Raw genomic sequence first — 60,948 nt, forward strand, 5'->3', positions numbered from 1 at the left:
TTTATCTGTACGATCCCATTTAATGAGGCTTAGATTGGAAGTAGGTTGTCCACAATCACACTCCAAATGAGCAGTGGATCCAGCATTTGAGCCCAGGCATTGAGCTCATGTGTCCTGAGGCAGTTCCGAACCACCCTTGCCTCTCTGGGTCCCTCTGTGGCTACATTTTGCTCGGCCCTCCTCTGTGTCTCTGCTCCTGCCTCCCTCTTTCTCTGCCTGCGCAGAACTGCTGGCCAGGCCCACCATTGCCATCAGCCAGGACACTGCCACGGAACAGAGGGAAAACGTGACCTTCTGCCGTAGCACCCCGGATGCCAACGTTACCATCCACTGGGTCTTCAACGATCTCCCCCTGGTGTTCCATGAGCGCATGCAGCTGGCCACAGATGGCAAGACCCTCACCATCCTCACTGTACAGCGGGAAGACTCTGGGACTTACACATGTGAAGCCCAGGCTTTCCGCCAGGTCCGGAGCAGTGCTCCCACCTTCCTGGCTGTGAACTGTAAGTCCCGTTCCATTCTCCCCAGCCCCTCATCGACGCCCCCTTCCTTGCTGATCTCATTCAGTCTCACTGCTTCAGATACCATCCAAATGTGGACTCGTCTACCCTTGGACTCCAGACGTATAACCATTTGATGTCTCTACTTGGTTCTACTGGAAACTTCCAAGTTAACATATCTAAAACTAAGTTCTGTAACTTTCAGATGTGCGCCACAAAAGCTTGTCTGGGTAGGGGCAAGGAAAGAGCATTTAGACACGTCTTACAATCCTGCTTTACCCAGGGATAAGGCTGACATTTAATTTCCACTGGGTTCCCGTATCTCCTTTGTAATTGATCCAGAGCTTGGGTGGGGGAGAAGAGAAATGTTAATATTTATTGACCTGTGAGCTCTGTCTCTCTCAGAAAGCCATTGCTGAGCTGTTGTTGCTGCTATGATTGTTCTTGTCCTTCCAGATGGTCCTGACCCCTTTGAAATCAAGTTGGAGTCTGGCGTATCCAGAGGGGAGGTGGTTGAAGTGATAGAGGGCTCCACTGTGAGCTTCTCCGTGGAAACACAGTCTCATCCTCCCCCTGCCTATACCTGGTTTCTCCCCTATGACTCCATCCCACCTCCCACCATGAGTTCGTTCGCCACCCAAGCTGTGTCCCGGGAACATGAAGGCACGTACAGGTGCTTGGTATCCAGCGGTGCTACCCACCTGCTTCGCCTGGGTGCTCTTACAGTTCGAGTCCTTGGTGAGCTTCTTCTTCCTGTTCCTCTCCTTTGTTCCTCTGAGAATCAGAGCTATACCAGTATCCCGGAGGCTGAGAAGGACCCAGAGGAGTGGGGATTTCTCGCGTGGCTGGTGGCAGAATAGGGCTCTGACCACAGGGAAGGTCCTGGCTCCTGGCTTGACGCGTCCTCCCCAAGACCTCGTTGGCTGTCTATGGGTTGTCCATTATTTGATTCTCTCTGAAGGTTGGGGGGGGAGGGGCGGGCGTTGATTCTCTGTCCATACAAACACACAATATTCACACATCTCACACACACAGTCTCACATGCGTAAATAACAACCACATATGCACAGCTGTGCACGATACACACAATTTACATACGATACCCGTAACACAGTGCAACCAACGTATAACCTACACACGAAACGTATGACGTGCACACAGCTGACACACGATATACATACTCCGTAGCTACAGGCACACACGACAGCCGTACACAAAGCGTGTCCACACCACACAATGACGCACGCCATGTACATTCACATGCAGAAGGCCCACGTACACGATACAAACTCACAATGCCTCCCAGTCACACAACAAATACGACACACGCATGCAGCGGACACAGACGTGCACACGAGACGCGTCCGTAGACCACACCCTCACCAAACATACAAAACCCGTCACGCCCTCGCGATTGTTACACGACACCCGCAGCACCCGTATCACGCAATCACACACACACACACACACACACACACACACACACAAGACATACACATGTATCCCTGGAAAGCCCCCAAGGGCCCCCCGCCTGGGCTGGAGACTAGGGAAGGGGTCCCTGACCCCTACCCGTGTCTCTTTGTGTTTCCAGAAACGCTGACCAAGCCTCACATTGTGCCCCCAAGCCTGAATCTCGTGGAAAATGCCAGCTCCGTGGCCCTGACCTGCCAGACCCCCCATGAGGGGGCTGGAGTCCTGTGGCTCCTGAGGGGCCAGGCTCTCCTGCCCAGCGATCACCTGGTGCTGTCGGTTGACAACAGGAGCCTGGTCATCCACGGCCTCCGGCGGGACGACACAGGACCCTGTGAGTGTGAGGTCTGGAACTGGGGCAGCCGGGCACGAAGCGAGCCCTTCAGGCTTGCCATGAGCTGTGAGTCCCCCGGGCTGGGCCTTGTCCTCTTCCCTCCCTCCTTCCCTCCTTCCTTCCCTCCCTCCCTTTCCGTTCTTCCTTCTAGCCATTTATTCCACAATCACCGAATACCTGCTGTGTGCCAGGCCTGTCTCGGCACCCGACAGGACGCAGCACCAGCCCTGGTGGGGCTTATATTCTACTGGGGAGACAAACCTTAAACAGCTAAGCAGGGGACAGATGTGTTGTGTCACCGCCGTGGGGCTGAGGAGAACCAGGAGGCAGCGAGAGGGGCAGGGAAGGCCCGGAGGGGAAGGTCTTGCAGTCTTAGCTGGGGTAGTCAGGGCAGGCTTCCCTGAGGAGGTGGCATTCCTGCAGAAGCTTGTCGGCAGCTAAGGGAAGAGAGCGCCGGGCGGAGGGAGCAGCGTGCGAGGTGGGTGGTGACAAGTGGGCAGAGGAACCCGAGCAGGCCAAGGCGACCAGACAGGTGAACTGGGACGGATGGAATGGAAGAGGTCAGGAGGTTGTAGGGCTGGGGGCAGATCATGCAGGGCCCCGTGAGCCGTGGTGAGGACACTGGGAGCCACAGAAGGCTCTGAGTGGAGGGAGGAGAGGATTAGACTTAGGTTTTCCCAGAGTGTCCTGGACCCTTGTCTGGGGGGGGGGGGCGGTGAAGCGGGGGAGGAGGAGGTTTAGAAAGTTCGGGTCCTTGGAGAGGCAGACCCCAAGGTAGGACTAAAGGGGTGACACAGGCGAGGATTTTAGTAGGATGAGTGCTCCTGTGCACAAAAGAAGGGAGGGAGCTGTGAGGGCTGGGGGAGCCAGTGAGTGAGGTGTTTGACCCTGAGCAAGCAGGGGAGGGGAGGGCAGGGGTGGGGTAGAGAGGGTTGGGTAAAAGTACAGAGACCACCATGCAGCCTAAGGAACATGGTCAAGGCAGTAGGGAGAGTCCCATGTCTCCCAGGAAGGGGTCTGCCTCAGTTTCCCCAACACACTCAGGTATAAGTCGGGGGCAGCCCGTGGGGAGGGCCGGCGGTGGATTCCAGGGCACAGAGGTTGGGCCCTCCGTTACTGAAACCCCTGCCGTCGGAAGTCTGCGAGGCGCCTCCTCCCGGTGGCCACGGCTGTCCGTCAGGAGGTGACGGACCTGGGCCAGGGGGCAGCTGTGGGGGTGAGAAGCGGTGCGAACGTGGATGCATTTTGAATATCGAACTCACGGGGATTTGCCGCTGTCGGCACTGAGTTTTGAAAAGACAAAGGGCCTGACCCCGCGGTTTTTTTTTTTTGCCTGAGCTACTCGCATGGTGTAGCAGCCCTGAGCTGAGGTGGAGAAGAGGTTCCTGCAGGGAGAGAAAGTAGGGTCCACGTTTATTCGTGCTAAGTAACGGGGGACACGGGCGGGGGAGGGGGGACAGAGGTCACACACACTGCTGTCGTCTTCTTCCCTTCCCGCCGCCGTCACGAAACCCAAAATTGCTCTTTTGTTCTCCCTCTCTGCCGAGCAACATGTCGGGTGCTTGATAAGTGACGACAACGACCTCTTGAGCTCACAGCCTGCTTGGGATGGGGAGGTCGATCATCAGGCAAAGAAAATACAGCGTGCAAAGTGCTGCCGTGGGGCGACGGTGTTTGGGGAACCCGAGGGAAGCCCCCAAAGTCTGGCGGTGGGGGGGCGGGGTCGTGTGGGAAGGCTCGTGGTGAGATGTGTCTACCATGGGATCCAAAGGACGGGCAAGTTATCTAGGAAGAGCAGGCTCCGGGAAGAGCATTCCAGAGAAGGAAGAGAATGTGCAAAGGCTCTGAGGCAAGACGGAACAGGAGAGAGATGGAAGAACCAAGCAGGATGTTATTTCTGGATTGGGAGTGGAAGGTGTGGGGAGGTGGGCGGTGGGGCTGGAGGGGTCTGCAAGGGCGAGATTGTGAACGAGCCCCTCAGCCATGGCCTTTGCCCTAAGGACACTGGGGAGCCATGGAGGTTCTGAGTGGAGGAGGGATAGTGTCAAATTTGCACTTAGGAAGTCCCCTCTGGTTGCCTTGGGGAGGATCTGATGCCAGGATTGGAAGACCGTGAGGGATCCCGGTAGCCAGGCGGTTCAGATGGGGGGGGATATCAAAGGATTCCTGGGCGGGGGTGAGGGCAGGATTGTCCTCTTTTCTAGGAGCGTAACAACTCAAAACTCTTTGCATCCTTCCTCCCAGTGGTTCATCATTAATTTATTTAAAAAAAATTTTTTACGTTATTTTATTTTTGAAAGAGAGAAAGAGATGGGGGGGGAGGGGCAGAGAGAGAGAGCAAGCGAGAGAGGGAGGGAGGCACGGAATCTGAAGCAGGATCTAGGCTGAGCCGTCGGCACAACAGAGCCCCACGCCGGCCTCGAACCCACAGACCGTGAGACCATGACCTGAGTAGAAGTCAGACTCTCAACCGCTTAACCAACTGGGCCACACCCAGGCACCTGTCACATTAATGTAAATAAGGTAAAGACTCAGGGCACCCGGGTGGCCCGGTCGGTGGTCGGTCGGTAGGCTGTCGTTTAAAGAAGACAAAGACTCAACTCTCAGTTTGCGTGAGAAATTCAACAGCCATTGTGTTTGTTTCCTTCCCTTTCCCTTCATTTCCTCTCCTTCCCTTCCCGTGCCAGGCACCTGTCCCAGGCTCTCCTTCTGGCTTCACGGGGCAAAGCCACAAGCATCTCTCTCTACCTTTGGGGATACACGGGTGTAAATTCAAATATCGCAACAGGGCTATTTGCTGTTCGGTTAGAAAGTCCCTCAGAACGGTGACGGTTCTGGAAGTTCAGGGCTCATGTTTGTGGGACGCGGCAGCAATCTGTGAAGCCTGGTTGTGTTCACGAGGCCCCTTGGGGAGAGTTCGCTTTTGCAAGGGCAGGGGGTTTTGTTCGTTTCGTTTTGCTGCCGTTTGGCTTTGGGTTCCTCCCCTCCACGGTGTGGATTACAATCCACCCACTTGGGAACCAAGGAGGAAGAGGGAACATCTTGCTGGGGCTCCTTTCAAGGGCGGCTGGGAAAGCCTGGGTTCTCTGGGCTACCACCTGCAATGCTCTTAGAGTCGAGAAGGGGGTGGGGAAAGGGGTGACACTTCCAACGCGGAAGCAGAACGGGGCAGGACAGGAAAACTCACCGGTGAGGGTGGAGGCGTGATGTTTGGCTTTGCACACAGACGGCCCTGACCGAGTGGACATCACCAGCGGGTCTGCGCCCGGGGTGGTCGGCACCGTGGAGGCCGAGCTCAACTCCAGCCTGACTCTGCGGTGCCGGGCGGAGTCCCAGCCGGGCGTTGAGTTTCACTGGACCCTTGAACAGTCCACCGCTGTGCATGCAGGGCAGGTGCTGATCATCCGGGCCCTGACCTGGGAGCACCAGGGGATCTACGGCTGCACGGCCTCCAACCCGCTGACCCAGCTGGCCCGCTCTGCCTCGGTCCGGGTCAGAGTGGTAGGTGAGTCCTCCAGCGCCCCTTCCCCTGGGGTCCAAGTGGCTTTTCCTGATGCCGGCCGAAGCTATCTGGGCTTCTCGCGTGGCAGGGAGTGTGCTGCGTGGGCAGGTTCCCAGTGTGGGGCTGTTCGATCCCAGCCTAGAACCTCTGCTCCCTAGCCGTGCGCCCCCCGGGAAACCCTCCAGGCTGCTCTGAGCCTCAGTTTCCTTACCTGTAAACGGGAGTTGTGATGCCTTCCCTTCCAGAGTTGTTTAGCAGTGCAGTGAGTCGGGAGATAGCCCCTGGGTGGAGGAGTGAGGTAGGAATTCTATTAATGATAGGAATTACATGAATCACAACTGGGTGTGACTGGCAGCGGGTCCCCGTATTTCTGTCTTGAGTTCTCGAGGGGACAACACGGTGTGGCTCTTAGCCAGGGTTCCTATCCCAGCTCTGGTGCTTGATAGCTGTGTGACCCTGGGCGTGCTGCTTAACATCTCTGGTCCTCTGATTACTTGTAGGTAACACAGACATAATAACCGCGCTTATATCCTAGGGTTGTTGAAAATGAACCGACATTCGTAAAGTGTTTATGGCAGTGCCTGGCATATTGTGTTTATTAAACAAATAGAATTATTCTTTGCTGAGCCTGTACCACATGCTTGAAACAAGCCTTTCCATATACCGTATCAGCAAACACTTCTTGGGTAGCTCCCCAGCCAGCCGGCTCTGAGGTGGGCCTGCTGGCATCTCTGTTGGGTAGGAGAGACTGAGCCCTGTCCTAGGGTCTGAAGCCAGGAGCGACGTTTTTAGTCGTCACTGAGCAGAGGACCCAGTGTACCTTCCCAAACTACCATATGTAATCTTCAGAACAACCCTCTGGTCTTGTTAAGACCTTTTTTTTTTCTATTTTTTTAATGCTTATTTAATTTTTGAGAGAGAGAGCATGAGTAGGGGAGAGGCAGAGAGAGAGGGAGACGCAGAATCCGAAGCAGGTCCCAGGCTCCGAGCTGTCAGCACGGAGCCCGACGTGGGGCTCGAACCCACGAGCTGTGAGATCATGACCTGAGCCGAAGTCGGACGCTTAACCGACTGAGCCACCCAGGTGTCCCCAAGACCTCTTGATGAATGGAGAAACAGAGGCTGAGAGGAGGAAGCAGTGAGTCCGGTTGATGGTCATGGGGATGTTGTAGGGTTTGAACGAGACCACGTATGAAGGGCTCTCGGAGCTTAGAGCCTGGGGGAAGGCAGCGTCTGGCATCATCATCACCGGATCATATCATCGCCTTTCGCCAAGTGCTTACTCTGTGTCAGGCATGGCCCTGGTTCTTCCAAGTGGGATCTCACTTAATCCCGGCAGAAGCCTACAGGGTTATGAATGGCCATGCTCATTTGGCACAGGAAGAAACGAAAGCTCAGAGAATGAAACCAAGAACCCCCATCACATCCTGGAAGCCCCCCTCCTGTGCCTCCAGAGCAGAGCCCCTTCCTTCTTTTTTTTTTTTTTTTAACGTTTTATTCGTTTTTGAGACAGAGCATGAACGGGGGAGGGGCAGAGAGAGAGGGAGACACAGAATCGGAAGCAGGCTCCAGGCTCTGAGCCATCAGCCCAGAGCCCGACGCGGGGCTCGAACTCCCGGACCGCGAGATCGTGACCTGAGCCGAAGTCGGCCGCCCAACCGACTGAGCCACCCAGGCGCCCCATCCGCTTCCTTCTTTTTTTTTTTTTTTAAATTTTTTTTTCAACGTTTATTTATTTTTGGGACAGAGAGAGACAGAGCATGAACGGGGGAGGGGCAGAGAGAGAGGGAGACACAGAATCGGAAGCAGGCTCCGGGCTCCGAGCCGTCAGCCCAGAGCCCGACGCGGGGCTCGAACTCACGGACCGTGAGATCGTGACCTGAGCCGAAGTGGGACGCTTAACCGACTGCGCCACCCAGGCGCCCCGCCGCTTCCTTCTTAAGAGCAGTGTCCTGATTCTTTCTCCTTGCCCAGGTCCCCAGTCAGCCCTGTCTGCAGGAGCCATGGGTGGCATTGCTGTCGGGATCCTGGCTCTCATTGCCCTGTCCGCAGGGCTGGGCTGTTTCCTCTGCATCAGAAATGCCAGACGGTAAAGCTGGGAATGGGGTAGGAGGTGTGGCTGACCGTGGTGCTGAGCTGTGTCTGTAGCAACTGGGGAACTCGGGGGGTTTGGGACATTGCCCAAGAGTGGACGTGGGATATGGGTAGGGCCTGTGAAGATGGCGAGGACTGGAGGCACACGAGAATGAGGGATTTGGGGTTTCAGGTTCTCAAGGGAAAAAGCAGAGGGCCCCATCCAGGAGGCAGCAACACCCACCTCCGAGGAGGAGCCCCATGCAGAGTCCTGTTCCAGTAAGTGACTTCATAGCTGATGCCCGGGGCAGCAGCGGGGGCTGGGAAAGAAGCTAATATTGGGAGCCTGGGCCTCTGCTCCCAGCTTTGCCACTAGTGTGACGATCACGAATGCGATTGGAGCCAAGAACTCTGAGCAGTTATGTCTGTTCCAACAACCACAGCAAAAATGGGGCGTTAGTTGCCATCGTCTCCTTCCTCACTCTTGGAAAACTTTGCTGATGGATTGCTGATCCCTGCTGAACCCAGAGCCAGCCTCGCAATCCACCTCAGCACCGTGCTTCCCACACCCTCTACTGATGGGTGGGAGCTGACCAGAGGCAAAACGAAACATCTTTGACATCAGGATTCTGGAAGGATGGGCCCCATGGGACGGAAGTCCTAGACGCTGTCTAGTTCAGCTCGGTTTTACAGAAATTGAGATTCATGTCCAGGAAGGATAAAGGATAAACCCGTGCTACAGAGGACCCCCTGGCACAGTTAGGGCTAGGTCTTAGATTTCTGTCCTTATCCATCTCATCAAACGGTCTACTCTAACCCAGAGCTAGATTTCCAGGACTTTTCCAGGTCAAGCTCACCAAAGATGTGATGGGTAGGTAGTCCTGGGAAGAAAGGAAGGAAGGTTTCTTGTACCACCTTTCTGGGGATGGGAGTGACCTAGGAAAACAGCCCCTACCCCCACATCTCTTCCTAATTCCAGCCCTGGGCTGGTATTCCCTTTCTCTAGATTGGCTGAGCCCCATGTATGCCAATTTACCCAAACCTCAAGGACAGGTTGGAGTCAAAAAGGTGAGCAGTGCTCCAGAGGTCCCCCTCCCTGCTCCCCTGACTACCTGGCTCATCCCCAGCCCAGTAGGGCTGTGTCAGTCCCACCTCTTGGGTTGGGGAGTGAGGCACGTTCTCTTGAGGATACCCAGTGCTAGCTTGGGTCTCTGCATCTCCTCCCCTGCCTTCTCTGGGGATCCCAAGATCCTCCCTGACTCTCTTCTCCTTTGTCTTGTAGCTCTTCAACATGACAATGTGCAGCTTTGAGCTCCTCTGGGAGTCAGGAGGGATGTAAACGCCTCTGAGGCCAAAGCTGTTTCTGGGAATTTCTGGGGGCGGTCCCCATCCCAAGCCCCATGACCTCTTCACCACTTTCTTTTCCCCCAGATGCTGCCACCAGCTCCCCTAGAGCAGTTTTATGAGGTATGTTGGCCCTGCTGGGCTTGATATGAAAAATCTGCAGAGGGAATACAACCTGAGAACTTTGTCTTTGACAAGTCTGAGAAACCATCCTGTGTAAATAGTAATTGTGCATTGCAGGGCCGGGATGGGGAGAAAGTAGCCCAAGGCGTTAGAGGCAGCTGGGTCAGATTCCAGGTCTCTGGCCCCTCCTGTGTTCCTTTCACCTCCGGGGCTCTGAATTGTATTGCAAATGAGGTGGCACCAGCCTGGCACATGCTGGGGTGCAAAGGAAATCTTGGAGTAGAGGTTGCAGAGGTCGCCAGGTGGAAAGACAGAGTCTAGATCAGGGGCAGGGCCTTGGGTCCTAAACTTACATTCACTTCTGATTCTTTGTAAGATCCCGGTGAAACCTGTTCCTCTCTTGGGTCACTGAAGCCTGCAGGTTGACGCTTTGTAGACACTGTGGTGTTAAGGCCGTCTGTGCCCGTGGTCCCTAACTGATCTCTCCATTCACTCACAGAAGGAGCCCCCATCAGTAACCCCCGGGAACGATTCTCATGGCCCCAGAAAACCATCGCCCGAAGTTACATTGGATCCATTGGTTCCCACTCTACCGACAGGAAACACAGAATCACACTATGAGGCACTTTTATGCCACCCTGAATCTTTGGATAGGTCAAGAGCTGTCACCAATCTGCCGCTTCCTCCTTGATGGGATGTCTGTGGGATAAACTATCAAGAGCATTTTCCCTTAATCGTTTTTCAGTTCCATCCCACCCATTTCCATCCTATCATGTTCTAGTTCACTTCATTCTCTTCTTTTCCGGTCGACTTGATCTTACTCCATTCCATGTTTCTGCCACATTTGTTTTCACGCCACCTGTTAGAAGGCGGAGAGGGGGCAGGAATGTATCCCCAAACTGAGGAGGCGCTCTGAGACCAGAAAGCAAAGCAGGTGACTCCATACAGTTTACACAGATTTTCATTCAGAGTAACCTACTGAGAAGGGGAGATCGGGTGGATGATAATCCAGGCACCTGCACAGCGGTTCTCCAAAAAGTCCCCATCTTCATCCACGGATTGTATAGAGTGAAGTCAAAGGGTCTAAGGCTTAACAGACCTCTTGTGCACCTGTGTGCCAGGAGGCGTGGGGGTGGGGAAGAAACTATGTCATCTCTACGAGTTACCTAAACAGCCACACGGAATGGCCAGAACAAGCCTTCCCACGTTCGCTTGGGGGACACGCTAACTTCCAAGGTGCACGGAACACGTAAGCCGCCCCCCCCCCCCGCCCGGGGAGGTCATCTTGCAGATGTGAACAAGATGGGGTCAGTACTGGGGACACTCCGACACCGCGTGTTTCTTTTCTATCCATTTCTTTGTTTACCGAGAGAGCGGCAGGCCACGCGGAGCCCGATGCGGGGCTCAGTCTCACGGACCGCGAGATCGTGACCTGAGCTGAAATCAAGAGTTGATGGAGCCCCCCCCCCCAGGCGCCCCTTGATTCTTTCCGTAAAATTCCTTCTGTTTCTCTTAATCGATTCTATTCCTTTTCCTCTCTTCCCACTCACTGAACCCCATCGCGCTCTGTGGATTCCATCCCAGTCCCCTGTGTGAGCCCGTCGCGCCCCTTTCCACCTCGCCCTCAGCTTCCTTCCCTGCCATTCTCTCCCACTGCTCTCTGTTACGTTTTGTTCACTTTTCCCTTCTAATTCCACTCGATTCCTTTCTTCCACGTTCTGCTGCCTTCTGCTCTATTCCTGTCCACCCCGCTTCCGTCCCATCCCTTGGGCTCACTTCCGTTCCTTTCCTTCTCATCCCATGTCGTTCCTGCTCTTCCCCATTCATACGTGTAATCCGTTCTATGCATTCTGGCTTCCATCACCCCGTTCCTTCCTGTTCAGTCTCCCTGTGTACACCCAGCTCTGTTGTTGTTGTTGTTGTTTTTTATGAATTTAAACATTTTGGTCTTTACAGTTTAATTAATTAATTAATTAAGTAATTGTCAAGTTAGCTAGCATACAGTGTGCCCTTGGCTTCGGGAGTAGATTCCCGGGATTCATCACTTACATCCAACACCCAGTGCTCATCCCAACAAGTGCCCTCCTCAGTGCCCATCACCCATTTTCCCCCACCCCCTTGTGCCCTCTGTAGTTAAAAGTCTCTTATGGTTTGCCTCTTTCTCTGTTCATAACTATTTTTTTCTTTCCCTTCCCCCATGGTCTTCTGTTCAGTTTCTCAACTTCCCCATGCGAGTAAAAACATACGATATCTGTCTGTCTCTGACTGACTTTCTGACTGACTTATTTCACTTAGCTCAATGCCCTTCAATTCCATCCACGTTGTTGCAAATGACAAGATTTCATTCTTTTTCATCGCTGAGTAGTATTCCATTGTACAAATATACCACGTTTTCTTGATCCATTCATCAGTTGATGGACATTTGGGCTCTTTCCATAATTTGGCTACTGTTGATAGTGCTGCTGTAAACATTGGGATACATGAGCCCCTATGAATCAGCACTCCTGTATCCTTTGGATAAATTCCTAGTAGTGTGATTGCTGAGTTTTAGGGTAGCTCTATTTTTAATTTTTTGAGGAACCTTCACACTGCTTTCCAGAGCGTCTGCACCAGTTTGCATTCCCACCAACCATGTAAAAGGGATCCCCTTTCTCCTCATCCTTGACAACGTCTGTTGTTTTCTGAGTTGTTAATTTTAGCCACTCTGACCAGTGTGAGTTGGCATCTCATTGTGGTTTTGATTTGTATTTTCCTGATGATGAGTGAGGTTGAGCATTGTTTCATGTGTCTGTTGGCCATTTGGATGTCTTCTTTGGAAAAATGTCTATTCATGTCTTCTGCCCATTTCTTCACTGGATTATTTGTGTTTCAGGTGTTGAGTCTGGTAAGTTCTTTATAGACTTAAAAAAAAATTTTTTAATGTTTTTATTTATTTTTGAGAGAGTGAGAGAGCGCACAAGTCAGGGAGGGGCAGAAAGAGAGGGAGACACAGAGTCCGAAGTAGGCTCCGGGCTCCGAGCTGTCAGCACAGAGCCTGATGTGGGGCTCGAACCCATGAACCGTGAGATCGTGACCTGAGCCGAAGTCGGACGCTTAACTGACTTGGACACTAACCCTTGCCTGGCTTTCAGTTCATTCCACTGCATCCCCTTTCTTCTTACCCTACAGCACTACTTTCCCACTCACTTCCTTTTCTTTTCACTTATTGCCTTCTTCTCCCTGTACTTCCTTTCCCCCCATGCCTCCCTCTTCCATTAAATCCATGTTGCTGTTTCCAATTTTTTCACTCTGTCCTCTTTTATCCCTTTTCCATTCCTCCACGTTGGATCCCATTCTGTCCTTTTTATTCCCACCCGCTCCTGTCATTCTTTTCCATGGCACTCCCTTCCAGCCGCCCGTGTTACTTTCCCAACCATTTAACGTCGTGCTTTCAAGTCCTCTCCCAACATTCCTTCCCATTTCCTTACCCTCCACACCATCGTATGAACTCCATTTAACTCCATTTCCTCATTCTAGATTCTGCAGCCTTCCAGTTTTGTGCCTGCATTGCCATTCTTGAACTCCCAATTACCCTTGGTCATATTGCTTTTTTGTCACTTGTTCTCCATTCCTTTCCTTTCCTCAAATGCCTTCCCTTCCCACTCTTGTCCATTCCGTTCTAATCCTGCACTCCGTGTCGTCAGTCTCCTTTCCATGCCAGTTTATTTTATTCTCTTCTTTTCCTCTTCATTCCTTTCTATTATGATTTTTCTATTTATTCCATTTCTTCATTTACATTTTGTGGATGCTGTGCCATTTATTCCACTCCATTCCCTGATTCCAGTTTCCATCCAACCTCACCCCACCCCACCCCACCCCACTCCACTCCATTCCATTCACTTTTACTCCACCCCACCCATCTCATCCCATCCAATGCCACCTCACCCCACCACACTCTACTCCAACTCTACTCACCCCACCCCACTCTACTCCCAACTCCACCCCACCCCACTCTACTCCACTCCATTCAATTCCACCCCACCCATCCCATCCCATCCCACCCACCCCACCCCACCCCACTCCATTCCATTCCATTCACTTCTACTCCACCCCACCCATCCCACCCCACCCCACCTACTCTACTCCATTACATTCACTTCTACTCCACCCCACCCATCCCATCCCACCCCACCCCAGCCCACCCCACCCCACTCTACTCCACTCCATTCAATTCCACCCCACCCATTCCATTCTGTCCCATCCCGTCCCATCCCATCCCACCCCACCCCACCCCACCCCACTCTACTCCACTCCATTCAATTCCACCCCACCCATTCCATTCTGTCCCATCCCACCCCACCCCACCCCACCCCACCCCACTCTACTCCACTCCATTCAATTCCACCCCATCCATTCCATTCTGTCCCATCCCGTCCCATCCCATCCCACCCCACCCCACCCCACCCCACCCCACCCCACTCTACTCCACTCCATTCAATTCCACCCCATCCATTCCATTCTGTCCCATCCCGTCCCATCCCATCCCACCCCACCCCACCCCACCCCACCCCACCCCACTCTACTCCACTCCATTCAATTCCACCCCACCCATTCCATTCCGTTCCGTCCCATCCCATCCCATCCCATCCCTTTCCATTCCATTGCATTTCTCTCCATTCCATTCATTCCTTTCCCATCCCTTTCAGTACAATGATAACCATCTATCTCCTTTAACTTGTTTTCTTTTCTTTCCAATCTTTTCTTTTTGTTCATGATACTCACCTCTCTACATTTCTCCCATGAGAGATTTGAGGCAATTCACAGCAAGCTTATATATCACACCATAAAATGGTGCTAAATTAGAAATAGGAATCACAATTAGGAAAATGCTTCTAAAAATAGGCAGGAAATCAAGGTACGGATAAGAAGGTAAATGTGCTGGACCTATGTAGTACCTATTCCTGTATTTATCATTTGTCTTTGAGTTTCCTGGTGGCCAAAAAAAAAAAAAAAGTAATAATAATCAGTTTTATCACCCAAAAGGAAGAAAACTATTAGCTCATGCAGGCAGATGGGAAGCAGCCCTTCCCATTGGAAGTTCTGATAATTCAGGTGATTGCTTCCTGGTTCTAAGGACTAGTGAGATTATTTCAGAGGATTCAAGCAATAGCATCCATGTTCAGGGATGGATTTTAGACAGTATCCTCTGAAGGAGTCAGTGACCAATCAGATTTCAGGAAGCAAAAGCGGGAGGCTAGAACAGATTTGGAAAAGAGAAACTTTAGGGCCACAGAATTCCAATATTTTAGTGTCCGAAGTGCTGTCTTGCACTAAAGGGACAAATGTATTCCTTGTTACTCTAGAGGGCAGGCCAGTTACTATGGAGGATAGATTGGAGGGCAGCTGGCTTTAGTGTAATTTACAGATGAACTATTCTCAAAGGATGCGAATGTCTTATATATCATAGGGACTTTAAACATTTTTTTAAAGTAGGCTCCACACCCAATGTGGGGCTTGAACTCACGACCCTGAGATCAAGGGTCACATGCTCTATTAACTAAGCCAGCCAGGTGGCCCCATAGTCAGGGCTTTTAATAAGAAAGACAAACCCCCTGAAAGTAATTGAGAGAACACTGGGGGAATCTCAGATAACCCAATTTCAGAAATTACTGGTGGGCCTATGAGGACTGGAATGTTGTCAGGAAGCTTTTCTCTTATGTGGTTGCTCATATTTGTTGAGCAATGAATCTGTTCCATTGTTCTCAGTCCAGATTGAATTCCTATGCAAGCCTCCCACTCACCACGCCTCTATAACTTCAGATTACATGTAACAACATCCTCTATTACTATTTAAGAGTTTCTAGGTTCACATTCTACAGAGGAGAATCAGACTGGCTCAGGCCATTGTATGGATTGTATTTAGGTTTGTGAGCTCTCCAGTCAGGTATGAACTGGCACACGTGGACTTTTAGGTCCCCCTCGTCCAGAGAAGGAAAGCCACATTTGCTTCTTTCTATCAGTAGAGCAAAAGCTCTTCCTAGAAGTGCCAGCCAGTGAAATTACTCATATCTCCTGGACCAGAATTGTGTCACATGGTATTCCTTGTTGCCAGCAAGGCTGAGAGAATGAGGTGTTATGCTTCCCGGTTCTTGTCAATAGAAGCAGGCAAGGGATGAGATATGAGGAAGAGTGTCAGGTCAGTCAACTCAATGTCTGCTATATTCTGGAGGGATGAGAAGGAGCAATCCATTCAAAGGATCTGGAGTGGAGTGTATTAGTAATCTGTTGCTGCATGACAAATGACAACAAACTTAACAGCATATGCCATTATCGCAAAGTTTGTGTCTAAGCACTGCTTAGATGGGTCTTCTGCAATGCTGTCATCGAGGTGTTGGCCAAGGCTCAGGTCCCATTTGAGGCTTGACTGGAGCAGGATCCACTTCCAAGCTCAGCCTTTAGTTCCTTGCAGGCTGTCAAACGAGGACCTCAGTTTCTTACTGGCTGTCAGCTGGAGGCTAAGTCCTTTGCTATGTGGCCCTCTCCATAGGCAGCTCACAACATTGCATCTTACTTTTTTAAAGCCAAGACAGAAGTCTGATATGACAGAATCTCATACAACAGATCTTATAAAACAGGAACCACGTACATGCAATCGTGCACATCCTGTCATTTTGCCATATTCTTTTGGTTAGGTGCAAGTCACAGGTCTTGCCCTCAAAGGAAGGGGGTAACATAAGGGCATGAATGCTCGGACGTGGGGATTATTTTAGAGTCTCTCCTCCAAGGTAGGGAACTATAGGGGCCATTGTAGAAACACAGAGGTGCTGCTGTGATTGAAGTGCAGTCGGATAGGAGGAAGTTCATTGGAATTTCCCAGGACGGAGAACAATGGCCGAGCATCTGGGCCTTGTACTAAATACAGCAAATAGACCAGGAAGGCCTCCATAGAAAATGGAACTCATCTTTTCTCTTTGTGTAACAGGTGCTTGTGAATCCAGAACGCAACATCTACGGCCAAATCGACCCCTCAGTCTAATGGAGGCAGATTTCCCTTCTCCAGAAATCCTAGAGAAATCACGCTCAATCACATATTAATGAAATTTATTGGGTGCTTGTTTTATTCCAGCCATTGTCTTCGTAGGCCTTGGGACATTTAAAAAAAAATTTTTTTTAATGTTTATTTTTGAGACAAAGAGAGACAGAGCATGAGCAGGGGAGGGGCAGAGAGAGAGAGAGAGAGAGAGAGAATCCAAAGCAGGCTCCAGGCTCCGAGCTGTCAGCACAGAGCCAGAAGTGGGGCTCAAACTCACTAACTGTGAGATCATGACCTGAGCCGAAGTCGGACGCTTAACTGACTGACATTCTGTTTTAATGACATTTAGTGACATTCTCTTTTAATGTGTTGTTCAAGCACTGGACCCTAGCTCCCACCAAATCTTGGGCTTTGACTCGTGTTTCTTTACAAGCAATAAAAACAGGGAGGAAGTGACCCAGAATTAGAGGGCCAAGGTTTGAGACTCAGAATCTGGGGCTGCCATAGCTGTATCATGGAGATGGGCAAACACCAGTGATAGACACAGCATCCCCCCCCCCCCAGGGGCATTCCCCCCCAGAGGCGGGGTGGACTGTGTCTTTTCAAATCATGGTAGAGGATAAGACACAAGGAGCTATTAAGAGATGATGACAGGAAAAAAAAAAAAAGCAGAACGAAGGGAGAGAGCAGGCACGAGATGCTTAGAATCTCAAGAATTTGGGGGGTGAGGGTGGGGAGAATCCGATTTGATGAAGACAGAGTGAGGAGTCAAGGCTGACTCCCGGGTTTCTGGCCGAAGCACCTGGGTCACTGGCAGGCCACTCTCTGAGGCAACAGTGAGGGAGGATACACATTTGGAATACAGAAGGAAAATCAAGAATTTGCTTTAGACGTGTCAGAATTCAACTGGAGAATGAAACAGGCAATTGTTCGTAACGGTCTAGATAAAGCAGGGCTGGAGATACACACGTGGGAGTTGTTAGTGGGGTTTAAAGTTACGGGAATGTAGGTCTTGTGTCGGGGGTCTCCAAGACCGCACTCAGGCTCAACGATTTGCTAGAAGGATTCACGGGACCCAGAAGTTGTTACACTCATGGTTACGGTTTGGTGCAGCAAAAAGATAGAGAATAAAATCAGCAAAGGGAAAAGAAAAGGTTCCGGGAGTGAAGCATGGAAGACACCAGGCACAAGCTTCCACACGTCCTGTCTCAGTAGAGTCACATGGGAATCTCCCCAGCAATGATGTGTGACGATACTTGTGAAGTGTTGCCAGCCGGGGTGGGGGTGGGGGGGCTTGCCCTGAACCCGAGGGTCCAGGGTTTTTGTAGGGGGTCCATCACACGGGCAGCTCCAGATCCCCAGAAGGAAGGCAGGTGTTCACTACAGATCACGTTGTTTGTATAAACCATCCGGACAAGCTGGTACAGCGTGGTCCAAGGCCACAAGCCTGCCTGCAAAAACCCTTTCATCAGAACATTGCAAGAGCTCAGTTCCTAGAAGCCACCCGAGACCCAGTCATGGAAATAGGCCTTTCTTGGGTTTGAACACTCCAGGCCTGTTGAGTTAACCCATTCCCCTACAGATTGCAAAGAAAGTGGGTAAAGACAGAGAAGAGGAGGGGCTGATCACGAAGCTCTGGGTCCCTCCAATGTCTAGAGTTCGAGAAGAGGATTGAGCAAAGGAAAAAGACCGTCTCTTCCCACCCACTGCTTCCAAGAACCCACCACCCCTACATCCCCCCACCCCCAGGATCCCAGGTATGGGTCATATTCCCCCTCTAGTGACTCAGAGCTTTATCTTCCAGGCTTTTAGAGCAAGTGGACTCATGACCTCCTTGTTCCTCAGTAGATGCTAAGGCCACACCCAGATCCTGGCCGACAGAACCCTCAATATGAAACTTGGGTCGCAGCCAATCCCCAAGTAGTTGATCGAGAAACCTCTGAGTTTGAAGGGCATCTTCCTAGAACGAGTTCCTGTTCCTCGGTAATAGCCATTCTGAAGCCCCCGTAACATTCAGGTTAGGTCATCAGGATTCGGGAGCTCCTGGAAGTAAAACTTGCCGCCTTGTTCATTATGAAAGAAGAAGAAAAAAAAAAAAGACCAAACAAAAAACAAAGTCAGTTTTAAATTACATATCACTAATGCTTTAATGTCTGAATATCTTAAGGTAAAAAAAAATACTGAAGAAAATACAGAAAAAAAGGAAGCTAAGCTAAACGTCAAAGTATCCCATTATGATTGTCATATTTGTACTGAATCTGTACATCATAATGCAAGATTTGACATCTTTAAAAAAAAATTTTAATGTTTATTTTTGAGAGAGAGAGAGCACAAGCAAGGGAAGGGCAGAGGGAGAGGGAGACACAGAATCCGAAGCAGGCTCCAGGCTCTGAGCTGTCGGCACAGAGCCTGACGCGGGGCTCAAACTCAAGAGCCAAGAGATCAATGACCTGAGCTGAAGTCAGAGGCCCAACCGACTGAGCCACCCAGGCGCCCCCGCAACGTGTGACATCTTTACAACACAGCCAGGAGCATGGCTGTTCTGTGTCTTTCACGTCTGTCATTAGGGTTTTAAAGATTTCTTATGCTTCCTATGTTTCGCTTGGATGATGAATAAATAGAAGCTTTTCTGTCTTGTTTGCAAACTTAGTATTGCTCGTGTAGAGGAAAGATGTTGATATGTAGGTCAAGGGCGATATAACGTAAAAGTTAAGAGCATGAACTCCAGCATTAGACTTCTTGGACCCAATCCCAGCTCTGCCCTTACAACACAATCCAGGGTGAGTTACTTAACATTTCTGGGCCTCAATTTCATCTTCTGTGAAATGGAAATAACAGTCCAACCTGGTAAGAATTGCCATGAGGACTAAGTGAGAAACATTTATAAGGACCTTTTATGGCAGTGCCTGGCACAGAATGGTGCGTAAATGTTTATTCTTTCATATTTGATGCCTTTCTAGCCTCTGCCTGTGGTCAATTTCTTTTCGTTAATTCTCGCGGGTCTTGTGGTTTGTAATGATACCTGCTAATAATGGTAACTTTGCATTCTCTGTACCCAATGGTTGTGAGCCATTTAGCTAGTCTCTCTACTTTTGTGTCTGAAATGTAGTTAAAGCGGGGCGCCTGGGTGGCTCAGTCGGCGCAGCATCCGACTTCGGCTCAGGTCACGATCTCGCAGTTTGTGAGTTCGAGCCCCACATCGGGCTCTGTGCTGACAGCTCGGAGCCTGGAGCCTGCTTCAGAGTCTCTGTCTCCCTCTCTCTCTGCCCCTTCCCTGCTCATGCTCTTTCTCTGTCTCTCAATAATAAATAAACGCTGAAAAGAATATTTTAAATACTTTTAAGGAAGTAAGGAAGAGATGAACTAATTATCTATAGCTGATTGTCTCACCAGAAAAGCCAAGAGGATCAAATGAAATACTATAAGAATTCCTGACGTTTCAGTGGGCTAACCAGATCCAAAATAAGTATTTATTTTTAATTTTTTTAAAGTTTTTATTTTTATTTTAAATGTTTGAGAGAGAGCGAGCGAGCGAGCACAGGGGAGGGGCAGAGAGAATCCCAAGCAGGCTCCACATGAGCTCACATGGGGCTCCATCTCACGAACCATGAAATCAGGACCTGAGTTGAAATCAAGAGTCAGACCCTTAACAAAGCCTCTCAGGCGCCCCCAAAGTTTGTTTATTTAAGTAATATGCTGGTGCCCCCAATATAAGTCTTAAAAAAAAATCAACCACAATAACGAATTATAAGGAATTTAAGCGGGGGGCGGGGTAGAGATTACATTTCAAATAGCAATAATTTGTTAAAGGTTAGAAGTTATGTGAAGAAAACTACAGGAGTACTTTGACAACAATACTAATAATTAAAAAAAACATTTTATTTATATTTTTTAAATTTTTTTTAACGTTTATTTATTTTTGAGACAGAGACAGAGCATGAACAGGGGAGGGGCAGAGAGAGAGGGAGACACAGAATCCGAAGCAGGCTCCAGGCTCCGAGCAGTCAGCACAGAGCCCGACGCGGGGCTCGAACTCACATACCGCGAGATCGTGACCTGAGCCGAAGTCGGACGCTTAACCGACTGAGCCACCCAGGCGCCCCTAAAAAAAACATTTTAAATGCCATGTTGTCACGCAGCAGGGCTCCAACTATCAGCTTCCTTCCTGGTGGGGTGGGAATAAACATCACTGTTTTCCACAGGCAGTTAATGAGATGTTAAGGCATTTAACAAAGGGCCAGGAGACTCTATTTATTCAAAATAAATATTTATTGAGCATCTATTATATTGCAGGTACCTTAGGATGCTGGGGCTACAGCACTAATCAAAGTAGATACAAATCCTTTCCCTTATGGAGTTGACAGGCTAGTGGTGAAGCAGATAACCGACCAAATAAATACATACCATATATATATGTGTGTGTGTGTGTGTATATATATAAAAAATATATTCATATATATGAAAAAAATTCATATATATGAAATATATATTCATATATATGAAAAATACATATTCATATACATATATGAAAAATATATATATATGAAAAAAATATATATATATATGAAAAATTCTCTTGCTGGAAGCCGAGCTGTCCCAGCCTGAGTGGCAAGGCCTGGGCTGTGGACAGATTGGCGAATGCAAGGTGACCCACTGACAGTGAAACTTCTTGAACTCCCGCTTTTAGGTAATACGGCCTTAAAACTCCCTGGAGTATCATCTGTTGGGGAATTGCCCTCGACAGGCCCCCTGGGAAAAGAGCCATTAGGAAAGAAAATAAGGTTCCGCAAGAAATTGTGCGGCCTTATGTTTAGCCCTTGCCACCCCCTATGGAGACTTCTCTACTTACAGGAAGGATAGCCTCATGCATTTGCCAGCAAAGAGGGCCTGTAAAGGAGAGACATACGGATCTGAAAGCCCCCATCCGGTAACTAAGGAGTGTATCTTTGGACTCCGGTCACTCTAACCCCTGGGCCCACCTGGCCCCCAGGAGGCATTCCAGATGATGATTGAACCTAGTCGGTTAAGGGACAGAATGGTTCATTGGTTCCTAGGTGCATTGTCTCTCTGAGAATGTATAAGGCGCGGGTTTCTAAGGCCCTCTTGGCCCCCTCCTGGCACCTCGGACCGAGGCGAACACTTTTGTTCTTCAAAACCACCAATGGTTCAGGGAAACAACCAAGAGGTCATGTCCCTGTAACTGTTCCACTTGAGGTGTTGAGAGGTAAATGACCTTTCATGAAAACAGCAAAGCAACTACTTTATAGATAAGCATAGATACATAATAAAAACAATGAAAGAAATTAATCAATAAGCAAAGGGCAGGAGGGGACGTTATGAGAAAACAATCATGGTATTCCTTATTGGGTGATGACACAAAGGAACAATTTGAGAATTGGGTGATGCCAGAAAACGTAGATGACAAATGCTACAAGGAGATCACTAGCAAATATAATGCCACGTTTGCTACAATCGATCGGCCAGTTCAACACACTGTTGTTGTCTGTGTCCATTTTTATTTTTTGTTTTTATGTTTTTTATTTTAGTCTTGTTTCATTTTCACTTTTTCGCCGATGCCGTTCATCCTTCGGGAACCCCTGGACCTGCTGGAGCTGGACTCCAGCATTTTCTATTGAAAAATGATGAGAAGGGAGGCAGGGGTACGTGGGGGAGTGAAGGGTTTGTAAGTTTACAATGGTTGGTGGGGGGATGCTTCTTGAGGAGGTGACATCTGCCTAAAGACCAGATGGCAAGAATCCAGTGGAATCGGCAAAGGAAGAGCCTGCCAGCCAGCATGAACAGCATATGCAAAAGTCCTGGGGTGGGAGCCTGCCAGAGCTGCTGGTGAAGATGGAAAGGCCAGCGTGGCTGGAGCTGAGAGAGAAAAACGGCCAGAAGACAAAGGCCAAAACAGATCAGGAGGGGGAGGGTACGATCCTTAAAGTCTCACAGGCAGGGAAAGACCTCCATTTAAAAAACAAAAGGACTCTTGCTGTTTTACTAGAATGAACTACAAGAACATATCAACGTATCGGATTCTTGAAGGACTCGCCAGGAGCTCCCTGGACTGTGTAACGAACGGGTTTGTAGCCACCATCTTTGGGCTTGAGGACCAAGAACAGGCGGTGCGCACCAAGCATCTGACTAAGCAGCCGTCCCAGGAGGGGACGTCCCAGGAGGGGTTTCATGGGGATTCCGTTTTCACGGCCGCTCCTGGGCGTCCAGCCGGTCCCAGGCCAGCTTTTCCCAAGTCGGCCACTGCCCACGCATCACAGCCGTGACCTGGCCGTGCGGGTCCCGCTCCCCGTCTCGGCGCCGCGCAGAAACGGGGACACAGACAGTCGCGGCCCCCGGCGGCTACCCCAACCTGACACGGCTCGCGGTAATCCCCACGCTCGCCTCCGGGTGGAGCTGGAGCCCCGCCTAATCGCCGCCCGTGCCGCTGGGGCTTCTGGGAATTGTAGTCCCGGCTCGCCGAGCCCAAACGCACTTCCGGGTTTGGCCAGAAACGCAGCCATTGTCCTGCGCGCGGATGCCTGCTGTCGCCACGCACCTGGGCTCGGAGGTCAGCCGAGTGGCCCTGCGGATGCCGAGTAGGGGACGGGGCCGAACTAACTGGATCCGAGTCTGTCGTGCTGCAGAATCGGCGCAGGGGGTTGCTTCACCCGACTCCGTCCCGCTGCAGAGCCGTGCCGGGCCCTGAAGCTGGGACAGGCCGGTCCTGGGCCGCGAGCCCGTGGACGCCCAGGTCGGTGAGGGGCGGGGCAGCGCTGGAGGTCCCGTGCGCGCATGCGCAGGGTGTAGGCGGGAAGGTGGGTTTGGGGGTGTGGGTGGGCGACCTAGGACCTGAGCGTGCGGCGCTTCTGCGGGGTCTCGAAGTAGGTAGGGATCCTGGTGCAGCTGCAGATTCGGGAGTGCGCGAGTGCTTGATAGGGTGGTGCTCTTGTCCCAAGGCTGAGAACGCCCAGGTTGGTGAAGACAGGCCATATGCGGGGATGTGGGACGATCCTGAGAACCCCGCTTCCCCTCCTCCAGTGCTAGGCTGGTTTAGTGCAGGATCTGAGGACTGAAGACTGGGTTGAGAGAGTACTCAATTGCAGATTTGCAGGAGAGAGGCTCTGCCCCTATTCCTGTATTTTCAGCAGGCGTTTGAATAGGAAGCAGGACGTGGGAGGTGAGGTTCTGGGCAGTTGGCTTGGGGACCTGGGGCGCCCCCGGTAGTGGAGAGACCAGGTTTGAGTTGCAGATTCTTGCCCCAGAAGAACCAGTGCTACCTGAGCGAACTCTCTGAGAATCCCTGATGGACTACAGATTCCTAGGTTGCAAGAGGAGCCAAGGCCTGGAGGCATTTTCTAGGCAGAGCGCTCCCTGCTCAGGCTGGGCGTGTTGATTGGGAAGCAGGAACTTGGACTGGTGATCCTGGGACCCCCGTAGGGTAGTGCAGGGCCTTAGGACATTCAAGTTGGGTGCAGACTTTGGGTTGGAGGTACAGAAGTGGAGTCCGGGAGGGTCAGAGCTGCACCAGCTGCGGTGAAATTGACAGCTATTTGGGAAGGACCCCGGATGCTGCCGGCACGTTTGGGAAGTAGACAGCCCCAGGGCCTTTGCTTGGGGGCAACTCCACTTGCGGGCACGAGAATGCCCAGATTGGTAGAGGGACAGGGTCTGGGCTGTAGATTTGGACCTGGAAGGGGCTGCTGTACTCTGTGGCATCTAGGGATCCACATTTGGGCTGCAGGAAGCCAAAAGGCTTGCTTCCCATGGGAGCTGCTCTGTCATGAGCTGGAGAACCCTCCAGACTGGTGAGCGCCCAGGTCCCGGGGCGGACTCTGGAATTCTTTGCTCAAGCGACGGTTTGGGTGTTCTGATGTTTTGGTGGCAAGCAGGCCGTGGCGCAGGTGCCCCTAAGATCCTCACAGAGGCTTGTGGGTGCTTGAGGTAGTCCGGGTATTGAGGTGCAGAGTGCGAGGTGCGGCTTCTCCTTTCAGGAGCAGGGATTGCACAAACCCACAGGCTGGGGGAGGGCCCAGGTCCGGGATGTGGATTCCGTGGGTATCCGCGGGGATGCCAGGAGAAGGAGGGAACCTAGGTGCGCGGCCCCGCCCAGTCGCTGCTGGAGCCGCAGCCTCTGGTCTTGGGCAGAACGGGGAGGCATGAGCAGTCCTAGGACCCTGGTATTTATTGCCTGAGGATGCTCAGGTGGGCGGAGGGAGCAGCTGCAGATTCCGGGCTGCAGAGGATTAGGGCTGCGCCATGGCCCCCTGCGCATACACGTGGGTACTTAGACGGGAAACGGGAGCCTGGAGGTGGGTATTAGAGGGTGCTGGGGTCTTTGTGCAGATGGCGCCCCAGTCACCCGTGGTGGTGCCCAGGTTGGCGGGGGGACAGGATCTCCCTAGGCTGCAGGTGACCGGGAAGATATTCGGACGGGAATCGGGGCAGGTGTGGCTCAAGCAGGGGCCTGTGGATGTTCGTGGAGGAGACGGTGTGTGGGCAAGTTCAGGGTATGGCTGCATGGTGAACCCGCATTACACTGAGTGAGAATCCTGGGGGTCAAGAGTGTGGGTAAGAGGGAGAGATGGGGGGTAGGGTTGGCGAGATGGTGTGTGGGGGTGGGATTTGCCAGGGGGCTGTTCTAGTCTCACACCCAGAAACAATCGATTTGGCAGGAAGACGGCTGAAGTCCACATTCTGGGCCTCGGAGGGGTTGGCACGAGCTGGTGTTTGTCAGGAAGCTCCCAGGCCTGGCTCTGTTGCTGATTCAGGCCGAGGGTGCCCACGTTGATGGAGGGACCAAGTCTGAGCTGCCCGTTCGGGGCTCAGGAGGGTTTGGGGCTGGGAATCGGGCAGGCGCTATTCTGGTAGCGGCCAGTGCACCCAGAACGGCGGAGGCACCGAGTCCTAGGTGCAGCCCAGCTCTGCGCCTGTGCTTGGCTATTTGAGCAGAAAGTGGGAGGCAGGGCACGACAGGTTGCTGGAGGGTCAGGCCTAGTTAATGGAAGGGGAGGATTCTGGGAGGGGTGGGACATTTAGTTGGGAGTGTGGTTCCGGGTCATCAATCCCAGAAGCCCTACTCCTTGCTCCAGGAAGAGATGCTGCTGGTTTAGGGCTGCAGATTCACGTCTCTGGGGGAGGGAGTGCTCACTAGCTGGTCCTCGACGTGCTGGGCATCTGTGAGGCTCCCAGAAACCCAGTGGGGCAGGGAGGGACCGATTTGTACTGCAGATGTTGGTGGTGGGCAGGAGGCCGTGTTGGGGCCTGACTTACAGGCAGGAGGTCTGGAGTCCTGTGATAGCGGAGGAATCAGGTTGGAGCTGCAGAGTCTTGGCCTGGGAGAGGCGTGCGCAGCTTTTCAGGCAGAAACCTCTAGAGGCGCGCTTGTCGTGGGGAATGCGTCCTGGCAGCGGAGGCTAATCCTGGGGGGGCGGGGCGGGGGGGAGGGAGGGGACCTACGCAAGGATGCTCTGCTCAGGGCTCTTGCACCATTGCAGCTCAGGCCCTCAGGCCCCTGCCTGTGCCTGAAGGAGAGCATGGAAGAGCGGGATGAGAAGCCCCCTGGGCCCCTGAAGACCGGTGCGCAGGTGAGTGGGACTTCCCCTTCCTCCAGGAGACCCACAGCTTGCTCGCACCCAGGCCCCACAGCCCGACCCTCTAGGCTCCGGAGGCTGTCCTCGTTCCCTTTGCGGTGTCCTGGGAGCTCTTGGTCTCCCCTGACCTTATCCTCTATACGTTCTTGGAGGCTCCCTGCATTTCCTCCCTATTTAAAAAAAAAAAAAAATTTTTTTTTTAAAAATTTTTAATTCATTTTTGAGAGAGAGAGAGAGACGGAGATGGAGCACGAATGAGGGGGAGGAGGGGCAGAGAGAGAGGGGGACCCAGGATCCGAAGCGGGCTCCAGGCTCCGAGCTGCCAGCACAGAGCCCGACGCGGGGCTCGAACCCACCAACCGTGAGATCACAGCCTGAGCTGAAGTCGGACGCTTAACCCACTGAGCCACCCGGGCGCCCCCACCTCCCCGCTATTTGAACCCAGAGAACTCTTTCTGGGAGGAATTTGGCATCTTGGCATCAAAGGCCTTTGCTTGGGAATGAAAAATTGGGAAGAATGTGTGAGAAGGGGCCATGCAAGGGGAGCATTAAAGTTACGGTAAAGCCGTGAAACGGAATATACTGTGGCCATTGATGGGACGGTACACGCGTCCCAACATACAAAGATATGTGGGATCTGTGTTCAGTAAATGGCATTTAGAAATGATCGTCTTTTTTAAAAAAGATACAGTGTGTATTATAGGAAATGTGTTAGAAGGTTATAAACACGTCAGTTAACAGAGAGTGTCAGTTACACTCCGTGTTAGGTTATAAACACGTCAGTTAACAGAGTGTCAGTTACACTCCGAGGGACCTTATGTATTCATTTACTTACCTATATTTTTCTACTTTTGTGCAGCGAATTTTAAAGTTAGGAAATCAACGATCGAAAACATTTTCCTACAGTAAATGTCCTTCGAAAACATTTAATTTCTTGAAAAGTGTTAGAATTTCGCCTCCCCCTTCCTAAACGGTTCATTCCTGAAGCCATGAGATGGGGCCGAGCTGGGTAGACGGCTGTGGTGGAGGGAGGGAGGGCTCCCTCCTGTGAGGTGTCACAGCCTGACTGGGGTGAGGAGGGTGTCCACGTGTGGGGACATCGTGACCAAACAGGGTGAAAAAGGTGGCACGGAGAATCAGAGCCCAAGTGGGGTGAGGTACGTGTCCATCTGGGGGAGGAAGATATTTGCGGTGACGGGCCCAGGGCAGGTGAGAAGGGCCTCCGTAGAGGGGATGCCTCAGTGTGGACAGCCCGAGTGCAGCGAGGGCGTCCATGCCAAGGGTGGTCCAGCATGGACGGGGTGTCAGCCAAGGCAGGGTGAGAAGTGCGTCCGTGTTGGGGTTGGGGACACATCCCGGTGTGTCACAGCCTGAGAAGATTGAGGTTCTCTGTGCACGGCGGGGAGGGGGGAGCCCAGGGTGGGGTATCAGAGCGAAGGCAGGAAGTCAAGGGCATCTGCATGGAGTCCAAGTCCAAGTGGGATGAGGCCACCTGCAGAGTCTGAGCCCAAGGAGGGTCGAGAGAGCTCCCGTGTCAGAGTCCAGGAGGGCCAAGGAGCGTCCGTGCGGGAGAAGGAGCGGCTGTGGAAATGGGAGATTAGTCACCCACGGGGGCGCTGATCGGATGAGTAAACCTAATAAGGCTCATGGGAGCCAGTGTTCTCACAATCAGATGTGGTAAGAGAGAGAACACTGGAGTAAACCTTAGTGATCGGTGGGAGTTGTAGGAAGCGACGTGACTCAGGGTTTTCAGTATATGTAGGTGTAGAAGTATGTGGAGATGTATGGATGTCTCGGTGTGTGTGTGTGTGTGTGTGTGTGTGTGTGTGTGTGTGTGGAGAGAGACATACACATGTGTTTTCCTAGTTCTGTCCGCCGTGAGGGCCCGGGAGCAGTGACAGTCTGGTACCAGTTTGCACATCTGGTGCCCAGATTTCCACCCCATGCCCCAGAACTTACGGGTTTACTGTTCACAGATATTTAATGTTCCATGTTTTGCTGTTACGAATAGCACTGCTGTAAATGTCTTTGTATCCGGTTCCCTGTACAGTTGACCTCGAACGATGCAGGGTTTAGGGACACCAACCCCCTGCAGAGTGGAGAATCCATAGTTAAGTTTGACTTCCCCAAACTTAGCTGCTGGGGCGCGGGGTTGGGGGTGGGGGGCTCAGTCAGTTAAGCGTCTGACTCTTGATCTTGGCTCAGGTCATGATCTCACAGTTCGAGAGATCGAGCCCCGTGTTGGGTTCCACACTGACAATGCGGAGCCTGCTTGGGGTTCTCTCTCTCTCTCTCTCTCTCTCTCTCTCTCTCTCAAAATAAAGAAATAAAACTTACAAAAAACAAAACAAACATAACTGCTAATAGCCTGCTGTTGATCAGAAGCCTGACAATATCAACAGTCAATGCATATTTTGTATATGTATTATGTGCACTGTATTCTTTCACAAAAATTTTGTTTTTTACATTTATTTATTTTTGAGAGACAGAGAGAGACAGAGCACAAGTTGGGGAGGGGAAGAGACAGAAAGAGACACAGAATCCGAAGCAGGCTCCAGGCTCTGGGCTGTCAGCACAGAGCCCCACGTGGGGCTCGAACCCACAAGCTGTGAGATCATGACCTAAGCCGAAGTCGGACGCTCAACCAACTGAGCCACCCAGGCGCCCCTGCACTGTATTCTTTTTTTTTTTTTTAATTTTTTTTTGACGTTTATTCATTTTTTTTCAATTTTTATTTCATTTATTAATTCCAGTATAGCTAACATAGAGTGTTATATTAGTTTCAGGTGTACAATATAGTGATTCAATAATTTTATACATTACTCAGTGCTCATCTGAATAAATATACTCTTTAATTCCCATCACCTATTTTACCCATCCCCCCACTCACATCCCCTCTGGTAACTGTCTGTTCTCTATAGTTAAGAGTCTGTTTTTTTCTTTCTCTCTTTTTATCTTTGTGCATTTTGTTTCTTTTTTTTTTAATTTCATTTTTATTTTTTTTAATTTACATCCAAGTTAGCATCTAGTGCAACAATGATTTCGGGAGTAGGTTCCTTAGTGCCCCTTCCCCATTTAGCCCATCTCCCCTCCCACACCCCTTCCAGTAACCCTCTGTTCTCTATATTTAAGAGTCTTATGCTTTGTCCCCCTCCCTATTTCAAATTCTTTTTGCTTCCCTTCCCTTATGTTCATCTGTTCTGTCTCTTAAGGTCCTCATATGAGTGAAGTCATGATACTTGTCTTTCTCTGACTGATTTCGCTTAGCACGATACCCTCTAGTTCCATCCACGTAGTTGTAAATGGCAAGATTTCATTCTTTTTGATTGCCGGGTAACACTCCATTGTATATATATACCACATCTTTATCCATTCATCCATCAATGGACATTTGGGCTCTTTCCATACTTTGGCTGTTGTCGATAGTGCTGCTATAAACATGGGGGTGCATGTGTCCCTTCGAAACAGCACACCTGTATCCCGGGGATAAATGCCTAGTCGTGCAATTGCTGGGTCGTAGGGTAGTTCTATTTTTAGTTTTTTGAGGAACCTCCATACTGTTTTCCAGAGTGGCTGCACCAGCTTGCATTCCCAACGTTTATTCATTTTTGAGAGGCAGAGACAGAGCGTAAGCAGGGGAGGGGCGGAGAGAGAATGGGAGACAAAGAATCCAAAGCAGGCTCCAGGCTCTGGGCTGTCAGTCAGCACAGAGCCTGACGCGGGGCTCGAACTCATGAATGGCGAGATCATGACATGAGCCAAAGTCAGACGCTCAACCGACTGAGCCACCCAGGTGCCCCTGTGCACTGTATTCTTACAATAAAATAGAATAGATTAAAAAGAAAATGTTATTAAGAAAATCATAAGGAAGAAAAAACGCATTTACGGTACTGTGCCGTATTTATTAAAAAGATCAACATGTTTATGGACCCGTGCAATTCAAACTGGTGTTGCTTAAGGGTCAGGTGTACCCACGGGCAAGACTTTTAGAGGGAGTTATGCACTTAAATTTATATACATACATTCACACGTTATCAAAACTACAGGTAAAGCGTGCTTTGATGGTGACCACTGGTGTTCTACTCGGAGCTAGCGACTTTGGGTGTTTTTCTGAGAATCTTAATGGCCCTTTCGCTCTTTTCTTCTATAACATACAACGGAAGTAGCAAGATGCTCATTATAATTTTCACTTTCATCATATATTTATTGATTGCCCAACCAGCAGAAGGCCCTGCGTGAAGTGTTAGGGACAAAGATGACCTAGTTCTCGCAGACGGAAATACGCTTCTTGTATATTCCAAGGCTGCCTAGGAGAAGCAAAACCATCTTCCTTCTCCTGTTAGCCATCTGTGACGTCATACCCCAAAACTTGGCAGCTTAGAACAACACCCAGCGTTTATTACCGCACATGGTCTCTGGGGTCAGGGATCCGGGGGCAGCTGGTCTGGATGTTTCTGGTGCTCAGGGTCTCCGAGAGGGTTGCAGTAAATTGAGGGCCCAGGCTGATGTGAAGGCTTGACTGGGTAGGAGGACCCCCTTGCCAGCTCGCTCACTCCCGTGGCCGTCGACGAGAGGCCTCAGTTCCCCGCTACACAGACCTCTCTCCAGGGCCGCATACAACACAGCAGCGGGGTTCTCATGGAGCAAGGGATCTAAGAAAGGGAGGGCAGAGGGAGAGCACTTAATTGCACACAACCAAGGTGGAAGCCACGGTGTGTCTTATGTCATCTCAGAAGGGACACACCGTCACTTCTGTGACTCCTCGGTCATGTAGACCCACCCTGGTACTGTGTGCAAGGGCTGCACAGGGTGTGAATTCCTGGAGGTCAGGGTCATCGAGGGCCAGGTTGGACGCTGGCTAGCACACTTCTCAACTCGGAACGTCCTTTAGTAAATTAAAAAAAAAAAATTTCTTTTTAACGTTGACTTATTTCTGAGAGAGAGACAGACGGAGCATGAGCAGGGATGGAACAGAGAGAGAGAGGGAGACAGAATCTGAAGCAGGCTCCAGGCTCCGAGCTGTCAGCACAGAGCCCGACGCGGGGCTGGAACTCAGGGACCGTGAGATCATGACCTGAGCCGAGGCCTCCCCCAGGCGCCCATCCTTTAGTACATTTTAATCATGATCAGAAGGCGCACAAGAGCTGCTGGGCCTGACGGATGTCCATGAGAGCCTTGGCAGAGAGAGCAATCAAGGGAGCCCAAGTCTCGGTACGTGAGTCCTGCGGGCCACCCTGTCGGCCATCACCTGGGAGATTTCAACGACTCACGTTGGAAGCGGCCGGGCCAGGGAAGATCCTGCCTGCCTTCAGCGGCTGCGACCAAAACCCTGCCAAGAGGGTGGCAGAGCCTTACCTCTCCCGTCATCCTCAACATTCAGAGTGGATCTTAAGTGTTATCATCCAAAACAAAACAAAACAAAACAAAACAAAACAAAAAAACCCCTAAGTGCGAGGCGCTGGATGTGTTAATCAGCTTGATCGTGGTAACTCATTTCACAGCGTACACATCTATTCGAAAACATCACAGGGGCGCCTGGGTGGCTCGGTCGGTTGAGCGTCCAACTGCGGCTCAGGTCATGATCTCGCGGTTCGTGGGTCCGAGCCTCCCCGTGCGTTGCCGCCCATTAGGAAGGCGGTTTCTCTCTGCAGCCACGTTTCCATGCTGCACGAGTCAAAACCTGTGACTCCCGTGGGCCGTCTGTAGTTTTGAAGTTGTCATTTTGGCTTTGTGAGTGTGGCTTGTGTGTTTTTGTTCCCGGGCCCCTGGCGCTCTTCAGTAATGCCCACGCAGCCGTTGTAAGGCAGCCTAACCGTCCTGGTGTTTGTCCTGGGCGCTTGTGCAGGCGACTTAGCAGCCGAGCGTTCTCATGGGGCCTTCTTTACATGGATGTGGCTCCAGCACTTAGAGGAGGGAAGGAGAGAGGGGGAGGAGGGGAGGCAGGGAGAGAGAGCACGGGCATATGGGTGCAGTGCTGCAGGAATGTTCTAGCAACTTAAACTCCCACTGATGGTATATGACACTCTTGACTAGTGGGCCACGGGGGTGGGAGTCCTTACAACAGGCAGAAGAAATGCTCTGTGTGGTCAGGATTTTGGTTCCATACAGCGGTCTGAGCAAACAAGCAGATATAGAGGGGATAATGGGAGCCAGAGAAGAAGGTACAGAAATGGAAAGCAGGAAGGCTAGAATCACATGTGTTGCTGAATTGTAATGAGGGGCATCAGTGTGAATTTATAGCCTCTAATATATAGAGATATGTAGTTATAGAAATAGAGACTTGATCTTCTCTGATTTAAAGAGGTGAGCATCTTTTTGTATATTCACTGGCCATTTTATTTCTTCATAGTTGAGTTGCACATGCATTTTCCTTTGTCCCTTGTAGTATTGAAGGTCCCTTTTTCTTACTGATCTAGAATAGGGCTTAATAAAAAAAGTCAAAAACAATGTTTAATGTTTATTTATTTTGGGGAGAGAGAGAGAGAGAGAGAGAGAGAGAGAGAGAGAGAGAGAGAGAACCAGAGCATGAGCAGGGGCGGGGCTGAGAGGGAGGGAGACACAGAATCCGAAGCAGGCTCCAGGCTCTGAGCTGTCAGCACAGAGGCCGATGTGGGGCTTGAACTCACAGACTGTGAGATCATGACCTGAGCCAAAGTCAGATGCTTAACTGACTGAGCCACCCATGTGCCCCCCGCCCCCAAAATACCTTTTTAAAAGTAGGTTTCACGCCCAGCGTAGAGCCCAACTTGGGGCTTGAACTCACAACCCTGAGATCAAGAGTCAGATGCTTAACCGACTGAGCTACCCAGGCACCCCTAGAACAAATCTTAATAGTATAGATTCTTACTGATGGTGCCTTTGTTGGTGGCACTTTTTGCCAGATATTTTCTGAAGTTAATTTTGGAATCTTTATGATTCTTTGGTCGCCCTGTAGTCTGTTTTATTTGCTTACAACTCCGCGATCCAGGAGTTCCGACCACCTGGTTGAACAGTTCTTTTCTCGCACACGGTGCCTGGAATCACTCAGCTCCGTTGGGCTGGTAGCTGGGCTGGCTTGGAAGACCGACAGAGATCTCACGCCCGTGTCTGGTGTCTCATTGCCCCTCCAGCTGTCCCCTGTCTCTCTCTCAAGCTTCCCAACGGGAGGGAGCAGACGTTTTGTAGGTGGGATGTGTGAACACAGGCGGTTTGTTGGATTCTAGCCTCCTCGCTGTGGCGGTTTCGAGCCATGACTTAGTTTCCTGGTTATTTTCCTTTTTCTTGTCTGTTTCCTGCTCAGGACTCTCTCCTTCCTCCAGAGAGTATCGTCAAGGTTGAGAAAGAAGATGCCGGGTCACTGGCCCTTCCATCCCCGGTGAGTTGGCCCTCTTTACCCTGGGAAATGTAGAAATGTGCATGTCTGCTGGGGGGCAGGGGCCAGGCTGAAGTGACCTGGGAGGTGAGCAGAAAGGGAGGAAACAGATATGCAAGTGGGCATCGTTTACAAAAACTTGGTTAGTTACCATGTAAAAGATTGCAGAGAGTGATAGCTACACGTTTGAGGCGGAGGGGCTCTTTTTTTATTATTTTTATTTAGAAAAAAAATTTTAAATGTTTATTTTTGAGAGACAGAGAGAGAGAGCAGGGGAAGGGCAGAGAGAGAGGGAGACACAGAATCCGAAGCAGGTTCCAGGCTCCGAGCTGTCAGCACAGAGCCCGATGCGGGACTCAGACTCACGAACCGCGAGATCGTGACCTGAGCCAAAGTCGGCCGCTTAATCCCCCAGGTGCCCCTCTCCCTTCATTTCTGGCTCTACCAGAAACAGTCCAGTTTGATGTCACCTTTTTTTCTTTAAGGGATTAAAAAGATTTGACTCTGCTTATGTGGTTTCAGGGAAGGATTAAGTGGAGAAAAATAAGTTAATCAAGAGAGGGAGGAGATATAAACTAAAAAGCAGAGTCCCTGATTAGCACCAGACAAATTCATTCAGAGCGTGTGTGAACGTGTCGGCTCTACAGAGGAGGAAGGACCCATTCAGGAAGAATGGGGCTGAGGGAATTCTTCGAAGGCTTGGGTTTTTCTCTGTGAGCAATCTGGTGGTTATCGGTGGGGCCTGAGGGTGGCACTTGGAATGGAGAGGTAGGTGCTTGACGTGAATGGAGAAGGCTGAAAACAGTAGTGTTGTATTATGAGAGACAGGCAGCTCCAGGAGGTATAACAGGGTTGCTGGTCAGTCTGAAAGGATCATTATGAGGTAGAGACCATTAATAGTGTCCCATCCAGCTGCTTTTGTGAGTTCTCGTTCCCAGTGGCATTCCGGAACCTTCTTTCCATTGGTCATACATCGACATTCAGATTCATTCATGCAGCCAGGGTACATTCAGCCAAAGTCCCATAAGGCAAGATACTATTTGAAGGGGGATTTTTTAACATATCCAGTAGAAAGATTAAAAGGAATGCCCCGTGCACTCTACACTGAATAATACCATGGAAAAGATAACAGGGGCACCGAATGGAAAGGAAAAGAATATAGACCAGCAGACAGTAATAGGGGATACTCGAATCGAGGAAGGGCCCCAGACTGTCAAAGCACAAGAAGAGAGAGGGAGAGATTATGCGGAGTGTTGTAATCAGAGGTGGGCAGTTCCATGGGTGTGACTTGAGAGGTGGATTCCTGTGTGGGGATCTCAAGGTCTGGGGGTTCATGCGAAGAGGGGGGTGCCGAAGAGCAATTCTCAGGGCCGGGAGTTGGGCCAGCGGGAGGCATCGATGCCTGAGGGCACGTGTTAGGCAGAGTTGAGGCTGCATCCCAGCCACCGACTTCAAGCGTACGTGTTGGTTTCTCTACCCTTCTAGCTCTTCATCTGTAAAAATGGTGCTGCTACTGGTATTTTCTCACGGGGGCCTTGTGAGAATAGTTAGTTCACAGCCTGATGCCGCCCAGGAAGTGCGTCGTTGACGTCACTTAGTTTCATATGATTGTCAGGGACCTCTACAACCAGATGCTAGAGACAGGGCAGGCTGAGACCATACAAGTTCTTGAAGTAGAGGGTAAATCCCAGGTATTGTAAGTCTTCGGTGGGTGGGGCTTGGTGTTCCAGGGGTTGGTAGGACAAAGGTCCAAGAAGTAAGGTAAATGGCGGGAGTTTCAGTGTAGCTGAGAGGACACGCACCCTCCCCCTTTGATGCTGAGCGAACCGGAGCCTGTGAGGTTTGCAGAGGAGGGGTCTTTGCGGGGGACGGGGTAAGTGTAGGTTTCCATTAACACAGGGATGTAGAGGGAATGTTTGGTAACGATGTTGAAGCCGTAGGATTTCGTTCTTACAGAAGTAGAGTTCCCAGGGGCACGGTTGAAGGGCTTAGGAAGGAATTTTGAGGAGTGGGAGGTTTGGGGCAGGTGAGAGGAAGGACAGAATAAGTGGGGATAAAGCCGGTATCCACACATCGAAAAGCTTTTCAAATGGGTGTGTGATAAGGGATACCCATTTGACTTAGTTGGTTGAGCGTTTTACTCCGGCTCAGGTCACGATCTCACGGTTCGTGAGTTCGAGCCCCGCATCGGGCTCTGTGCTGACAGCTCAGAGCCTGGGGCCTGCTTCGGATTCTGGGTCTCCCTCACTCTCTGCCCCTGCCCCACTCGTGCTCTGTCTCTCTCTCTCTCTCTCAGAAATAAATAAACGTTAAGAAAAAAAAATTCAAATAGGTGTGCAATAGGCCTGATGAGATTCAGGGGTGAGAGAGAACTTAAACCAGAATTTGGCCCCAAAGTCAGATTATTTTGATCGATGATGAAGTCTGTTGAGACTACAGGTTCACTCTTTGAAATCATTTGCCGAGTATGTATTTCTTATCTACGGTACACCAATATGCTGAGCCGCTGGAGTTACAGTTGCAAACTATCAATACCTTGCCCCTGCCCTCACGGATTGCAGCCTAGTGACAAAGATGGCCGTTGCGCAAATGAGCAGACTCAACAGTGTGGGGAGTCTTAGGATAGAAACCCGTGGGACCTTCGGAACATATAGCGGGGGCTGGAGTGGGGGTAGCGGTGCTAATCTAATCCGGCATTGTTTATTTGACATGTGAACAAGCTTGATATTAAAGGGACCTACATTGAAGAGTGAAGGGGAGTGTTTATAAAAAGGAAGTGTGGATTGGAGCTTGGAAACCGGTACCTAGAGAGCCACGTTCAACACAGGTGGCAGTGTGCGAATGATATTTCTGAACGCCGTTTTGGGTTAATTATGAACCCCTCTGAGATCTTGGTGAAACTTACAGGTCCTGACTTAGAAAAATGCAGGTGCAGCAGCATTTTGCGTGGAGTTTCACGGGCTTCCGGGGACCGTGTGTCCTATTCACGAACACAGCTTAAGGATACCAGGTCTATCTAGAAAGTCCTTTAGCGGCAAGTGGCGTCCCACTTTCCTGGGTTTTGCTGCCTTTGGCTAAATACAGATCACCCTCAGCACTTTATTGGATCAAAATTCCTGCCCAGTAGGCTTGGAAATGGGTCCTTTCTTGCTTAGAGGAGGCAGTCCAAGCCCCCCTCTCCATGACAGTAACGACAGCACGTCTGTCTCCTAAAGGCTCTACGTTGCAGCTCTGAGTGTGGACAAAATAGAACTGTCGTCGGAGGACTGAGAGCTCAGGGTAACAGTCACATTGGCTGTCACTTAATTTTTTTAGAGTTCTCAAACCTGATGACCTTAATAATTTTCCAGCCGTTTTCTTTTTTGTCCGGTAAACTGTCAGCAGCTTTTCATATATCATCACAGTTAATTTACTGAACAACCCTATGCGTTGGGAATGATTAAGCCTAATAAATAGAAGTGGGATGGGGCACGTGGGTGGGTCAGTCAGTCAAGAGTCCGACTCTTGACTTTGGCTCAGGTCATGATCCCAGGGTCATGGGATCCAGCCCTGCTTCAGGCTCCGTGCTGACAGTGCACAGCTTGAGGTTCTCTCTGTCCTTCTCTCTCTGCCCATCCCCCCCTCTAAATAAATAAATAAACTTAAAAAAAAATGGGATAAACTCAGCTTAGAAGGCAGATGGTCAGATTAGATATATGTTTTTAAAATGCAGACCTGTGCTCTTAATAGATGAGAAAACCCATTTCTTCCAAATCTGGCCCACCGCCTGCTTTTGTAAGTAAAACTTTATTATAATACAGTCACGCCCATTTGTTTATGTATTTTTTGTGCCTGCTTTCTTGCTGGAGGAGGGCCGAGTGGTTGTGATAAAGACTGTATGGCTTACAAAGCCTAAAATGTTTACTCTCTCACCTTTGACAGAAAAAGTCTGCTGACTCTGTTTTGTTCCATTTGGGGAATTTGGAGAGAATTCATTACTGGCAATTCTATATTCACCAGTGCAAAAATCAGAATAAGCATTTTGGGGGCGCCTGGGTGGCACAGTCGGTTAAGCGTCCGACTTCAGCCAGGTCATGATCTCGCGGTCCGTGAGTTCGAGCCCCGCGTCGGGCTCTGGGCTGATGGCTCGGAGCCTGGAGCCTGTTTCCGATTCTGTGTCTCCCTCTCTCTCTGCCCCTCCCCCGTTCATGCTCTGTCTCTCTCTGTCCCAAAAATAAATAAACGTTGAAAAAAAAAAAAAAAAAAAGAAACAGAATAAGCATTTTGTTCAAGGTGAACAAGAGAGAAAACAATTTATATCTGTTTTTATCCGTTGTTCCTCTTTGGGGTTGTATCAACAGATCCAGCATCCGAAACCCAAAGGGGTTTCCCTAAAAGGCACCTGTACACCTTGACTAGAATCCTTTGGACACTGACAGTCTCAGGACAATTTCCAGGCCATCACGTTTTCCTTCTTCCCTTTGTCAATCTTTTCCTCCTTCATGAACATTGGAAGGAAATGATGCCCAGCTGAGCAGGAATGTGTGTCCTGTTTTAGGAAGGAGAGAGCTTCAAAATTGTGACTGTGGACTTCACTCAGAAGGAAGAAGGCACTTTGAACCCTGTTCAGAGGACCCTGGACAGAGATGTGAACCTAGAGAACCACAGGGACCTGGTCTCTTGGGGTAAGAATACAGTCCCCTGTAATGAAGTTTGTGTATTGAAATGATTTCCATTGATTCAAAACTCTGGAGTTCGGAGGCCAGAATGATTTTGACCACACATAGACTGTATTTGTGCTTTTTATTCCCCAGGGAAGATTCAGTTTTAATGCATAGGGTAGCAAAGGTACAGCTTCTCAGGTTTGAGCTTGTTCAGTCTTCATGGTTCCTAAAGGCCAAAGACTGGGACCAAATTCTGCAGTGATTTTCTTTTGTCCCCAGCCCCAAACATCCCAAATCCTGTTCAGTTCCCCATCTGCTTTTCAAACCAGATGCAATCTCCTCATGGGAGCCAGGAGATGAATACAAACATTTCCTAACATACATATCCAGGTGAGAAACCGACACTTAGGAGTCAGTACCTATATTGGAGATTTGTTTCAGAAATCCCCATCGGGCATGCCACGTGTCTCCATTTCCCACTCCTATTAGACTGTATACATTGCCACTTTTTCCAGGGGTACTCTCTGTTGCTTGACCTAGTAACCACACGGGCTTCTGCTTCTGGGCTGATCTCCATTCTCTCTCACTTGGAACCCCAGGAATCCATCAGGCCGTAATAATTGCTTCTAAAGCATTTAGGGAACCTGGGATAACAGTGCTCTCACTCTTTTTCCTGATTCACAAAGTAGTTTGCCCATGTCCTACTGACACAGACTATTCTAGCACGTTTCATGCCTCCAGCAGTGTAGATACTATCCTGTACTTCAGTGAGCATGTGTCTAGCACTAAAGAGGGTAGAAAGGACTCTGTTTTTTTGCTAAGGTTTGCACAATTGTTTGTTATTTTGTAGGTTCTATATGGGTGATCTTACTTTGGAATATGGAGATATTTGGCATTTAAAATATTTTTTATTCAGCAACACTGGGATTAAATAGTTTTTTGGGTTTTTTTAATGTTTATTTATGTTTGACACATAGCACAGGCAGAAGAGTGGAGAGAAGAGGCATAGAATCTGAAGCAGGCTCCAGACTCCAAACTGTCTGCACAGAGCCCGATGCAGGGCTCAAACTCATGAACTGTGTGATCATGACCTGAGCCAAAGTCAGACGCTTAACCAACTGGGCCACCCAGGCGCCCCAGTGGTTTTATTGGGCTACTGGTAGTTCTCAATGGGCTGTGGTAGTTCTTTGCTTGCTGCTTCTTCCCACCCTTCTCTTTTCTTAATCCAGGTTATAGGTCCATAGCTGAAAAAAATCCACCTATATTTTGCATACTTTCTTGTCAGCTTTTTCCCAATATTCCAGCTCTAACATTTTTTGGCTAGGATGTTTATTTTGCTCTCTTCTAGACTTGGCAACTGCACTTGGAAGAAGAGAATCAATATCAAAGCAGAACATTTTTGATGACGAACCATTCCACGGAGTGAAGTTAGAAAGGTTGACAAGAGATGATCCTTGGTTAGCTTCATGTGAAGAAGTTCGGGATTGTAAGGACCAGTTGGAGAAGCAACAGGAAAAACAAGAGAGACTTTTGAAAGAAATGGCCTTTACTCACAGGAAAGCTATTACTTACGAGAGAGTCTGTAAAAATGATGAACTTGAGGAGAAGAGTGGTCTGAATCCCAGTCTTCTTTCACCCCAGATGATATCCATAAGAAACCATTTTCATAAACATGCCTCACATGTAAAAAAATTGCATTTTAATCCTATTGTTAACAGTCATCAGATGATTCATGACAGTGAGAAACTCTGTGACAGTAATGAATGTGGAAACCCCCACCAGAACATTCACCTTATTCAGTTTACAAGAACTCAAACAGAGGCTAAATCCTATGGATTTAGTGACAGTATTCAATCTTTTAGCAATGATGTACCCTTAAATATACATGAGAAAATACATGCCAGAGGAAGATCCTTTGACTTTGAGGAATGTGGGCAAGTTTTGAACCACAGTATATCCCATAATGAACAACAGAGAATCCCTGTTGAAGAGAGTCAATATAACTGTAGTAAAACCTCCCAGAGTTCATCCATTGCTCAAAACATGAGAAATTCTGAAGAGAAACCCTTTGAATGTAATCAGTGTGGGAAATCCTTCAGCTGGAGCTCTCATCTTGTTGCACATCAGAGAACTCACACAGGGGAGAAACCTTATGAATGTAACGAGTGTGGGAAATCCTTTAGCCGGAGCTCTCACCTTGTTTCTCACCAGAGAACTCATACTGGAGAGAAACCTTACAGATGTAATCAGTGTGGGAAGTCTTTTAGCCAGAGCTATGTTCTTGTTGTGCATCAGAGAACTCATACTGGAGAGAAGCCTTATGAATGCAATCAATGTGGGAAGTCCTTCAGGCAGAGCTACAAACTTATTGCACATCAAAGAACTCACACTGGAGAGAAGCCCTATGAATGCAGTCAGTGTGGGAAGTCGTTCATCCAGAGCTATAAACTTATTGCACATCAAAGAATTCATACTGGCGAGAAACCCTATGAATGCAATCAATGTGGAAAGTCCTTTAGTCAGAGTTACAAACTTGTTGCCCATCAGAGAACTCACACAGGAGAAAAACCCTTTGAATGTAATCAGTGTGGGAAATCCTTCAGCTGGAGCTCTCAGCTTGTTGCACATCAAAGAACTCACACTGGGGAGAAACCCTATGAATGTAATGAGTGTGGAAAATCTTTCAACCGCAGCTCTCACCTTGTCATGCATCAGAGAACTCATACTGGAGAAAAACCCTACGAATGTAATCAGTGTGGGAAGTCTTTTAGTCAGAGTTACGTTCTTGTTGTACATCAGAGAACTCATACTGGAGAAAAGCCCTATGAATGCAGTCAGTGTGGGAAGTCCTTCAGGCAGAGTTCATGCCTTACTCAACATCAAAGAACTCATACTGGGGAGAAACCCTATGAATGTAATCAGTGTGGAAAAACATTCAGCTTGAGTGCTCGACTCATTGTACATCAAAGAACTCATACTGGAGAAAAGCCCTTTACGTGTAATCAGTGTGGGAAAGCTTTCATTAATAGTTCTAAACTTATTAGGCATCAGGCAACTCATACTGAGGAGAAACCCTATGAATGAATGTAACGAGTTTGGAAATCTTTTAGCCAGAGTATATTTCTTTTTCCTTTCCTTTTCCTTTTTCTTGCATTTCTTCCTCCCTCCCTCTTTCTCTTCCTCTCTTTCTCTTTCTTTTCCTCGTTCTCTTCAATTTCTTTCTTTCTTTCTTTCTTTCTTTCTTTCTTTCTTTCTTTCTTTCCTTTCTTTCTTTTTCTTTCTTTCTTTCTTTTCTTTCTTTTCTTTCCTAGCTTGCAGTCAGCCTTCTGTCGTGTATCTGGAAATTCATTCTAGAGAATAAAGAACCATGAATCATATATTTTACTTAGCAATTCCATATTAAAAATCAAACTTGGCATTTATGACACATTGTCACATAAGTAACAAATATTGGCACTTTTCCTTGCAGAAAACACTCCAACTTGAATCTGAGAAAATTGCCACTTGCTATGGAGTGATTGTGAGTGAAGTAGAGCTCTTTAACAATAAAGAGTAAATGAGAATGCACACACTGGTGGGCTTGTTGTTGAGTAGATTGGAAAACTGCTATAGTATTAGAAGCTAGGCTGGAAAACGATATTTCAGTATCATTTTATGACACGATTTCCCCGGTAGCTACTTTGTAATCTATTTTATGCAGTGCTTTCTATTATATGTGAAGATTTCTTTAAAAATAGGGTATGGCTATGATATGAAGTGAAAAAAATGCAGGCCAAGAGAATCAAACATTAATTTCAAACAAAATAACCATTGTGATATGTGTGTGTCGGATCAGAATTGAAAGGGATTCTGGGTGTATCTGATTTTTAGGTTTATGCCTAGTTTTCTTCTTTTTTGGAATGTGTGCTATTTTACTATACTAAGTAATACGAGGAGTAAAAATTAAAAACAAAAAGTAAACCAAAGATTTCCATCTTTGACCATTTAGGAAAGACTAGGTGGCTAAATAGAGATCCCACAGGGTTCTGAGATTTCCATTTGGATTAGCTTGAGCAGGTCACTCCTTAGAATTTAGATTCCCAGAGATTTTCCTCATTGAAAATTAAATGTTTCCCTGGCAATGGGATACTGGAAATTTAGGCCAGAAGGGGTTCTGTGTGAGGGATGGAGAATACACAGGCTGTGCAAAGGGCATTTTAAAAAATATTTCCAAAGCAGTATAAAGGAGCTCTATTTTAAGGGTCCTACCTCTCCCCTCTCCCCCCGCCATGCAGTCTTGTCTTCTTTCCTCTGGGATGTATTCCCTAATATGAAAATCTTATGAGTGGGAGGGCACTATCAGGCTAAGTGCTCATCACCTAAATTATGTTTGTAAGAGTGATTTTAGGCAAGATTTGTAGCTATTGGTTGGATTGTAAGATGTGGTTCACATGTCTTTCTGGCCTTTGCCACTAAATCTTGAATTCTAATCCTATGGATTATCATGGACCTGACGCCTCTGATCCTAGAGAGTTAATAAAAAGTAAGCAGAGAGGGGCACCTGAGTGCTCAGTTAAGCATCTTTTGACCTTGGCCGGGTCATGATCTCCTATTTGTGAGATCAAGCCCCACTTCAGGCTCTGTGCTGAGCATTGTGCCTGCTTGAGATGCTGTTTCCCTCTCTCCCCTTCCCCTGCTTGTTCTGTCTCTCTCAATAAATAAACACTAAAAAAAAAAAAAAAAAAAAGGAAGCTGAGAGTTGAAATGGGAGACCAGAGAATAGATGTGAATTCCCTGGAGGAAAAAAGGAGAAACCATAAGTGACATCTGATAGTGGTTGCCCTTAATAAAATTCTGTCCCCATGCGATGATGCTAAGTGGAGCCATCTCTGTGAAGATTAAGCCAGAGTACAGCACACATAGCAATGACAAGTTCTGGGGAACGGTTGTTTATGGCTAGAAAACTGGCTTCACGCACACCCTGAAAGATCTTCAGTCAATGAATGCACAGAGGAATAGCAGGTGTTTTCCACCCATTGCCTTTTGGGGACAACATAAAATTGTGAAATACCCTAATTTAGCAACAGGGCCTGAATAGGCTTCCTCCCAAATTATAGATGAAACTAAGGCCTGTGCTAGGATAATTTTCTTTCTTTTTAAAAAATACACATACATTTATTTTTTTTTTAATTTTTTTTTTAACATTTTATTTTTGAGACAGAGAGAGACAGAGCATGAACGGGGGAGGGGCAGAGAGAGAGGGAGACACAGAATCGGAAGCAGGCTCCAGGCTCTGAGCCATCAGCCCAGAGCCCGACGCGGGGCTCGAACTCACGGACCGCGAGATAGTGACCTGAGCCGAAGTCGGACGCTCAACCGACTGAGCCACCCAGGTGTTCCCCCCCCCCAAAAAAAATACACATACATTTAAAGTAATCTTTACACCCAACGTGGGACTCAAACTCATGACCCTGACATCAAGAGTTGTATGCTCTACCGATTGAGCCAGCCAGGCGCCCCAAGGATTGTTTTCATTGGGCATGTTGAATCTTCCTTTGAAGGCAAGAAGCCATGATTGTACAAATGAGTAAAGCCAGTGGGTCTCAGAATGAGGGCTCTGAATATTTCAAGTTTGGAAGGTGATTTACTGGAAAGTAATCTCTTCAGTAAACATTGAAAATATTTCATTGAAAGTGAAAATTTTAAAACTGCAAAAATTTTGGAGAGAGAGAGAGAGAGAGAGAGAGTGTGTGTGTGTGTGTGTGTGTGTGTGTGTGTATTTTGGGCCAGTTTGAATATGTGAGTCGTCTTTGTGCACCAAGTCATAAGGTTATATCAGTTCCTGGGTGGTGATTTACATTTGCCAAGTATACTGAAGTAAGATAGTCAACTAATAAATAAAAATATTAATTTATATAATTTACTCAATTTCCTTTGTAGGAAAGGTATTCTTTTAATTTAAAGGTAGTCAACCAAAAATAAGTTAACTGCATGTGACAACAGGCCAAAAATATGTTCTGAACCTAAAATTTCTGGTTAAAAGGGAATCAGTAGCTTGATTTTAATGGCATATGTGTGGCATTTATATATATAATGATGTATGTCGTATATATATGCATATGTCACATGTATAATGATGTATGCATAAAGTTTTGCGGAAAATTCACAAAGATGAAGCTGTGCTTTGCCGGAGAAGAATTTATAGAGACTTTATACACCAAGTATCTTTCACCATACTCCAGTAAAATTAGAAATAAATGAAAAGTGACCAAAATGTTTAACTACCTAGATGTTAGGAAATACTCTCCTAGAACCAGTTTTTCACTTTTCCCCAGCGTTATTGAGATATAATTGACATATAGCACTGTGTAGGTTTAAGGGATACAGCATAACTTGATTTCCATATGTTGTGAAATGATTATCACAGTTAACATTCATCATCTCATATAGGTACAAAACCATGTTTTGTTTTGTTCCTGCTGATGAGAACTCTTAAGATTGACTTCTCTAACAACTTTCAAATATACCCTATAGCAGTGTTAACTATAATCATGTGTCCTCCCACACTCCTCCTCCTCTGTATTTACTGCTTTTGCACGTTTCCCATCTTATTTTGTAGTTTGATGTTTCAGCTTACTCCTAGGCTCGAAAAGATAAATGTGTTTTATTGATGGCTTTTTGAGAGATTGCAGCCAGGAGAGGGGAAATCCAGATTTTTAAGTACTGTTTTCAGATATGCTTTTGTATTTTTAAATTTCTTCTGGATTTTGAACTCCATCAATATTGTCTATTCTGTATGTCTTACTTAACCTACTTGACCAGTTAACCTTACCTATGCCTTCAGAGCTTTCTCTTGAAAAATCAGGATTTTTCCAGTTTGTTGATGGGGGTTGCACATGGACTGTTTCACTGTTGGAGACTCAGTGGCTCATGTCAGTAATTAGCGCATTACTCTTTACAAATTATAGCAGCCTGGGTTCTTAGTTGGGAAGCACATGAGCTAACTCTAGCTAATTGATTGAGAAAAGGATATTAGGTGGGTTCAAGAATTGGCAAGAAGCAGTAAGATTGCGTTCAGGGCTTTATACACGGAAATGATTGGCAGAATGATGCTGTAGGGTCTATGAGATTTCCTTGCTGTTCCCGAATTTCCTTAAGATATATTAATTTTTCTTAATATAACTGCATTGATTTGTTCTAATTCCAAATCTGAGGCAAGTGCCTCGGTCTGGTGGATCCCAAGCTGTGCCTGCATCTGAGCTATGTGATAGGTTGAGAGGTCAAGGTCACTAGGTCTCGTGTTTCCTGGAAAGTCTGTAATGGTGGGTGGGCTCGACATTCCGTTTATAAGAACTAAGTAGCCAATTTGTCATTCATAGAATTTTATTCATTTGCTAAGCAGCAGCTGGAAAAGTTTCCTGTATAGACCTCTCTTCTACGTAGCCCATAAGGCAACATTTTCTTCACTTTCTGTACTTTGACTTAAATATGTATATACAACCTCTTATGTAACATAATACAACTATCTCTCTTAAAATCAAAAACATGCTCACTCTCTTCCCCATATAGGGATAACCTAGAGCTTCACGTCATTACATCCAATTCCAAGTCTGGGATCTCTGGGTGATGATCATTTTCCAGTGAAAACTTTGTCACATAAAAAAAAGAGGGTTCAGATGCTGGTCATGAAAAAAGGCGAGAGTTTATGAAACCAAGCTAATATTAAGTAACTTTGGTTGCGGCCAGTAGATATTCAAAAGCTCTCTAAAACTCTTTTTGTGAAAGGAGAAACGAGTTGGTGTCATAAGCAGTTTTTCCTATGTAGGATAATTTAATCCTTTGGATTAATTTGAGGTGTAACTAAATCAGTGAATTGTATAGACTTTGCAGTAAATAGTATTGTTACATTTTAAAATATCATTTTGGGCATTTGCCAAAATGGATCTTCGTGTTGGAACAGTAAAGTTGGATTTTCTGTCTTTTGGCCAATGTGGTAATTATTTGTGATCTATTGAGGATGGTATTTACATGGAAATAGGTTAGCGATTGATAAACCTTTCCGTACTGATGTCACCTGTCTGGTCTCTTTAACTAACATCTTTTTTATTTTCTACTGAGTGTTCGTTCTGAGATCATGACAGCCTTCACGTTCACTTCCTCTCTTCTTCAGGGAGAATACCTCGAATTTAGATGTTGGGTCGGCTTCTTGAAACTTGGATATTTGCTTGGATGTTGTTCCTTTTTCTTGCTTGGTGTTCTATGAGTGTTTGCTCAGGTCTGGATTGTTGATATCTATGCCTTTGGTTCGCTGCAGATTGGACAAGGTTGGTGAATCTTCTGACCATAAGCTCTTATTCTTGTCTTTCTCCACCATTACTTGCTTTCTGAACAGACAAAGACCACACTATTCCTATGGAACATTTCGTGTCAGGCTGGAACTTTCTATGGGTATAAGTACTTGATTTTTCTGAACTTTTTAAAAACCTTAAGGACATGCCAATAGTGTAAATTGATAATTTTTACAATTGAAGTATAGCAATTAACATACAGTGTTATGGTATTTCACGTGTACAGCATACTGATTAGACAATTATATACATCACCCAGTACTCATGATAAGTATAAGCATAGTCGCCACCTGTCACCATACAATGTAAGATAATAATATGTCAATGTGATCATGAGTGGAATATGCTGCAATTTTGGTGATGAGGATTCGGTTAAAAAAGAAACCTATAGAAAAACCAAAGGATATAGTTCTGATGAAATACCAAAGCTGTTTATCTGTACTCTCTGATAGTACTATTCTCTGCTAATTGCATAGGGATTCCACCATCGACACTGGGTGCACACTCTGCTTTTGTATTTATGTTGCACTGCAATAGAAGGAGTTGAAATCTCTTTTCATAATCTGGTGGATAGATGTTAGATGTTGCTGATAGCCTGTATCATCTAGACCTGTGTATAGCACAGCCAATTCTAAGATGTGTTCCCAAGAAATTGGACACCCAGTCACCACAGCTTCCCCATTTGGTGCAGCTTCTACCTGTGTATGAGTGTCCCAGTCATGGCTTCTCTGTCCACATGAGAAGTTGGGAGGACTACTGTTTAGGGGATATTGTTTTCTGTTTTTCCTGGACCGACTCCAGGTGTATTTTTTTAATAAAAGGAAAACTAAAGTTTCTGGCTTTAAATGAAACTAAAAATGTGGACTTGTGTTCGTGAGACATTCAAATTAGTCAGAAGACGCTAAATTAAAATAAAAATGTTTAGGTGATGGAGACTAGGTTAAAACGAGTTAAACTGGAATCGGCAGCATTAGTTCTCTTGGGTTGCAGCATTACCCTGGGGAACCATCAGTTATGCAGCACTGATGTAGAACAGGACTCAGGTGAGTAACTTATCTTGAGGCAGGAAAATAGAAACAAACTTATATTTTGGTTAAAAATTTTTTTGGCATATTTAGGTTAAAAAAAAAAAAACCGTTCAGAGACGCTTTGGTGGTGTTACAGAGCCCATAGGGGGCCACGGACCCAAGTGGAATTCCTACCAGCCAGGCAGGAACATCGTGAGCACTAAGAAACCATTAGTCGTGAAGAGCTGGACCAAGATAGATCTATATGGATCCCTGGATCCATTGTGAGATGCAGTATCGAAAGTGCCTAAGAAAGGCACCGTCTTTGTATGTTCAGGCTGCTATAACAAAAACACTGCAGACTGGATGGCTTACACAATGAGCAAGAGTAACCTACCAGCAGATTCGGTGTCTGGTGAGGACTCACTTCCTGGTTCATAGGCGGCCATTTTCTTGCTGTGTCCTCACATGGCAGAAGGACAAAAGATGTCTCTCGAGTCTCTTTTATAAGGGCACTAATCCCATTCATGGAGAATTCACCCTCATGAACTCCTAAAACCATCACATTGGAGATTAGGATTTCAACATGAATTTGAGTGGGTGGTGGGCATAAACATTCAGTCCATGACAGGCTCCAAGTTGACTTATAACAGCCTTCACAAAAGCTGCCTTATGTTGATACAGTCTAAATTGTCTGCAGGCATATGTTGTTCAGCATCAAAATTTTTGGCAAATGACAAAATTGGCTTAATGTAGGTCCATACAGGAAACAGAACCTTCGCTAGACTGATGACCTGGAAACGGTTTCATCTCACACTGAAAGGGGCATCTAAAATTCCAGCTCAGGCCTATCACTGACACTCAGATGTTGGCCTTTTTATAACTTGCCTCTCTGGTGGATAAGCCTAAGGACGGTGTGAGATTATAGAAAGATACCATTAATAAACTGACTCAACCTCAGTGTATTTGGCCTTATCACTGAAGGGACAAGATTTTTTTTAATGCTTATTTATTTTGAAAGTGATAGAGAACGAACGGGGGAGGGGAAGAAAGAGAGGGAGACTGAGAATCCCAAGCAGGCTCCACACTGTCAGTGTGGACCTTGATGTGGGCCTCAAACTCACAAGCTGTGAGATCATGACCTGAGCTGAAATCAAGAGTTGGATGCTCAACCGACTGAGCCACCTCGGCGCCCCAGGACAAGAATTTTTTTATTGTTTATTTATTTTGAGAGAGAGAGAGCACAAGTGGAGAAGGGGCAGAGAGAGAGGGAGACAAAGGATCCAAAGCAGGCTCCACGCTGTAAGCCCAGGGTCTGATGTGGGTCTTGATCTCAACCATGAGATCATGACCTGAGCCAAAATCAAGAGTCAGATGCTTAACCAACTGAGCCACCCAGGCGCCCTGAAGGGAAAAAAAAAAAAATTTTTTTTAAGTGATTGGGATTATTGGCAATTCACCTTCAGTGAGAGCCCCTATTTGTTCTTTGTTCAAACTTAGGAAGAAAACAAGAAAAAAGGTTTTTGCTAATATGGCCCATCTCATCACATGGTGATGGGGAGTGGGGAAGACTATGTGTAGATTAATTATCCTGGAGGCAAGCTATAAAGGGGAGAAATACAAATGCCAACTCTAAAGCAACATGAAACATGGACTTAGGAACCAAATATCCAAATAGGATTCCAGTTGATACTTCTTTTTCCAGAATGGTTTCCTTAATCACCCTGCTTCTAACAGTTGGCTGCCATTGTTCATCGTTGGAGGACCTCATATCACCCAGCCAGATGTGCAAGAACCTGACTGAAATATGGGTTTACTTCCTCTTGTGGAAAACAGTTCCCCATGTACCACACAGTTGGAACAAATTAGACTATAATTGGCTTCCTATACCCCATCCTGGGTTGGAGTATATGTGGTTAGCATCCCTTCCCAGTACAGCCAACCGGCCCTCAGTGGATGTAATTTTACTAGCTAAGTTTGCCCCCCCCCCCCTTGAATCCAGGTCATCACAGCATTCAAAAAGACATTGAATTTACCCTAAAAGATCCCAGTTATCATTGCCAGAGAGGGGGAAAGACTGGGCACTGTTTAAAGAATTGTATGTGTTTAAGTGAATCAATAGTGCTATTTGCAATCTCTCCAACAGCCACTGTAAACCATGACGCTGAATCTCTTCCTAATGAAAGCAATTCAATAATGAAGGGACCTTGATGTAGTTAAGTATATTGAATTAAGACTGGGACTTATTCAAGCCACAAATACTTATTTTTAGGCCTACCGGACTGGGGTAAACTAAGATATTTATCAATTATTAGGTTAATTTGTGTTAAACTGGTTGAACCGTATTGTTCTGAACTAAATCAAAGTCTGGAATATGGTGAGAGCTGTGAGAATTGGAAATTAATCAACCAGGAACAAATACATTCCCAAGTTAGTGATGACTTATGAGAGGGGGTCTTCACACGAATGTGATAATAATTACCGGGTCTTACCAATTGATTCTTAAAAGGTTGTCAAAGGGGGTGGGAGACCGTTCTTCCCCTTAATTTAGCTTGAGGAAAGGCCAACTGCGAATACGTTCTCTGCCTCAAAGACTATCCTATTTTGATTTTATGGAAAAATTCAAGGAATGGGTGCTATGGAGGATCCTCAAGGAAAGTCCCATCTGATACTTGTTCACCAAGTGGGACATAATCAGCTACCATTAATAGAGTTTCTCGATTTTATAGGCGTTTTTCTTACAAGTATTGTGAAGGTAGGTGTTTCCAGGATTTTCTTAGGATGACAATGAGCAAATAGATTTACTTTTCTACTGTTCTCCTCACCTGTTCTTCATGGGCACAAAATTGCTGCCTCCGACATCACATCTTCGTACAATGAACATCCTAAGCAGGAAGGAAGGGAGAGGCTTTGTTTTTGTCAGGAAGAGAGATCTTCCCCATGATCACCCCAGAACATTTGACCTAAATAGGTAATGTAGCCACCGCTTGCCACAAAGGGGATGAAGAAAATGAGCACCTGATATTTTCAGCCCTGATTATGGAAGGTAGGTGATTTGAGACAACACAAGATAGAAATACGACTGCTCTAATCACCTTACTTCTCAAAGCAACAGAAGCCACTGATAAGTACAGCCATTGTTCTTAATCAGAATGTACCAGAAAATGGCCCTGTGCCCTCCCCTGCCTGCCTCTTCTATTTGAGTTAACCTATTTGCTTCTTTTTATGTGTGTTTCTTCCTAATCTATTCATGGAGAAATACACCCTATTGTTTCCCAAATAAAAGAAAGTGAAATTGGATTTGTCATGGGAAAAGGCAAAGATTTTCAGGAACTTTCTCCATGAGCTCTGGATCTCTTCTTACTGAAAGAATTCATGAAAAGGAAAGGAGTGGTTAGCGCACTCCTCCATTTACATGGAGTGTATAAAACTCTTCCATTTTCAAACCCACATGCACACCATCACTGAGCAAGCAACACCAATTCCAGAGTTTACAGTGATTGGGATCATTGACAATTTGCCTTCAGTGAGCGCTGGAGTCGGCAGGGCAGGTAATATTCACACATTGGACCTTGTACTTGACAGAGCCGAGGAGAGCAAAGCCCATCAACAGGGCTCTGCCTTGGTAGCCAAACGTTTCCAGTTTGGAGGGTAGTCCTGTCTAGACAAGTGGTGGCATTGTAATTTGAGCAAATTCTAAAACAGGCTCGGTTGGGGTGGTAAAACACAGGTAGCAATTTTTATTCCCACCTTTTCAGAATCGGCGCCTGATGGAAAAACAGGGCCTAGATTTACCCTTTTAAAAACCATAAAACCAGACCAAAGGGAATAACAATTTTCAGACATTAGATAATAAACGGAGCAGGCCTTTGATCCTTAAGAGGAATGATAAGTGAGGCAAGCCCTGTGAGTTCCCTCGTTGACAGTCTGGAGGCAGTTTCTAGACCACAGAGCAGGCAGTTCATGCCCCAAGAGAGCCCAACAGTCTCTCTCAGTTGCGATAAAAAGTGCAGAGAGACCAAGGAGGCTAGAATTTGTGCCTTCAGAGATATGCAGAAGTGTCTTTTGAGTTTTTGAGAACGGACCCAAATATTTGGGAATCAAATAACACGCCTGCAAATAACCCATGCATCAAAGAAGTCACAAGAAAAAGTAGAAAATGTTTTAGACTGAACAAAACTGAAAATGCAACATACCGATATTTGTGGGATGTAGTTAATGCAGTAATTACAGAAAGGTTTATAGCATTAAATTCTGGCATTAGAAAAGAAGAAAGGTCTTGGGGCCTATGGGTAGCTCCGTTGGTTACAACTCAGGTCATGATCTCACGGTTCTTGAGTTCAAGCCCTGCACTGGGCTCTGCACTGACAGTGTGGAGGCTGCTAGGATTCTCTCTCTCCTTCTTGTCTGCCCCTACCTCTCTCTTTCTCTCTCTCAAAATAAATAAATAAACTTAAAAAAATAGGAAAGAAGGTCTCAAATAAAACTTCCCCTGCAAGAAACTAGAAAAATTATGCCCAATAAGCAGAAATCAGTGAAATACAAAAATAACAGAAACAGCCAGTGGAACAAAAAACTCTGTTCTTAAGATCAATAAAATTGATAAGCTTGTAGCCAGAATAAAAAGAGAGAAGATACAAATTCCCAATTTTAGAAATGAAAGAGGATATGTGTCTCTCTAGGAATTTGTCCTTTATATAATTAGTTGGCATACAGTTGTTCATAGCATTCTCTTATATCCCTTTTGTATCAGTAAGATCAGTAGTAATATCCCCTCTTTTCTACTTTAGTATTGAAGTCTTGTCTTTTTTTTTTTTCTTATTTGGTCTAGCTAAAGATTTGTACATTTTGCTCATCTTTGCAAAGAACCTACTTTTGGTTTCATTCATTTTCCTCTGATGTTACTCTAGTCTATAGTTCAGTACTATTTGCTCTAATCTCTTATTTCCTCCTAATTGCTTTAATTTGTTCTTATTTCTGTGCCTTTAAGAAAAAGATTAGGTTATTAATTTGAGATTTTTTTTTTTGCTTTAATACAGGCATTGCAACCATAAATTTCCCTATAAGTACGCTTCAGCTGCGCCCTGTAAGTTTGGCATGTTGTGTCTTCATTTTCTTTTCTTTTTTTGTTTCAAGTTTTTATTTAAATTCTAGTTAGTTAACATATAGTGTAATGTTAGTTTCAGAAGTAGAATTTAGTGATTCATCACTTACATGCAACACCCAGTGCTCAACACAACAAGTGCCCTCCTTAATACCCATCACTCATTTAACGCATCCCCCCACCCACCACCCCTCCAGCACCCCTCAGTGTGTTCTCTCTAGTTAAGAGTCTGTTTTCTGGTTTGCTTCTCTCTTTTTCCCCCCTTGTTCATTTGTTTACTTTCTTAAATTCCACCTATGAGTGAAATCATATGGTATGGTATGTCTTTCTCTGACTGGTTTATTTCACTTATTGTAACACACTCTAGCTCCATAAACATCGTTGTAAATGGCAAGATTTCATTCTTTTATATGGCTAAGTAATATTCCGTTATATATATATATATATATATATATATATATATATATATATACACACACACACACACACACACACACACACACACTACATCTTCTTTATCCATCCATCAATTGATAGACACTTGGGCTGTTTCCATAATTTGGCTATTGTTACTAATGCTGTTATAAATATTGGAGTGCATGTGCCTATTTGAATCAGTTTTTGTATGCTTTGGATAAATACCCAGTAGTATAAGGTAGTTCTATTTTGAACTCTTTGGGGGAACTTACATACTGTTTTCCATAGTGGCTGCACCAGTTTGCATTCCTACCAACTGTGCAAGAATGTTCCCCTTTCTCCACATCCTTGCCAACATCTGTTGTTTCTCACGTTGTTAACTTTAGTCATTCTGACAGGTGTGAGGTGATATCTCATTGTAGTTTTTATTTCTTTTTCCATGATGATGAGTGATGTTGAACATCTTTTCATGTGTCTGTTATCCATCTGGATATTTTCTTTGGAAAAGTGTCCATTCATGGCTTCTGCCCATTTTTTAACTGGATTATTTATTTTTTGGGTATTGAGTTTGATAAGTTCTTTATAAATTTTGGATACTAACCCTTTATCATGTATGTCATTTGCAAATATTTTCTAAAATATAGAAATGGAAGGAAAACTTCCAAAATCATTCTTCGAGGCCAGCATTACCTTGATGCCAAAACCAAAGACCCCACTAAAAAAGAATTACAGCCCAATATCCACGATGAACACGGAGGTAAAAATTCTCAACAAAATACTAGCAAATCAAATCAAACAGTGCATTAAACGAATCATTCACCATGCTCAAATGGGATTTATTCCTGGGCTGCAAGAGTGGTTAAGTATTCACAAATCAATCAACATGTTACACCACATTAATAGAAGAGAGGATAAGAGCCATATGATCCTCTCAAAAGATGCAGAAAAACCATTTGACAAAGTATGGCATCCATTCTTATATTATAAAAACCCTCAACAAAGTAGGAATGCAGAGGACATACTTCAACATCATAAAGGCCATATATGAAAGACCCACAGCTAACATCATCCTCAATGGGGGAAAACAGAGAGCTTTTCATCTACAATCAGGAATAAGACTCTCACCACTGTTATTTAATATAGTACTGGAAGTCCGGTCCTCAGTAATCTGACAACAAAAAGCAATAAAAGGCATCTATATCAGCAGGGAAGAAATCAAACTTTCACTATGATTGGAAGAACAGGTATTGTTACCGTGTCTATACTACCCAAAGCCATCTACACATTTAATGCAATCCCTATCAAAATACCGCCAGCATTTTTCACAGAGCTAGAACAGACAACCCTAACATTTGTATGGAACCACAAAAGACCCCGAATAGTCAAAGTGATCTTCAAGAAGAAAAGCAGAGCTGGAGGCATCAGACTTCCTGACTTCAAGTTCTATTACAAAGCTGTAGTGACCAAACTGGCGCAATAACCAACACACAGATCAATGGAGCAGAATAGAAAACCCAGAGAGAGGCCTGGGTGGTTCAGTCAAGCATCTGACTCTTCATTTCTGCTCAGGTCATGATCTCATGTTATGAGATCAAGGCCTGCATTGGGCTCCACATTGGGTGTGGAGCCTGCTTAATCCTATCTCTCCCTCTCCCTCTCCCTCTGCCCCATCCCCCATCTCTCTAAAAAAAATTTTTTTTTTTTATAAAAAAGAATAGCAAACTCAAATGGACCCAGAACTGCATGGTCAATGAATCTTTGACAAAGCAGGAAAGAATATCCATTGGAAAAAAGACAGTCTCTTCAACAAATGTGTTGGGAAAAACTGGACAGCCACATGCAAAAGCATGAACCTGGACCACTTTCTTACACCGTACACAAAAATAAATTCAAAATGGGTGAGAAACCTAAATGTGAGACAGGAAAACATCAAGATCCTAGAGGAGTACACAGGCAGCAACCTCTTTGACCTCAACTAGAGCAGCTTCTTACTCGACATGTCAAAAATAAAACAAAAGCAAAAATAAACTATTTGGACTTCATCAAGATAAAAAGCTTCTGTACAGCAAAGGAAACAGTTAAGAAAACTAAAAGGCAGCTAACTGAATGGGAGGAGATATTTTCAAATGATGTATCTGATAAAGGATTAGTATCCAAAATCCATAAAGCACTTATCAAACTCAACACCCAAAAAACAAATAACCCAATGTTGTGCTTTCATTTTCATCATTACCAAAACTTTCTAATTTTCTTTGTGATTTAATCTTGATCCATTGATTATAATCTTTGATCTTTGTTCCTACCGTGTTCTAATATGGTTTTATTTTTTTTATGTTTACTTATTTTTGAGAGAGAGGCAGAGAGACAAAGCGTGAGCAGGGGAGGGGCAGAGAAAGAGGGAGACACAGAATCGGAAGCAGGCTCCAGGCTCTGAGCTGTCAGCACAGAGCCCGAGGCAGGGGCTCTAACTCACAGACTGTGAGATCATGACCTGAGCTGAAGTCTGATGCTTAACCGACTGAGCCACCCAGGTGCTCCTCTAATATGTTTTTAAAACACTATTCCTATGATTCTAAATTGATTTCCCCACCCAATGACTTGGGACCCTGGTGCGTGCATTAGGTACATCTTTAGGACCTGGATGGCTATGTGGACAAGACACAGTTTTCCTCAATATGGGGAGGTGGGAAACCCACCCCGAGTTGTCTATCTGGGATGGGATGGAGAGTCCAGAATCCATTAAGGACTGCAGACTGAGGTCAGAGAGAAAAACAGCTAGACAGGCCCCCTTTTCCATTCAGAGATGCAGGCAGAGAGGTTTTGTTAGACTCTGTGGGCCAAACCTGGGACATGGGAACAAATGGTGGTGGGTGAGGATGTGAAACTGGGGTTAGAGATGTAAGTTCTTGGCGGGCTGGGGCTGTTTGTGTGTTCAGATGTGAATGCATTTGGGAGGGAATGGCATGGGGTGGGGGGCACCATTCTTGGCAGGGTGGGTCCAGGGGCGGACTGCGGTTGTCCAGGGGAAATGACCTCAGTGCAGATGCACCTTCTGCTGTGGGAGAGCCCACAGGATGTTCAGGTGGGTGGAAGTAAGGGGGTGGGAGGAGTGGTAGTTTGTGGGCACAAAATATGTTCCTGGCAGGCATCTGTGATGTCTTTTTCTAAGTAACTGGCCTACAGACCCAGATTGGTGGAGGCCCCAGCTCTTGGGTGTAGGTTTTGTATGTCTGAGATGGAATCCGGTACGTAGGTGGAATCTGGTGGTGAAGAGATGGGGTCGGGCAGGCAGGTAGGACCTATGAGGTGTGGCTCTAGGTTAGAACAAGCTTGAAGATAGAGTCAGAGTGTCCCGCTGAGTCTGCCTTAGTATACTTCTGTGTTTATTAGGCATGGTGGTTTGGGCCCGCTGGATTCAGGGACGTGTTATGGGTGGAGGGCTGCTCCGTGAGTGTTTAGACCAGGAGTCCCTGAATCCAGTGTGAGGCTGTGTCACGCTTGAGCTGAAGACCCTGGGTTGGTGGAGGTGGCGGTTGGTTGCTGCAGATTTTGGTTTCCTACGGGAGTGTGCTCGGAGTTCAAGCCTAGATGTTTCCGCAGGAGGCGAGCTTAGGGACAGGTGTCCTGAGGCCCAAGGCCGTTTAAGAACCAGCTGAGGCGGCAGATCAGAGCCTGGGAGGCGCAGAGCCGCGGCACCACTCGTTGGGGCGCATGCGCATGCGTTGGGCAGAATCTGGGTGGGAATCTCTAGTAGCAAGGCTCTCCCGGAAGCGGAAAGGGCGCCATCGGGGTGTGGGGGTGTGGCCTCGATTTGCCATCGCGCATGCGTGGCAATGGATGGGAGGCTCCTGGCGGACCTAGACATACCGGAAGCTGGGTAGGTATACCGGAAGTGGGGCAGGTGTACCGTAGCGGGGCAGGTGAACAGGCCTTCCTACCTGGAGCTTCATCACTCGGGACTTCCCCTAATGGCATCCCTGGTTCGATCCTTCAGGGCAGGGGGTTCCCCGCTGTCAGCCCAGGGCGTCTGAGCTGCTGGCCTCGTGACCCCGCGTGACACGTTTCAGGGCCGTCCCCAGTTTCTTTTCCCAGCCCGGGTCCCCCTAGGGGGAAATTCCACCTGCGATGCCCTTCGTGTGTCTGGTCACTGGGATGAAATCAGGAGCGCGGAAAGGTGTTTCCATCGCGGCCTCAAGAACGCGGATAATTGCAAACGTCCCTGGGAGACGCGACTGTAGCAGGAAGGTGCGGGGATGCAGGGAGATGGTGACGCTGGGAGCGCAGGTTTGCTGATGGGCAGGGGTGAGGCTGGCCCGTGTTAGGAGTAAAGCAGATTAAAGGTACCATTTAGTGTATGATCGCACCTTTTCCTTTGAACACATCTATGTGCTGTATACATGGGGAAAAGTTGGGAAGAACACACAATATTTGTGTGTGTGTGTGTGTGTGTGTGTGTACCCACCAGTAGTCTTTACGTCATGGTATTACAGGGGATTTTATGTTTCCATTTTTAAAACATTGTAGTAAAATATACATAATACAAAATTTACCATCTTAACAATTTCTTTCAAATGTTTATTTTTGCGAGAGACAGCTAGTTGGGGAGGGGCAGAGAGAGAGAGAGAGAGAGAGAGTGAGTCAGAATCTGAAGCCAGCTCTGCGTTGAGAGCAGAGAGCTTCATGTGGGGCTTGAACCCATGGGCCCTAAGCCGAAGTTGGATGCTTAACCATCTGAGCCCCCCAGGTGCCCCTTAACATTTTTTTTTAAGTGTGCAGGTCCGTGGCATTAAGTACATTCACACTGTTGTGCAACCATCACTGTATTTCAGCTTTTTATATTTCTTATTATTTTTTTTTTTAATTTTTTTTTCAACGTTTTATTTTATTTTTGGGACAGAGAGAGACAGAGCATGAACGGGGGAGGGGCAGAGAGAGAGGGAGACACAGAATCGGAAACAGGCTCCAGGCTCCGAGCCATCAGCCCAGAGCCTGACGCGGGGCTCGAACTCATGGACCGCGAGATCGTGACCTGGTTGAAGTCGGACACTTAACCGACTGCGCCACCCAGGCGCCCCAATATATTTCTTATTTTTTATAGTGCATTTCCTAAGGTAAGGACTGAAAAAACTTCGTTTCCTAAATCAATTATGCTTTTTTTAATCCGTCAAATAAAATAGACTATGCTTTTCATAACCGTTTTAGTGAATAATTAGGGTATATCTGCCATGTTATTATTCTTAGTGTATAAAGTTTTTGTCCAACTGATGTTTGGAAAGAGTTGGTTCAAAAGATTTCTTTTTAAGTCTTGGTTAATGTTTTTTTTTTTTAATTTTTTAACGTTTATTTATTTTTGAGAGAGAGAGAGCATGAGTGGGGGAGGGTCAGAGAGAGAAGGAGACACAGAATCTGAAACATGCTCCAGGCTCTGAGCTGTCAGCACAGAGCCTGACACGGGGCTCAAACTCACGGACTGCGAGATCATGACCTGAGCCAAAGTCGGACGCTCAACTGACTGAGCCACCCAGGCACCCCTTGGTTAATGAATTTTTTTTTAATTTTTTTTAACGTTTTTATTTATTTTTGAGACAGAGAGAGACAGAGCATGAACGGGGGAGGGGCAGAGAGAGAGGGAGACACAGAATCGGAAGCAGGCTCCAGGCTCTGAGCCATCAGCCCAGAGCCCGATGCGGGGCTCGAACTCACGGACTGCGAGATCGTGACCTGAGCTGAAGTCGGACGCTTAACCGACTGAGCCACCCAGGCGCCCCAGTTAATGAATTTTTAAGAAACAAAACAGGGACCCCTGGGTGGCTCAGTCAGTTAAGCATCTGACTTTGGTTCCTGTCATGATCTCATGTTTTGTGGGTTCAAGCCCTGCGTTGGGCTCTGTGCTGACAGCTCAGAGCCTGGAACCTGCTTTGGAGTCTGTGTCTCCCTCTCTCCCTGCCCCTTCCCTGCTCGTACTCTGTCTCTCTCTCTCAAAAATAAATAAACATTAAAAAAAGAAACAAACAAAACTTTATCTTGAGATACTTGGAGATTCGCATGTAGCTGTAAGAAATAACAGAGACATCTCCTGGACCCTTTACCCAGTTTTTCTCACGTAGCATCTTGCAGAACTACAATACAGAATCACAGTCAGTGTCTATAGACATTGATAGAATCCTGTGATCATGTGCAGAATCCCAAATTTCACTTGTAATCATTTGTGCTTGGCTGTGTGTGTTTAGTTCTATGCAATTTTATCACCTTCTAGGCTCATGTGTCCACCATCACCACACTCAAGATACAGAGTAGTTCCATCTCCACCAAAATACCCTTTTACGGCCACACCCTCTCCCCCAGTTAGCACCTTGGCAACCCCTAAACTCTTCTCCACTTCTATAATTTTATCATTTCAAGAATTTTTATAAATGGAATACAAAAGGTATGTAGTCTTTTGGGATTGGCTTCTTTTCTCTCAGAATAATTCTCTGGAGATTCATCCAACTTGTTTCTTGTATCATCATTTATTTTTATTGCTAAGTGGTGTCCTATGATTTGGACATACCACAGTTTGTTTAACTCTTCACCCATTGAAGGACATCTGGGTTATTTTTAGTTTTTAGCTATTAAAAAAAAACGGGGTGCCTTGGTGGCTCAGTCAGTTAAGCGTCTGACTCTTGAGTTCAACTCAGGTCATGATCTCACGGTTTGTGGGTTCAGACCCCACATTGGGCTCTGTGCTCACAGTGTGGAGCCTGCTTGGGATTCTGTCCCCTCTCTCTTTCCCTTCCCTGCTTGCTCTCTCTCTCTCTCTCTCAAATAAAAATTAAAAAAAAAAGCTACTATGAACACTTGTGTACAAGTGTTTGTATGAACAAAAGGTTCCATTGTTTTGGGATAAGTCCCAAGAGTGTAGTTGTGTAAGGTGGTTTCATACTTAGTTTTAGAGTAACTTCCAAACTGTTACAAAGTAGTCATAGCATCATGAGGGATGGGATCCCATTTCTCTCCATCCTTGCCAGCACTTGGTGGAGTCACTATTTTTTACTTTTTTTAGTTTGTCAATTCTGATAGATGCAGAGGGATATCTCATTGTGCTTTTAATTTGCATTCCACTAATGATTAATGAAGTTGAATGTGTTTATATGTGCTTATTTGCCATTGTGTACACTTTGGAGAAATGCCTGTTCATCTCTTGCCCATTTTCTTTTTGAAAAAAATCTTTGTTTACTTATTTTGAGGGAGGGAGGGGCAGTGAGAGAGGGAAAGAGAATCCCAATCAGGCCTCGTGGTGTCAGCGCAGAGCCCGATGGAGGGCTTGATCCCATGAACCATGAGATCATGACTTGCGCCCAAATCAAGAGTTGGATGCTCAACTGACTGAACCACCGAGGCACCCCTCTTGCCCATTTTTCTAATTACTTATTATATTGTTTAGTTTTATACTATTGAGTTTCTTTACATATTCTGTACACTAATCTTTTATCAGATACGTGGTATTGGGGAACATCATCAAAAAGACGTGATTGCTGATTGACCCGCGACCTGGACACAGACACTTGGAGGCTCCTCACCCCCTTCCCTGTCCTCGGAATGTAGGCTCTGCTTGCCTTTCCTCTTACCAGAGGCTGCTCCAAGGATGTAGTCTTGAAATGGTGATGTGGTGTTTGAAAACACCTGCATGGTATATGTGACTAAGCACAGTTAAGTCCTCTTTATAAACTGAAGATTTGGAGGGTGAGTCTGGGGATCCACTCATCTTTCAGTTGCCCACGACAAGCCTCATTTGTAAGTTCCCTTTGCTTCATAAAATTGCCACCTACTAACCAGGAGTGGCCTATCTTTTTCTTTGGTCTCTCCCTGCCCTCCAAGTACTGTAGATGATTTTAGATCACACCAGGGAAGCTCCCAGGAGGGTTGTGAACCAATTGGCAAGAGAGCCAGAAGACAGAAGAGATGGGCCTTGGAAAAGAAGCTTCCATGGGGGAAATCCAGAGTTGGCCATCGACCTCTTTTTGGGGAGGGGTGGCCTGTATGTTAGATAATTGTGGACCATCCTCTGAGTACAGGGATGCCCTGAAAATGCCGGCTGGTGTGCTTGTTGGAGTAATTGTGCATTGTGCTCTGCAGCAAGGAAGTGAGGCATGTGGTGGCCGCAGTGGGCTGGCC

The 60,948-nt window shown here is 47.1% G+C and overlaps 3 protein-coding genes across 5 annotated transcripts in view; all 3 read left to right on the plus strand.

Moving 5' to 3' along the window:
• The window catches only part of LOC122493920 (carcinoembryonic antigen-related cell adhesion molecule 20-like), a 10,504-nt gene extending 2,584 nt beyond the window's left edge, over positions 1–7,920 (plus strand). The window contains exons 3-8 of the mRNA XM_043598661.1: positions 72–73; positions 225–503; positions 957–1,238; positions 2,092–2,370; positions 5,531–5,809; positions 7,781–7,920. Of these exons, the coding sequence (XP_043454596.1) occupies positions 72–73; positions 225–503; positions 957–1,238; positions 2,092–2,370; positions 5,531–5,809; positions 7,781–7,899 (1,240 nt within the window). The 3' untranslated portion in view covers positions 7,900–7,920. The remainder of the gene's footprint in view (positions 1–71; positions 74–224; positions 504–956; positions 1,239–2,091; positions 2,371–5,530; positions 5,810–7,780) is intronic.
• A 5-nt stretch (positions 7,921–7,925) lies between these two features.
• LOC122493919 (carcinoembryonic antigen-related cell adhesion molecule 20-like) lies at positions 7,926–16,414 on the plus strand. The gene is made up of 5 exons (XM_043598660.1): positions 7,926–8,158; positions 8,886–8,947; positions 9,311–9,346; positions 9,846–9,968; positions 16,308–16,414. The coding sequence occupies exons 2-5, from the start codon at positions 8,900–8,902 to the stop codon at positions 16,359–16,361; spliced, it is 261 nt and encodes an 86-aa protein (XP_043454595.1). The 5' UTR covers positions 7,926–8,158; positions 8,886–8,899; the 3' UTR covers positions 16,362–16,414.
• Positions 16,415–22,768: 6,354 nt separating this feature from the next.
• ZNF180 (zinc finger protein 180) lies at positions 22,769–60,605 on the plus strand. Of its 3 annotated transcripts, XM_043598665.1 has the most exons (5): positions 22,836–22,923; positions 25,850–25,939; positions 33,225–33,299; positions 37,834–37,960; positions 39,288–41,506. In XM_043598665.1, exons 1-5 carry the CDS (start codon positions 22,891–22,893, stop codon positions 41,021–41,023), a joined length of 2,061 nt encoding a protein of 686 aa, XP_043454600.1. In that variant the 5' UTR covers positions 22,836–22,890; the 3' UTR covers positions 41,024–41,506. The 3 variants fall into 3 exon arrangements, with proteins under 3 accessions (XP_043454602.1, XP_043454600.1, XP_043454601.1); XM_043598667.1 differs by lacking the exons at positions 37,834–37,960; positions 39,288–41,506 and adding an exon at positions 60,269–60,605 and having other exon boundaries at positions 22,769–22,923; XM_043598666.1 differs by lacking the exon at positions 33,225–33,299.
• The last annotated feature ends 343 nt before the right edge of the window (positions 60,606–60,948 follow it).

Source organism: Prionailurus bengalensis, chromosome E2 (genome assembly GCF_016509475.1).
Source record: "Prionailurus bengalensis isolate Pbe53 chromosome E2, Fcat_Pben_1.1_paternal_pri, whole genome shotgun sequence".
Classification (NCBI taxonomy): Eukaryota; Metazoa; Chordata; class Mammalia; order Carnivora; family Felidae; genus Prionailurus; species Prionailurus bengalensis.

Excerpts from the sequence above, each read along its gene's own strand:
- LOC122493919 (XM_043598660.1), top strand. The coding sequence starts at position 8,900 with ATGTATGCCAATTTACCCAAACCTCAAGGACAGGTTGGAGTCAAAAAG. Across the intron at positions 8,948-9,310 it reads GACAGGTTGGAGTCAAAAAG|ATGCTGCCACCAGCTCCCCT; the intron begins GTGAGCAGTGCT and ends CTTTTCCCCCAG. Across the intron at positions 9,347-9,845 it reads CCCTAGAGCAGTTTTATGAG|AAGGAGCCCCCATCAGTAAC; the intron begins GTATGTTGGCCC and ends ATTCACTCACAG.
- ZNF180 (XM_043598665.1), top strand. The coding sequence starts at position 22,891 with ATGCCTGCTGTCGCCACGCACCTGGGCTCGGAG. Across the intron at positions 33,300-37,833 it reads CACTGGCCCTTCCATCCCCG|GAAGGAGAGAGCTTCAAAAT; the intron begins GTGAGTTGGCCC and ends GTCCTGTTTTAG. Across the intron at positions 37,961-39,287 it reads CAGGGACCTGGTCTCTTGGG|ACTTGGCAACTGCACTTGGA; the intron begins GTAAGAATACAG and ends GCTCTCTTCTAG.